Source organism: Malus domestica, chromosome 06 (assembly GCF_042453785.1).
Source record: "Malus domestica chromosome 06, GDT2T_hap1".
Taxonomy (NCBI): domain Eukaryota; kingdom Viridiplantae; phylum Streptophyta; class Magnoliopsida; order Rosales; family Rosaceae; genus Malus; species Malus domestica.
The window spans coordinates 20,813,277-20,874,093 of record NC_091666.1 but is presented as its reverse complement, the minus strand read 5'-3'; the positions used below and the strand labels follow the sequence as shown (position 1 = coordinate 20,874,093).

The window sequence follows — 60,817 nt, the reverse complement described above, 5'->3', positions numbered from 1 at the left end:
ATTAAGAAACAGAATAGCGGCAAATTTGATGAATGCATCTAATTAGACTACTTTCAAGTACATTAACAATATTGTACTAATGAATCCTAGCCATTCAGTCCAAAATATTTCAATTGAAGTAGTTTCTCATATTAATTAATATTTAAGATAAAGTTTATAAATAATTTTCTTTTAAAAATAAAGTATATTTAGTAATTCACCTTTATTTGTTAGGAAAATTAAATTAATGGCACATCTAGTATTAATATTATACCCTTTTTGGTTATTTCACACATTTATAGCTGTTTTACATAAAAGTTTACCAAACACTATAATACTGCTATTTTTTTTTTCAAAAACACTTTCACAAAAAAGTTTACCAAACACTCTGCTGTTTTATTTCATAGCTGCTTATTCTCACAGCACAGCAGAAGCAGATTTTTTTCAAAGCACAGCAATACCAAATCAGCCCCCTCCATTGCTAAGTCCATATTCGCCAATTCATAAGTCATCATATTGCCTTCGCGTCACTGTCACCGGCAAAAAAAATGATGACAAGAAACCCAGCATCATATGTAAAAACCAATCCCTCTTTTGCTGCCAACAATTTTGTTGTCAAAGCATTGAAAGAGCATCTAATCCTTATCTTATTAATAAAGGGAAATTTTATTTAAATCCATCTAACCTCTTTCTACACTCAACTCAAATTTTAAATGTTAATTGTCAATTTTACCCTATTGCATAATTATTATTCAGTACAAAATGAAATTAATAATAAAAATCAAATTTATCAATAGACCCACATACTATAATTAAACCCTAGCATCACCATTTGTTTATCCTATGTTCATTCTGACTAAAACCCTAATAGCTTTGATAGAGAAAACAAGCTTTTCTATTGATGGATGGTGATTTTGAAGTTTTTAATTCTCCAACTAATGCATGACTCAATTTATAGATATTTTGTTTGTTTACTTCTTCTTTGGATTAAATTTCATAATTTTTATATTATATTGTATTTACTTTTCTATTGATGGATGGTGATTTTGAAGTTTTTAATTCTCCAACTAAGGTATGACTCAATTTATAGATATTTTGTTTGTTTGCTTCTTCTTTGGATTAAATTTCATAATTTTTATATTATATTGTATTTACTTTTTTTTGCCGTCTGTATACGCCCCAAAACACCAGTGCAAGGACTTTTGATTAGTATTGCAAAGACATAAAACTTGATTCTTTATGCAAGTAAAGATTGCTCAACCTTAACCATGAACTAGCGGGTGGCATGTCTTGCACCTTTTTTTTAATTCAAAATAGCCCCAATTTATTTATTTGTTTATTAACATAGCAGCAAAACACCTAGCCCTATGTCACTTCAAAATTTCTTAAAAATTACATGAAAATGTTTGATTTAAAAATGACTGAACTGGAGCTTGCATAACATTCTCTTAGCAAATTCAAGTCTATGGAATGATATCTTGGATCCCAAATCCATGGATGGGTTGTGGTAGCAGAAAAAAAAATGACATGGAAATGCTAGTCTTATATGGCATATGCAATTATAGAGGGGCAAAAGACGTCTCTTTGAAAAGAAAAGAAAAAAATTCAATTAAAGGTGTTATTTTATGAAAGGAATAAGTGTAAAGATACTTTTACATTTTGAATTGGGTTTGAGAGAGTATTTTAGGTAATAAATTTGATTTTAAAGATATATTAATTATTTGATAAAAAACAATATAGATGAATAGAGTAGGTTGGGTATAAAAATGAGTTAAATGAATTCAAATAAAATTTTCCATTAATAAATAATTTCCTTACCAAGTTAGGAAATTGAAGAATATGCCACTGAACACTCGAATTTCAGTTGAGACAAAAAGTCGGTCCCGCTAGCTCAGCTATAACGAACACTAACAGAAACCAGATAAACAAGAACGCCGTCGTATCGAGTCCTGTGCCAGAGCACCTTCAGCTATGGCCATGGCAGCTACTCCAGCGTGCGCCTCCTCAATCACCACCGCCACAACCACCAAGCCACTCACCCGCTCTCTTCCTCGTTCCCACCTCCCCGCCCTAAACCCCTACAGTCTTCAACCATCCTTGACTCCTCTGTCTCTCCGAACCCCCAAAACGACGCGCAGGCCTGTATTTTGCGCCTCCGCGAGCACGACCTTCGAGGTCGCCCAGGTTCCGGCTCCCGCCACTCCGTCCAAGCTCTTGCCTTTTCAGGTCGGGCACGGGTTCGACCTGCACCGGCTGGAGCCCGGGTACCCTCTGATAATCGGCGGCATCGACATACCCCACGATAGAGGCTGCGAGGCACATTCCGACGGTAATTCCTCCATTAATCTGCTTTTTCTTCCTGTAATTTGACATTTGGTATTTAAAGTTGTAAACTTTGGATTCAATTTTGAATTTTCGAATTGATTTTTGTGTGCGTAGGAGATGTGTTGCTTCACTGTGTGGTGGATGGGATATTGGGGGCGTTGGGGCTTCCGGATATCGGGCAGATATTTCCGAATTCGGATCCTAAGTGGAGGGGTGCAGCTTCCTCTGTTTTCATCAAAGAAGCTGTAAGTTATCCTCCTCCTCGTTCTTGTTTGCTGGTTTTGATTCATTTGAGCTCTTTTCGTTGAGTTTAAGGTTTCATTTAGCTTGCGGGTGTGTAAACTTTATGTTTTGGGTTCTCAGTAACCATTACTTTCGATGAATTGTAACATTGGGGATGAACAAAATCTGATTGTGTGCTGGTTATGATATGAACAAATAATGGGAAATGATTTCCGCACACTTTAGTTTTTTTCTGCTTGTGCACACCCTTGTTTATTTGTGTCCTTTGATTCTCCTTGAATCCGACGGTTAGAAATTAACAAAGGTGTGTAGAAAGGGAAGTCAAACTAAGCAGTAAGCAGTATAGTTGAGATATACAATACGAATGTATTAGAACATTGAACCTTGAGTCCAGGGAACTGCTAGGCCCCAAGACCCGAACTTTGAGTTTGAGGCGGTCAGAGCTCCAGTTCAAGTACTGGACCTCAGGGCCCGAGGTCTTGACCCTATATTCTGTCCAGACACCAAAGCTTCTGCCCCTGGAGTCCAAATACCTGCTTAGAGTCTCAAGTCTTGAGTGATGTAGGAGCACGTACGGGCATTGGTCCAAAACATGGATTGCCTGTTCTGCTCGAATACCCAGTTTCATGAGCCTTCCAACCTCGGGGACTCAAATCTGAGTCTCAAGACTTTGGTCGTGGCTGCAAAACTTGTCGTGGACCACTATCTTCGTACATTTCATGGCTTAAGAAAATAAAAATAAAAAATCATTTCCTTAATACGGAAAACTGTTGTAACTCTGTCAAAACAGAGCATGATTTGTTGAATGATTGATTATACATGGCAATTGCAAGGAAGAATGTAAAAGAAAATGTATTTAATATGTAAGAATGCTTATATTCTGTGATATGGTATAATTCCAGGTGAGATTGATGCACGAAGCAGGTTATGAGATTGGAAACTTAGATGCTACTTTGATTCTTCAAAGACCGAAATTAAGCCCGCACAAAGAGGTTATGAAGGCCAACTTAGCTAAGCTGCTTGGAGCAGACCCCTCCGTTGTGAATCTCAAAGCTAAAACTCATGAGAAGGTGGACAGTCTTGGCGAAAACCGAAGCATTGCAGCTCACACAGTGGTTCTTCTTATGAGAAAGTAAAAGGAGGCCTTTGATTGCAGTTCTGAAATCGTGGCAATTGTAGTTTATCATGGCTGTTGTATGCCGCTGTGCTGCTTACAACTTATAGGTAATCAATTTATGTACTCGACACAGCTGTGCATCTGGTTGGAATCACATATATGAAAAGTTATTTCTCTTGTTCTGGATTTCTTTGAAACCGTCATCATATTTCAACATGATGCAAGCATGACATGATATATAATCGGGACCATGGTGTCACAGTAACAGATTAATTTTGCCGTCGGCAAGCTTTGGACTTGAAACCATGTGTTTTGTTCCTGATCAAACAAACACGTGCAGAAATTTGCAAAGGCCAATCAGTTTGTCAAATTTGAATTCACTTATGCTTTTATGAGTCGCAAGGTAAGCACTTTTAGATTGTGATATTCGTTTTTGGTATTGCTTAGTCGACTTGGACGTTGGAATGGAATCCAAAAGATTGAAAAGCATTGAACCTGATCTTACAGATTCCAATTTTTCCATGTTTGTTAGTAGGCTTGGAATGGAGTTGAAAATATTGAAGCTTTTAAGCTTGCCATAATGTTTTGGTTGATTATACCAAAGAAAAAACTTGGTATTTAAATTCATAATTAAAAGATTGAAAAGAGAAAATCAAATCTTTTGGTGGGTGGCATGGCTCATGGCCATCGGTGTTTGAAGTGTGTTTTTTCTTCGGCATCTAAGTTTGAATACGCATTCATATAGTTTAGATATTTTTTTCTTTAGACCAACTCCAATCGTTGGGTTCAAACCTAAAATTTAAGTTTTAAACTCGCTCAAAACTTCTCCAATCATTGGGCTGGAAAAAGGTTTTAGGTTAAAACTTATTTTGGGGCCAAATTTAACCCCCAAAAAAACCCAAAGCTATTGGCTCATACTCAGCACTAAGACCTAGTTGTTGACATTGTCGGCTACTTGTGAAAAGACCAACGACTGGTTGGACTGTTTGGCTAACCAACTGTCAAGATTCAAATTTATTTAAAAAGTTATTTTTATAAATACATTAAATCAAACGGTTGAGATCGAATACAAGCAAATCTAACGGTAAAAAAAATCTAGCCAAAATCAGATTCAACGACTAAAGCAATTATTTAAACCAAAACTCATCCAAAAACTTTATAAATACCTAGATATTTGTTCAAACATTCACACAGAATCCACTTTCGCCAGACAATTCTTCCCTTTTTTCTTTCTACCCACCTATGTGGTTGTGTTTAAGAATGGGGGTAGTTGTGTTTAAGAATGGGGTAAGTTGTGTGGTTTCCCATGTTCTTTCATATGGTGCATATGTGTAAGAATGAGACAGGTTTAGTGATTTTTCATTATTTATCGAAATTTAAATATCTTTTAGTTAAAATGTTCATAAAAATAAATCAGAATAATCTACATAAATTTTATTTTATAAAATTTACTGATAAAAATTAGGCTAAAATTATTCTTTAATAATTTCGGGTTTAAATTTGAAGGCAAAATCATTGGAGGAGAAAAATTGTTTTTGGGTTAGAACCTAAATTTTCTAGGCTAGAAATTGAGGTTGAACCTTGGTGACCTTGTGGGGTTCCTACTAAGGAAAATTATTTTTAAAAACCTCTTTCATCCGATGACACATCTGTTTAGTTATGGCTTTCAGATTGAATAAAATAAAGAGGATGAAAGAACAGACATAAACATGACCTTGTGGAATGCCCACTAAGTTAGGAAAATGACTTTCTCACACCTCTTTTCTTTCCGGGACACATGTTTAGTTATGATTTTCGAATTGAATAAACCAAAGATGATGAATAAACATAAATAAATATGACCTTGTAAATTCCCACCAAGCTAGAGAAATGATTTATATACACATTTTTTCTTCTCACCACACATTTGCTTAATTATGACTTTCAAATTGAATAAAACAGGAAAGCACAAAGAGAATTTTTTTTTGAAATGTCATATGAGCTTATACTTCTTTTTCAATTTGTTATATGAGCTAAAATCTCGCGATTTGTCATACCAACTTTCCGAAATTATTAATTTGTTAACTTCGTTAAGTTTTCAATCCAAAACAAATTGTGTTCAGGGTTATTTCAGATATTTTAATATCTCACTCTTCTAGTATGTTGCTTTCGACAATAATAATTCTAGGGTTTCTTAAAAAAAAGTATAAAGAGGAGGTGGATCTAGTATACAAGAATCTAAGGGTTTGCCATTCAGAAAAGAGGAACAACCTGCACTCAATTTTCTGTGATTTGAAGCGAAGACGACTAAAAAATGTTTAGTTATTGGGAAATCTTTCAATCCATGGTAAAGTTGGATGATATTATTTATTTTGGATGAAAAACTTAACGGTGTTAGGGTAAGATGATAAATGAATGATTTCGAAAAGTTAGTATGACAAATTGCTTAAAATTTTAGTTCATATGACAAATTAATATATGCATATAAGTTCATATGATATTTCAAAAAATTTTCAAGAACAAATATAAACATGAATGTGCAGAAAGAGAAAAAAAGAGTGCACAAATCATTTTCGGTGAGTTATTGTCCCCATGGGGAATTGAATTTTTCTTACACGAATCAATCTTTATAGCATGTGACATGGATATATCTCTTGTGAGGTTTTCTTTTTTCAAGTGTTCTTATTTATTCAAAGTTTTCACAATTTAAAAGAACAAACAAATGAAAACCATGTGGGAAGAGGAGAGGCGAACAATCTTTGAATATCCATGACTAAATTGGTTCCAAACCCAGAAGACAGAGCCAGTTACTCAAACCGGACTCGACCATTTCAAAGCGATACAATGGACATCAATTTTCTGCTTAATTAATAAGGAAAACTAATAAAAAAAAATCTTGAAAATTTTGAGTTTTAACGATAAGGACAAAATAAATGGTAAAGTGAATAGTACCATGATTGATTTTTTAGTATAAAAATATGGTTTTTCATTAAAATGAATAGTACCGAAAGCTTTTCGTTAGAGTTCCTTAATTAATATTGTTTAGGGATCCTTTTGCAAAGATTTGAATTGGAATTAAAATTTCAACTCCCCACGTGGAGGTGGAACCATTCCAATTTCTAACTTATGACCTTTGACAAAAAATATGGGAAAATATTTTCCACTACCAATGGACCGTAACCAAACAAAGCAAAGCAAAGCCCTTTCAACGATACACTCTGCTGCACTGATGGCAGTAATCTTTTTTACCATCTGGAGATGCTGACCAAAGAAAGTCTCAAACCTTGACCGATGATGTTAGCAATAGCCACCCTATATCGTTGACAAAAATGACAATAATAGCGGATAGCCACCCATATTTTAAATTCTTTTTAAGTGAATCAATGAATGGAGTCGAACTTAAAGCCCGTTTGGTTCGCGGAATGAACTTTTTTTGGAGTTTTTATTTATTTAGTTTTTATTATTATATATAACGATGTGTCATTATTTCAATGTATGTACGTCATAATTTGAACAGTTTATTTTCTTGATTATTATCTAAAAATTATTTTTAGAAAAATTCATTTAATATGGAGACTATTTAACCATGTGTTGAACAACTGACGGTCGGCTGGTACCAAACAATATTCTCATGATTAAAAGTCAACTTGTTTGATTCACAGAGATGATTAAACGGTCTTACAATTGAATAATTTTTTCTAAAGATGATATTTTTGTTCATAATAAAGATAATGAATAGTTCAGATTATTTTGTTTGTATAGTAAAATAATGTTACGCCGTTATGTAAAAAAATTGACTTTTTGCATTTAAGAACTCAAATAGTCTTCGTTTAGAAATATGCCATACATTAAAATGGTCCCGAATCAATAAAAAATGGACACGGTTCGGTTTGATCCACTTTCATCCCTAAAACTCTTGATTGAATCCACCCATAGAACAAACCAATGAATGGAGTTGAACTTAAGGAACGCTTGGTTTGCAGAATGAACTTCTTAAGAATAGAACTCTCATGCTGGTTTCTAATTTTATCGAATTGAACAAATTAAGCATAATCAACAGACATGATTAAATAAGAATATGTAAAAAGAAAAAAATGGGTGTGCGTTTTCATTAAATTTCCTTTCATGCACTATCATCTGCTAGAGGCAAGGGTGGAGCCAGGAGTGACACCATGTGCTATAACCTAACCTAACACCAAATATTTGTTTCAGGTATTAGATTCTCGACAACGACATTGAGATTTCCTACCCAATCTCATAGCTCTAATTCGCAAACTAAACGGAATTTTTTTGGTAGCTTATTACTCATCTAATCATTTATTTAAATTCACGGTCTACCAACAACCTTCTATTTTTTAGTAAACACCCACACTCCCAGGCTGAGCAGAGGTGGGTTCCAGCAAGAAATTCTATGAATGCTAGTGGTTTTGCCTCGTATCATATGACTCAGATACCAACCCACTAGCACTCTAAAAAATCTGGTTGAAAAGCAATTCTGAGGTGCATTATTCCACCAGAAAAAAAAAAAAAAAAGAACTGGTGAATTTAATGTATATGGGATCAAAAGTTGTACGTTCTAGATGGACCACGTATACTAAGATGTTTTTTCTGTTCGATCCAGATTTCAAGATAAAACCAAGCATGCGTGTATCCCATTCATACTGAAGATTACTTGAAAATCTTGACAACTACTACATGATGCTTAGGAATGGCAAATGTTTCATAATTTATAATTCGCCGAAACTTTAGGGAGTCTCTAGTAACATGACACCAACCCTAAATTTCAATGGATTATCATGTGATGCAATTTTGGTGGGTCTAAACATTGAAAAAAACTTGTGTTGAGACAATAAGATCACGTTATCCGTATGAAACAGGAATTTTAAAAAGTAATTTTATCATACCACATCAGCATAGGCTGTGTTGATCTAATAAAATTGTTTTTGTTTGCTACAAACTTCCCTATAGGATGATTTGACTAAATGTAGACCAGATTAATCCAGAATATTAAAGAGGAAATTTATTGATGATGGCTGAAAGTCCCCTTCAAAACTGGATATGGATTCATCCGCACCGGATCCTCTTTGTGAGGATCCTTACATTTTATCTGTTCACTGTAATGGTGCGGTCAGAAATTATAATGAATTTTTTTATTTAAAATTAAACAAAAATAGTATCTAACGAAAACTGACCGCAAAATATACAATAAGGTCGTACCCAGTGTACAAGGCTCCCGCTTTACGCAGAGTCTGGGAGAGGTGAATGTCGGCTAACCTTACCCCCATTTTATGGAAATGCTGCTCCCAAGTCTCGAACCCGAGACCGCAAAATATACAATGATCGGATAAAATATGAGAATCCCTGGAATCCTCACAAACAGGATCCAGGGATCCTCTTTGCCCGTAGAGGATCCTCAACCTTCAAAACTAGCCTTGTCTGTCCTTACAAAAAGGAAGTGACCAAGAAAGTGTGTGTTCTTCAAAGTCCTGGTTATATCTCATATATACTGTTTAAGGAATAACAACCATATTGCTCCTTCAAAAGTTCATAGGAAGCTTCATCAGATTCTCACTTTTCATAGCCATCTGAGACCAGACTTTCTTTATAAATACCATTGAAGAACCTGCATTCCTCAACTAAATCACACATCCGGTTTTTGTTTGTGCTTTGCATAATAACTTTGAAAGCCGAAAACCATTTAGCACAGTAAGACTACCCAAAACCTAGACCTCTAGCTCCTCTCTTCTCCTTACACTTTTGACAGAATTCTAACCGCATTGCGAGGATTTTCTAGGCATTTAAACAATGGGGTTTACTTTGAGCAACCAACAGCAACTGTTGTCTAAGATAGCAACAGGCAATGGCCACGGCGAAAACTCTCCATACTTTGATGGATGGAAGGCTTATGATAGTGATCCTTTTCATCCCACCAAGAACCCTAATGGGGTTATCCAGATGGGTCTTGCAGAAAATCAAGTAAGAATGTCCAAAAACGAAAACTCAATTCTTTTCTAAGTTGGGTAATTTTTGAAGAAATTAACTCTTGGTTTCTTCTCCTTTCTGCAGATGTGTTTTGATTTGATCCAAGAGTGGATTTTGAACAATCCAGAAGCCTCCATTTGCACAGCAGCAGGGGTGAATGAATTCAAGGACATAGCCATATTTCAGGATTATCATGGATTGCCAGAGTTTAGAAATGTATGCATTGACGTAATATTACAATAATACAATAATCTTAATTAGCAATATTTCATTAAAATTTTGGCTATATATTGACCAAGTTTTTTGGTGAAATAATCTACAGGCTGTTGCAAATTTTATGGGAAAAGTGAGAGGAAATCGTGTCACATTCGATGCAGACCGGATTGTTATGAGCGGAGGAGCTACTGGAGCTCATGAGATGATAGCCTTTTGCTTGGCTGATCCTGGAGATGCATTTCTTGTGCCCGTTCCTTATTATCCAGGGTAAGTTTGGATATTGTTATCAAAGTTTGATATGATGAAGAGAGAAAATAATTAATAATATGTTTAATACCACAATTAGCAATTAAAAAGTGGATGTTGGCCTTTAATTTACTATCATTTTTGGACCAACTTGGCCTTAGGTGGTCAACAGATTGCTTTAGAACCATGCATTAAGTTCCACAATTTGACAAACTGGAAAAAGATGCTTGGGGGAAAAAGCAGGTCCATTTTCTTCAAAAGGACAGTTTACAACTGTTCAAACTTTGGACATTATTATTTGTAAATGCATCCATCCCTTTCTTGGTACTAGCTAATTGGTTTCTTATAGAATTCAATTCTTACCTACACAACATGTGACATTTCATGGTCAATAATGCGGTGGTGCCACGCATGAGAGTTAAAACATATTGCATTATTAGTTTGGGATGTCCCATTGGCGAATTGGAGTATAGATAAGTCCTCCAACTTAGGATGAATTTTTCATGATGGTAAAATCTTTCTGATGAAAACTGTTAAGGCATCAAAGTTGGAATCGAGGATAGTGCTTTAGAGGATATGAAAGCATTTTAATGAAATTATACAACAAAAAGTTGACTTATACACAACAGTCACATGTATTGTCCAGCATTTTGCTAAATTTGTTTGCTATTTTATTACAGTTTTGATCGAGATTTGGGATGGCGAACGGGAGTACAACTGATTCCGGTTGCCTGTGACAGCTCCAACAATTTCAAAGTCACCAGAGCAGCATTGGAAGCTGCCTATGAGAAAGCTCAGAAGGCAAACATCAGAGTAAAGGGCTTGCTCATTACTAACCCCTCAAACCCCTTAGGTACTGTCCTTGACCGAGACACCCTCATAAGTCTAGTGACATTCATCAACGAAAAGAAAATCCATCTAGTCTGCGATGAAATCTATGCTGCCACCGTGTTCAGTCAGCCAAGTTTCATAAGCATAGCCGAGATCATAGAGGAAAACATCGGATGCAACCGCAATCTTATTCACATTGTGTACAGTCTTTCAAAAGACATGGGGTTCCCTGGCTTCAGAGTTGGCATCGTATATTCCTACAATGACGCTGTCGTTAATTGCGCACGAAAGATGTCGAGTTTTGGATTGGTTTCGACACAAACTCAGCATCTGATTGCATCAATGCTGTCAGACAATGAGTTTGTGAAGAGATTTATAGCACAAAGTGCTAAAAGGCTGAAAACAAGGCACATGCGCTTCACAATGGGGCTTGCTCAAGTCAGCACAAACTGCTTGAAGAGCAATGGCGGTCTTTTTGTATGGATGGACTTGCGTAGGCTGCTCAAGGAGCAGACGTTTGAAGCTGAGATGGTGTTGTGGCGTACAATAATCCATGAAGTTAAGCTCAATGTGTCACCAGGTTCGTCATTTCACTGCCCCGAGCCGGGCTGGTTCAGAGTATGCTTTGCCAACATGGATGACAAGACCATGGAAGTTGCTTTGACACGAATCCGAACCTTTGTGCTACAAAACAAGGAAGCAATTGTGCCGAGGAAGAGCAACAGGTTATGGCACAGCAACCTTAGGCTCAGCTTTCAGTCTCGGCGAATGGATGACACCATGATGTCTCCGTGTATGATGTCTCCTCATACGCCGATACCCCAGTCACCTCTTGTTCGAGCCACTTAGAGAAGTGACTGATCTCCCAGCTACAAATGTTGATCATGATGCATAATTCCCCCTTAGTTTCTGGATTAAAATTTGTTCATTATTTTCTTGTGGAATTTTGAGTGTTGGATACCTTCTTTCATAGGAAAAGAACTAAATGCCACAATGGGATTTTAGATGTTGGTTCATTTTATACCCTCTCTCTTAAGTCTTACCTGAAGAGTTCATTTTTTTCTTTTTTCACCTCAGTAAAAGGTTTGTATTTGTTTTTTGTACGACAAAAGTTTGTATCTGTTTGTAACAATTTATCTTACAAGAAACTGAATTTATTGTTGATTGTTTTATATCAATATTATTGTAAAGAAGAAAATAAGAATGAAATCATTTATATGATGGATAACCGCGACTTGATATCAATTGTTTCTTTTAAAAAATAAAAAAAATAATAATAAAAAATAGGTTTTCAGGTGGGTATGGCGGGTTAACGGGTTATTTGACAAGGCCAGCCTTGAGTTTCCAAGAGCCAAAAAACGATGAAACTTAGAAGAGAATTCGATAGAGCTGTTGTCAAGGTGGGTGTAGACTTATTGGGTTGACTAAAATTCATAAAAGTTGAACTTTAAAAGAACCATTTCGGATCAGTAAGCTAAAAGAAATACTACTAAATTATAACAAGTGACTAGAAATAATAAAAGTTCAAATTAAAGGATATGAAAATATATATCACTGTTGATGCACAAAATCAGTGAGGACTTTGGTACAACAGAAAGTGTTAAATTTGTGACATTCGCTAGATTGCTCCGGTCACTAGTGTGGATAAGTAAGTAAATGGATAGGGACAAGGAAGCAAACACAAGATGTACGTGGTTCACCCAGATTGGCTACGTCCATGGAGTAGAGGAGTTCTTATTAATTGTGAAGGGTTACACAAGTACATAGGTTGAAGCTCTCATTTAGTGAGTACTAGTGAATGATGTAGTACAAATAACTTTAGGAAATATTGTGAGAGAATGATCTCTATTTATAGAAGAGAGTTTCTAGTTTCATTCTAACATTGACACGTGTCGGGTTGTGATTGGCTTCTGATGTTGACACGTGTCGCGCTATGATTGGCTTCTGATGTCGACACGTGTCGCACTGTGATTGGCCTCCTGGTTGGAGGGAAACTCTTCTGGGTCCTTGACAGTATAACGTTGACCGGTGCTCAGTAGTTTCGGAATTGGTCAAGTATGGTACAAACAGTGCTCCCCTAAGTTCTCGAGTGAGGGAAGCTCCTCGGTTGGGGACTTGCAAGATCCAAGCCATTGAGTAATCACGAAACTTCTAAGTACCGAAGTGTGGTATCATTTTCACTTGCCTTATCTGTCTCATATGTAGATGTGGTATCTTCTCTGGAAGTACTTTTCCTCCATCCAGGGGTGGTATCTTTAATCGATGAAGATGCACAAGGTAATGTATCAATTTCACTTGAAGCTTATTTGTAGTTTTGGGCTTGGTTAAGTGTGATACAAAACCCTATAGTAGGAGTCCCCCAAGTCGCCGAGCTAGGAGATTTGCCGAAAGAGGTAACAGACAAGGTAATCAATTAGACTTCCAAGCAAGCAACCTGGATCGGAGGTTCGATTTCGGCTTCCGGTTGATTGTTCTCCTTCTCCTTGTATCGCAAACAACAACAAGGATAAGGAGAAGGAAATGGAGAAGTGATGATATGAGATACTTTTTCTTTTGAATGAGTAACTTTCCACATGCTTATTCTTGAACTGGGCTGGAGGGTTTTCTGGTTTCCTCTAGAGTATAAGGCCGACTCAAGAATTTGAGGGTCAAAACAAGTCCATTAAATCAAGAGTGCGTTCGACCTTGATGATATGGGATACTTTTGTTGTTGACGAAGTAATAGATAAATCGGCACGTGTTCTATTGCGCTTGTCTCCACATGCTTCCTTGTATCCTTCTCACTTGCCCTATCTGTTCCTCAGGTAGATGTGGTATCTTTTTTGAAAGCATAAGATGTTGAAGATGAGTACTCGAAAGTAATGCCAGGTAAGTAATCAGGCAAGGGGTTCCAGGCAGTCAGTTCCTGACTGGAAGCTTGATTCCAAGTGCTGACTGATTGCTCTCTTTCTCCTTGTTTTGCGGGTAAGAACAAGGCCAAAGGAAAGACAGGGAAAAAGCATGATATGGGATACTCTTGCTTTTAACCCTGATAATATGAGATACTCTTGCTCTAGTGTGGCTTGTTTGCAGAGGTATTATTAGGAGGAAAAGAAGCTGAGTATTTCGAGAGACTTCGTTGGGAGTGCCCTCTCAGATGTAAGGAAGGGTTGAGCATTTTTGCAGGTCTGCCTGTATGTGGAGGATGAAGGTCGACATATATAGGAGTCTCCCTAACAACAAGTAGTAATGCAATTCCTTTACCCTTCTTGGTCGTAGCAATGTAGTGGGAACTGCAAGCTTCACGTGTTTTAACTTTGTCAGAGCACTTTGAAAAGTGGTATGTGGTATCTGGAAAGCTGATGTTGCGTGTGAAGATTGCAGACAAGCTGTATCCAAGGAAATCTGGCTCTTGAAGTTCGGAGAGCGATGCCTCTTCGATTTTCGAACAAGCAATCTTGTCGGGGATTTGGCTCTCGAGATTCAGATAGCGGTGCCTCTTCGATTTTTGAGAAAGTAATCCTGTTGGGAGTCTGGCTCTCGAGATTCGAAGGGCGGTGCCTCTTCGATTTTTGAGCAAGTAATAATGTTATTCCTTTACCCTTTCTGGTCATAGCAATGTAATGCGAGCTACATGCTTCACATGTTTTAACTTTGTCAGAGCGCTTTGAAAAAATGGTATGTGGTATCTGGAAAGCAGATGCTGTGTGTGAAGATTGAAGACAAGCTTTATCCAAGGAAATCTGGTTCTCGAAGTTCGAAGAACGGTGACTTTTCGATTTTTGAACAAGCAATCCTGTCGGGGATTTGGCTCTCGAGATTCAGAGAACGGTGCCTCTTCGATTTTTGAGAAAGCAATTCTATTGGGAGTCTGACTCTTAAGATTCGGAAAGCAGTGTCTCTTCGATTTTTTAGAAAGTAATCCTGTTGGGAGTCTGGCTCTCGAGATTTAGAGAATGGTTCCTCTTCGATTTTTGAGCAAGCAATCTTGTTGGGAGTGTTTTCTTAAATGTGAGTAAAGGTTGGGCATTTTTGCCAGTCTGCCTTGCCACGGAGCACGGAGGTTGACACACATTAGGAATTTTTAGTTATCAAGCAGTGGTGCTGTTCCTTTACCCTTGTGTGTAATAGTAGGGTAGCTGGACCTTCAAAATTTATGTGTCTAAACTTTGTCAGAGATCTTTGGCAAAGTTATTTGTGGTACCCAAGGAGCTGATATTGCGTGTGGAAAGTGGTGTCTCTTCGGAATCCGAAGAGTGGTGCCTCTTTGATTTTTGAACCAACGGCCATGTTGCCCTTTCTTTTATAAGGGCACCAATTGTGTGCAAGAAGTACATTCAGAGAGTTATTGCTTGTAGGAATTTTCCCCTTACTTCAGAGATTTATTGCATCTCATTTCTCCTTCATCATTTATAAGAATGTCTGGCCTATCCGACCGTCGTTTTAACTTGAACTTTGGTGAAGAGGTAGCCATGCCTTCTCAAGACAACATATGGTGCCCATCCTTCTTATCCCCTACTGGTCCTCTTACCGTTGGGGACTCTGTGATGAAGAATGATATGACCGCTGCGGTGGTGGCCAGGAACATTCTCACTCCCAAAGATAATAAACTACTTTCCAAACGGTCTGATGAGTTGGCTGTTAAGGATTCTCTGGCTCTCAGTGTTCAGTGTGCAGGTTCTGTGTCTAATATGGCCCAACGCCTATTTGCTCTAACCCGCCAAGTTGAATCATTGGCGGCTGAAGTGATAAGTCTTAAACAGGATATCAGAGGGCTCAAGCATGAGAATAAACAGTTGCACGGGCTTGCACATGACTATGCTACAAACATGAAGAGGAAGCTCGATCAGCTGTAGGAATCTGATGGTTAGATTTTACTTGATCATCAGAGGTTTGTGTGTTTGTTCCAAAGGCATTTATTGCCTTCGTCTTCTGGGGCTGTACTGCGTAATGAAGCTCCAAATGATCAACCTTCGGTGCCTCATCTTTCTGGGGTTCTGCCTAGTACTGAGGCTCCGAATAATCACCCTCTGGTGCCTCATCTTTATGAGGCTCTGCCGACTGCTGAGACTTCTCCTGAGCAATCTTTGTGAATGCTCCCTCTTGTTTGTTTATTTTGATTCATGTATGTACATATTTGTAACTTATCAGAGATATCAATAAACAAGCTTTGCTTCATTTCAACCTATTGTGTTAAATACACCAAGGTCTTCTTCACTAAGTTCTTTGAATTTTTCCTTTTGTTGAAGCTTGTATGTTGAAGCTTTGTGAGTGAAGCATGTAGGTTGAGGTAGTGCTCATTTAATTTCCTGAGTGAGGAAAACTTCTCGTTTGGAGACTTGAAAAATCCAAATCACTGAGTGGTCGTGAGACTTTCGAGTATTAAGGTGCAGTAGCATATGGTAGGAGTCCCCCAAGTCTCTGGTCAAGGAAGTTGACGAATGAGGCATTTCCTTTTTAATTGGTAGCCCAAAACTCCTTCTTCATATATATTTGTTATAAAAGTTGTTAGGCCCAAAGAAGAGGAAGCCTAGGCAATTTATTTTTTTATTTTTTGAATTTTTGAATTTTTGAATTTCCGAATTTTTGAATTTCCGAAAAAAAAAATATATATATATATTTTTTTTTATAGTGTGAAGCTTTTGTAGAATTTGTAGTTGTCCTCCATTGATGAAGCTTTTGTTGGTGAAGCTTTGGAGTTGAAGCTTTTGTTGATGAAGCTTTTGTTGGGTACCATGAATTTATTTTAGTTCACACTATCTTGATCAAGATAGTGTGAAGCTTTTGAGAATTTGTTGTTGTCCTCCATTGATGAAGCTTTTGTTGGTGAAGCTTTAGAGTTGAAGCTTTGTAAGTGAAGCTTTGGAGTTGAAGCTTTTGTTGGGTAACATGAATTGATTTTGCTTCACACTATCTTGATCAAGATAGTGTGAAGCTTTTGAGAATTTGTTGTTGTCCTCCATTGATGAAACTTTGTTGAATTTCCTTTTTTTTTTTTTTTTTTTGGGAAACTAGAAATTTGAAAATGTGGGAAAGACAACATATGCAAATTTTGCTTCCACACTGTTGAGCAAGAGATTGTGATGCAAGCACACCTTGTAGTAGTCGAAGGTTTGGATGAACCATATAAATTGAATTTGCTTCGAAGGTTTGAGAATTGTAGTTGCCCTCCATTGATGAAGCTTTTATTGACACCATAAATTGGTTTCACACAGTTTTGATCAAGAGTGTGTGAAGCTTTTGAGAATTGTGGTTGAACTCATTTGATGAAGCTTTTGTTGGCACCATAAATTGGTTTTGCTTCACACTGTCTTAATCAAGAGTGTGTGAAGCTTTTGAGAATTGTGGTTGCCCTCCATTGATGAAGCTCTTGTTGGCACCATAAATTGGTTTTGGTTCACACTGTCTTGATCAAGAATGTGTGAAGCTTTTGTAGAATTTGCAGTGTTTGCATTGTTACAGAGGAGAAATGTTTGTAGCAGATGCAAGAGAGCTGAATAGCTTGATCTTCGTATGTCATGCAATGAAGTTGTTGTTGGCTTGCAATAAGACTTTGTTAGTGACTATAACTCTTGTTGGGCATAAGTGCTCCCCTAGTTGAGTTGTAAAGCTTGGGGGTTTTTGATTATTTGTGAATGCTAGGAGTTCACATGTACAAGTTGTACCACTCGTCTTCTGGTAGGTGGAATGAATGGTGAGTTGCTTTCATCACTTGGTTGGTGGTACGAAGGTGAGTTCCTTCTTCCCCTGGTTGGTGGCATGAATGGTAAGTTGCCAAATGATATTAGAGTACAGGTTGTACATTTCATCACCTGGTTGATGGCATGAAGGAGAGTACAGGTTGTACATTTCATCACCTGGTTGGTGGCATGAATATGAGTTCTTTCTTCACCTGGTTGGTGGTATGAGTGGCAAGTTGCCAAATGATATTAGAGTACGGGTTGTACATTTCATCACCTGGTTGGTGGCATGAAGAAGAGTACGGGTTGTACATTTCATCACTTGGTTGGTCGCATGAAGATGAGTTCATTCTTCACATTTCATCACCTGGTTGGTGAGAATAAGGGAAAGGTGTCTAGGCATATTGTAGCAAGTGTCGAATGACACAAAATATGTTGAACCTTTTCAAAGCACAGTTGGCTTATGTATGAATGTGTTGGAATGTATGATTGAATGAATATACTGTGAAGCTGTTCGTTTATTTGTATAGTCTTGTTGACATATACTTAGGCTTTGTTTCATGTTGGAAGCATTCATGTTGAAGCTTTGAACCCGAGTGTTTCATTGCTAGGAATGTAAGAGGATTAGGATCGAGTTGTCTAAATTACCTTTTTATTGAATTCATGCCAAATAGTCTTCGTTACATAGGATGTCGAACGGCTGAAGCTTAACACTTGTACAATGTGAGTTTACTTGTAATAGTACTTCAAGTGATCAGTGTTCCATGGATGGCCAAGGGTCTTGCCATCAGAGCTTCTAAGCTTGTAGGAGCCAGGGCGACTGATGCCAACAACTTCAAACGGTCTATCCTAGTTTGGACTAAGTGTTCCTTCACTCGGGACTCTGTCGTAGAGTAATCTTTTCTTCAATACCTAGTCCCCCACTTTGAAAGAACGAGGTTTGACCCTTGAGTCATAGTAGTTAGAGTTGCGCTGCTTGTAGGCGACATTCCTTAAGTGAGCCTGGTTTCTATGTTTCTCAACCAGATCTAAGTTAAGTGTAAGTTGTTTGTCATTTTCGCTTTGCACGTAGTTCTGAACTCGGAACGTTGCTTGCTCAGGCTTAGCTGGGACAACTGCCTTTGTACCAAAGACAAGTGAGAATGAGGTTTCTCATGTTGATGTCTGATACGAAGTGCGGTATGACCATAGAACTTGGGGTACAAATTCTAGCCAACAACCTTTAGCCTTGTCCAAGCTGGTTTTCAAAGTTCGCTTGATTATTTTGTTGATGGCTTCAACTTGTCCATTAGAGTGGGGATGAGCTGGGAAGGCAAAACATAAGTTGATGTTGAACTTAGAACAGAACATCCTGAACTTATTGTTGTCGAACTGTCGCCCGTTGTCAGTGACTATCGCATTGGGAATGTCGAATCTGCAAAAGATGTTCTTCCATACGAAGTCTTCTATTTTTGCCTCAGTAATAGTTGCCAAGGGTTCTACTTCGGCCAACTTTGTGAAGTAGTCAACTGTAACGATTGCATAGCGAACCTTGCCCTTCCCTGCAGGCCTTGGGCCAATCAAATCAAGTCCCCATTGGGCGAAAGGCCAATGGCTGATCATAAGAGTGAGCAGCTCGGGAAGGGGAGTGAGGAATAGTTGCGAAGCGTTGACACTTATCACATGAGCGGGATATTCAGATGGCATCTTGGTGGAGTGTTGGTCAGTAATATCCTTGGCGAAAAGCCTTGTGTGCTAGGGATGGAGATCCAGCATGATCTCCGCAGACTCCTTCATGTATTTTCCGAATGACAGTTTCCGCCTCTGCTGGCTAAAGGCATCTTAGGTATTGTAGGTTAAAACCTTGTTTGTAGAGTTGGTCATTAATAATCAAGTAACGGGTAGCCTTGTATCGAATCTGCTTAGCTTGGACTTTGTCATTTGGAAGGGTGCCATGAGCAATGAATCTATAACTCAGGGTAATCCAACTATCTCCTTATTGTAAGTTGCACACTTCCGCAGCCATGGTGCTTGGTGCTGCCAACAATTCGATCTGAATTTTTCTCCCAATCTTGTCTTCCACCGCTGAGGCGAGGCGAGCCAAAGCATCTGCATGACTGTTTACCGCTCGAGGAATTTGGGTAATCTGGTAGTGGAAGTGCTTGAGCAACAATTGTGTTTGTGCCAGATATGCTGCCATGGAGCTATCCTTAGCGTCAAAGTTGTTGGTGACCTGGTTAACCACCAATTGGGAGTCACTGAAGATATCAATTCGTTTAACCCCAAGGTGTTTGGCCAAATGTAAGCCTGCTAGGAGGACTTCATATTCGGCCTTATTGTTCGACGCCTTGAATTTGAAACGAAGAGCATACTCCATCGCCACTTTGTCAGGGGTCGTAAGGACTAGTCCTGCTCCACAACCCTGTTGGTTGGACGAGCCATCAACATATAGACTCCATGCTGGGGCTGTTGGTTCTATTTTCTGAGCTTCCGAGGGTAATGAAACCACTTCTTTAGGCGTAGAAACAATGTCAACAGGATATGTGAAGTCGGCGATGAAGTCTGCCGCTGCTTGGCCCTTCTCAGCTGGCTTTGGTTGGTAGGAGATGTCAAACTCACCCAATGCTATCGCCCATTTGATCATTCACCCGGAAGTGTCAGGACTTTGGAGTATCTGTCGAAGAGGATGATTGGTAAGCACGATGATGGAGTGTGCTTGGAAGTAAGGGCGAAGTTTTCGAGCAGACATGATCAATGCTAGAGCCAATTTCTCAATGTTGGAGTATCGTGTCTCCACATCTTGTAAGGCCTTGCTAGCGTAGTAGACAGGCCGTTCAACATTACCATCCTTTCAAATGAGAACGGAATTTACTGCTGAAGCCGATACCGACAGACAGATAATGAGAGTGTCGCCAACCTCAGGTTTGGAGAGCAAAAGAGCTTTACTCATGTAGTCTTTGAGGTTCTTGAATGCCTCAGCACATTCATCAGTCTATGTAATGTACTTCTTACTTCCCTTAAGTGCTTTGAAAAAATAAGCACGTCTGTCTGTGGCCTTAGAGATGAACCTAGTTAAGGCTGCCACCTTGCCAGTAAGGCTCTGGATGTCTTTTGAAGTTACCGGTTCCTTCATGTCGAGGATTGCTTTGATCTTCTCGGGATTAGCCTCAATGCCCTGTTGGCTTATCATGAAGCCTAAGAATTTGCCAGAGCCTACGCCGAAGGCACAGTTGTTGGGGTTCAACCTCATTCGATACCTCTTCAGAATGGTGAAAGTTTCAGATAGGTTGGTGATGTGTTGGTCAGCATGTTTGCTCTTGACTAACATATCATCAACGTAAACTTCCATGTTCTTCCCAATCTATTCAGCGAACATTGAATTGACCAGTCTTTGATAAGTCGCTTCTGCATTCTTTAGGCCGAAGGGCATGACTTTATAGCAATATAGTCATCTGTCAGTAGTGAAGGCTGTGTGTTCTTGGTCCAGAGGGTTCATGAGGATTTGGTTGTATCCTGAGTAAGCATCCATGAAGTTCAGGAGTTCACACCCTGCCGTAGAGTCTATAAGTTTGTCTATGAGAGGAAGAGGAAAGCTATCCTTCGGGCATCCTTTGTTTAGGTCGGTGTAATCGACACACATTCTCCACAAGACCTTTTAGAGCAGGAGACTTTCCTTGGTCGGATTCTTCTTAACAAGGACAACATTTGCTACCCACGTTGGATAATTAACTTCGCGGATGAAGCTTATGCCTTTGAGTTTTTCAACTTCTGCCTTCATTGCCTTGTACCGTTCAGCGTCATAAGATCTTCGCTTCTGTCTCATTGGCTTAGTTTTGGGGTCAATACTTAAGCGATGACATATTATATCGGGAGAGATGCCTGGCATGTCCTCGTATGACCAGGCGAAGACCTTAGTGTTCTTACAAAAAAGAGATAAATGCCAACCGAATAGATGGTGACAAAATGGAACCAATCTTCACTATGCAATCCGGATAATCTTTTGAGATAGAGACCTTCTCCAACTCTTCAACGGGTTGTGCTTGCTGGGTGAAAGAGTCATCTCGAGGATCGTCAGGTTGACTGTTGCCACCGTGAAGATCCAAGTTGACTTCGTCTAGGCTGGTCTTTATGACTTGGTCATGTATAGAAAGGGTTTCCTTGGGCACATGCAGGTGTTGTTGCTTGACCGAAGTGTTGTAACATGATCGTGCACTAAGTTGATCTCCTCTGATGTAACCATTGCCATAGGGGGTTGGAAATTTCATCAACAACATATGTGTGGATACCATGGCCTTAAGATCATTGATGCTTGTGCGTCCGAAGATAACATTGTATGTCGTTGGGCAATCAACCACCAGGAAGCTAGTGGTAATGGTAGCTGTGTAAGGGCCTGTACCAATGGTGAAAGGTAAGTGTATGCTCCTCAAAGGTTGCACGATATCACCGGAGAAGCTTATCAGAGGGGAAATCGAGCGGCCGAGCAAGTGTTCAGCTACATTAAGTGCCCTGAAAGCTTCAGCAAACATGATATTGACCGAAGCCCCCGTGTCTACCAGGATTCGTCGTACTTTAAAGTTGGCTATGTGAGCTTCCACGATCAGTGGGTCATTGTGAAGGTAGATGATACCTCTTTCTTCCTCAGGGTAGAAACATATTGGATCCCAGTTAGGCTTTTGATACTTACCTCCCCTGATGTCTTCCATGTGAAACATTTAGTGGCCAGACCTTAAAGCTCGTTCACTATTTTTCATGACCCTGTTGGAAGATTTAGATATGGGTCTGCCACCACTTATGGAATATATCACATTTACCTGGCGTTGGTTACAGTTACCCCTTGGAGGGTGAAGGAGGAATTGATCAATTTTTCCTTCACGTGCCAAAGCTTCAATATAATCACGAAAGGTGATACACTTATCGCCGTCATGGCTGTTATGCTCATGGTAGCAGCAAAACGTGCCCGTGTTCTTCGTGGGCTTGTAATCCGGGTGCCTCGGCTTTGGCTTCGGTATCAAGTATGTTATGCTGAGGTAAATGGCCACGCATGTGGTGTTCAAAGGTATGTATGCCTCATACCTCGGGGTAGGGGCTGTCCTGACACGTGCTTGACCCACTGTGTTGACTGCCTGGGGTCGGGGATTATCGTGGCGATACCCTTGGTTATCACGGTAGTGTCCCTTACTCTTTTTACTAAAATGAGACTGGTGAGGATAGAAATCTTTCCTTTTATCCTGAGATTGATATGTCTATTGACTTGGCAAAGTATTAAGTAAGGCAGGGGGAGGCACCGCTGCCGTTTGGAAGGTCGATGTTTTCTTATTTGGTTGGATCTAGCTTCCACTCCCTACTTGCTGATAAGGGGTGGTTGTGGGGGGTTTCCCTTGATATGTCCTTACCTCGGCGGAGGCATGGTTGTAAGCCTGTGCCATCACCTCAGAGTAAGTCTTCCAAGTGTTGGCATTGATCATGTACTTGAAGAAACAATCACGTAGGCCTGCAGTGAAGGCCTTAAGGGCAGTCTTGTCATCTGCCTCAGCGCAGCGAGAATACTCATGACTAAAACAACCAGCATACTCTTGTAGTGACTCGTCCGGTTTCTGGCGAATAGTGTACAAGTCATCTGCAAAATGCAAGCGATCGGTCTGGAAAATGTGTTGAGAGACAAACAGTTTCCTTAGTTCCTCAAATAAGTCTACTGTCTTAGGTGGAAGACGGCAATACCAGTTTAGAGCTCCCCCAGAGAGGGTGGAGGGGAAGATAAGACATTGCTCTTCGTCGGTATGCATCCGATATGCCATGGTAGACTTAAAGAGGTTAAAGTGTTCAATTGGGTCCTCCCTTCCAGTATATAGTTGTAAACCAAGCTTTTGTTTTGTCTTCGCTTGAAGGGGGTGTCAAGGATCCTCCTTGTGAGAGGGCCAGGCCTGGGTTGGTTCCAGTCAGGTATCTCGGCTTGACGTTCGACCTTCAACTTGTTTACTTCCTCAAGGAGTTGTAGGACAAGGAGGTCTTAAATGGAGTCATGTACCACTGGGATTTTCTTTCGTAAGTCTCAATCACCTCTTTGAAGTAGGAAAGCTTGAGCAAGGGCGTATGATTTTTCCTTAGACTTGTTGTACTGACTTCTAGGGCGAGTCTGTTGGAATACCTCAGAGTCCCCTGTACCTTCATGTTCCTCTAGGACATGTCGTTCCTTCCCTAGATTGGCAGCTGGCCTAGGTCGTGGGAGGGGATCGAATCTTTCAGAAACCCTTGGGTCATTGATCTTCGAGCATATGTGGAGGGGATTCTCTCGACGTTGCTTTAGGAAGTCTCGGCAGTCACGATAAACGGCTTTCAATCCTTCCAACCCTTCTGTAAGGAGGTGTCTTCCTCCATTTCTCCCGCTTCGGGTCAAAGCAGCTAGGTTGAGAGAAGTTTCATGTTGATCAATGTTTTGATGATTAGCTCGCTCCTCATCAGGGATACCCATGTCGAAGGAAGGTGACCCTCCGTGTTGGGGGGCACACAGATGATGGTTGATGTCCACAGGGGCAACAAGTTCGCGTGTTTGAGTACGCATAGTTTAGTGGAGCGTCTCAAAGAGCTTCTCATACTGCTCCTAGATGACCTCATTCTTTATTGCTATTTTGTTATTTTGAGCTTTTAGCTCATCGACTTTAGCTTGAAGAGCAACCCTCTTTCTTTCCTTCTTTCGTTGCTTCACACTAGGTGCAAGATGGGTGTCATTCTGTGTATTGTGGCTTCCTTTGCTCCCCATGTTGAAGAGGGATACCTGGTCAAAAGAGAGTGTACGAATGGTGGAAACCAGCTTGACAAAGTTGAAGAAAGTGGGAATAAGTGTCGTTCCCACAGACGGCGCCAAATGTTGATGCACAAAATCAGTGAGGACTTTGGTACAACAGAAAGTGTTAAGTTTGTGACCTTCGCTAGATTGCTCCGGTCACTAGTGTGGATAAGTAAGTAAATGAATAGGGACAGGGAAGCAAACACAAGATGTACGTGGTTCACCCAGATTGGCTACGTCCACGGAGTAGAGAAGTTCTCATCAATTGTGAAAGGTTACAAGTACATAGGTTCAAGCTCTCCTTTAGTGAGTACTAGTGAATGATGTAGTACAAATGACATTAGGAAATATTGTGAGAGAATGATCTCTATTTATAGAAGAGAGTTTCTAGTTTCATTCTAACATTGGCACATGTCGTGTTGTGATTGGCTTCTGATGTTAACACATGTCGCGCTATGATTGGCTTCTGATGTCGACACGTGTCGCACTGTGATTGGCCTCCTGGTTGGAGGGAAACTCTTCTAGGTCCTTGACAGTATAACGTTGACCGGTGCTCAGTAGTTTCGAGATTGGTTAAGTATGGTACAAACAATCACTAATATTGGAAAAATAAATTAAATAGTTCGTAGCACTCTATTAACAGTAAGGGTGTGTTTGTTGTATCAAATTATTTCGGATTAGATTAGTTTCATGGACTAAGTTGGACTGGCTTAAAATAAACTAAGCTAGACTGACTTAGTGAAATGTTTGGTACAAGTTTCGACTACAAATTGAGATAATAAAAACAAGTCGTCCATTTGTAGTACAGTGTTGAGCACTCTTCTTCTTCTCTGCTTCTCTTAGTCTCCCACTTCCACAACTCTTCTCCTTCCCCTTCCACTTCGGCTTCTCTCAGTATCACTTCCACAACTCTTCAACTCTCCACCTCACGCTCTCCCAGAATCTGATTCCGATTCCAATCCCCACCCTCCACCTACCGCCACCCTCCCACCCACATCAAAAACCCTAATACACCACCACTACTGTGCTACCTTATTGCTATGATGATGCTTAAAGTTTGTAGCAGAGACGACCTTGAACGAGTCACAGTGGAGAACCCGCAGCACACCACCGCCTCGAAACTCAAATCCAAACCCAGGAAGAAATTGCCCGATTCACCGACGTGGCCAATCCCAACACACCTCTTACAGCGCTGAATCTTACAGATGGGTCTATTGTTTACTTGGCTTACGACGGCGAGCGCACTGTCGCTGGGCCGACTTTTCACCCGGTGGGCTCTTTTGGAAGGAAGATGACCATGGCGAAGCGAAGCAGACGACCTTTGCTAGCGATGTCTTAGCAATCCTCTGCTTTTCATGAGGTCTCGCTTAGACCATCTAGCTAAGAATATATGGTTGGTTTGGTATTGTTGTGCTTTTAAAAGAAATTATTTCTGTTGTATTGTGAGAATAAGTAGCTGTGAAATAAAGTAGTAGAGCGTTTGGTAAACTTTTTTGTGAAAGTGCTTCTAGAAAAAAAAGTTTGTTCAATGATGCTCCTAAGAGAAGAATGCATGTGGTTGAATACTTCTTTATGACCTGTTGGTTCGGGATTCTTATGACAATCCGGGAGATGATATATTTCACCTTTATATGGTCCCAAATAACCTATCATTTGTAGGTACCCCGCATCTACCAAGTAATATTTTCCTGAAAATTGAAAATTTTGTTTTGTATTGTAATAATTATACAAAGCAAGTATGTAAAATGTTATAATAAGTATGAAGATTACCATTTCGAGGCTTAGAAAAGTATAAATTTGGATTCCGTAGCATGGATAGAAAAACCCTTGTATTATGTGCAGTGACTTCCCATCCGGCATAAGCAAATGTGAATTGCATGTCAAAATTACATGCAACCATAACATTTTGAGTTGGCATTCATTTCCTACTAATGTATGTAACTTGATCCGAAGGTGGTATTGAAGCCTCAACATGTACTCCATCTATGGCACCAATACAATCCTAAAAATAATAACATAGAAGAAAACTGTCAACCTACACTTATAGTTTGCAAATAAGTTGGAAGACGAATCAAACTTTACCTTAAAATGAGACATGTATCTTGCATCTCTCCTTATTTCTTGGGGAATGCCACGAAATTCCGAATCCATCGGTTTGATAATATCTATTGCCATCTTATATACGATATCTAACATAGCACCAAAATATCTACTAACAGTCTCACTAGAATGTTGAAATCTCTTTTGCGCTAATATATTTTTCACACCATGTCCTAACATATGCAAGAACATTCCTAATATTTCAGTTGCATACATTCTCCTTGAACCTTTCAATCCATAATTAGTTTGCAAGTCATTGGATAATCTATAAAAGACATCTTTGTTCATCGTAAACATTCTATAGCTTTACACATCATTTCCTTGTAGTACTTCTATCAACCAAATATTACCTGTTTGGAAAGAATTCATACACGGAGTTTTATGGACATATTTTAAATAATATGTTTCAACAACTCTCGCTACAGCGCATATAATTAGATCATCCTCCAAATCCTCAACATCATCATTAGAGGTGTTCATATTGAATATACACATGTAACCTAATACATAATTCAGCATTCCATAAGTCATAATCCAACAATCACTAAGAAGTCATAATCCGACATTCAAGAACAAGTCATAATCCAACGTTTAACAAGAAATCATAATCCAACATTCAATAAACACAAAATACAAGCAACATTCAACACATAATCTTAATGCAAAGTACAAACCACACATAGTCATAATTCATAGTTTTAGTTCCTTATTGTTGTTTGTTTAACATATATTTCAACCAAGTCAGCTGGACTTCAGGATCTTGTATCGTGGCAAAACACATCTTGCTTCTCTGCACTACAATATAAACATGTAGCAAACAACCATAACTTGCTTGGTGGCTCACAACCAGGTAATTGTGCAATAGTCGCTATCACTTCCAGAATACTACTACCTATATGTAGCGACCTCATCAATGAGTTTGCAGAACTCCTAGTTTCATAAGCTTCAACAAGATGGTCAATTTGACCACAAATTTTTGCAGCACCTCCATTTTTTTTTCCTTTCTTATCAACCTTCTTCTTTTACAATTCTCCTTGGTTAGCCGTTTTTTTTTTTCATTCCTAGTAGCTTGCCTTAGATCCTGCATAGTCTCAATTTCTTCCTCATCATTTGAATCAATTTGTCCTATAGATTCCTTTCGTCTCTGGTGGTAGTACTCCAGATGAAGGTGCCTAGGCATGTTCACCGATAGCAACTGTACTCGAGAACATCTTATCTAACTTGTCCTCCATCTCAGGACTAATGCCATTTTTTCGCAATTTTCTATTTTCTTTGTTTATCTACTAGTAAGAAAGAATATGATTAATACATATTGCATGATATCATAATACACATTAAAAGATAAATACACAAACCTAAATTTTATTATTCCACAACTCCTCAGAGACATCAACGGTACCCTTACTCGAATTCCACCCTAGGCCAGTTTCTTTACCAACTAGCTATTTCCACAACTTCCACTCATTTTTAAGTGCATCCCACTGATTTTTAAATTGCCCTTTTTCATAATCATGCCCTGTCTCTGCCTTGAAGTTAGCTCTAATATTAGCATATTCTTCTTTGTTAAAGTGAGTGTCCGAACGCTTTCCGGCCTCAACCTCCTTAATGCAAACATCACAAAATATAGATCTATTATGGGCATTCCATGTAGCTGAAGGATTTGACGAAGATGCCCCCTTCTTTGCCATCGATACCAACTACTGATTCGTATATATATATATATATTAAAGCAAGAACAAATGATATAGAAATATAACCAAGAAATAACTAATCAAACTATTTTGCAGTTTATGAAACTATCTCCCATGATCGGTTATCATCATTTGATCTTGCTTCTTAGAACTAGTGACAAACAAAACAGTAGACAAATATTTTGATGGAATGGAACAAATCCCAACCTGAAAGTAAATAAATCCCATGGGGACTTAAGGAACTTAAGGAATGATGGAAGGGAATAAATCCCAACCTGAAAGTAAAATAACATAGTGAACCACAAGCAAGTAGGTGCAAAAACCAACTGAAGAATTATTTTGTTCCATTTAACGGCAAATATGTAATCCATACTGAACAAAAAAAACTACTTTTTGTTCTATCAATAACCAAAAATGCTGGCACAAAAAATGTAAGCTATATTATCCAACATTTAAACAACAATATTACTTTTCTTAATTTCCTGTGCAGTTCGCCCACCACTTCTTAATTTCCTAGGAGAGCAATCTATGAGTAACTTGTTAAAGTCAGGAACTAATCATTTCCTTTATCCAAACACTAGACCGAATCCCTGTACTGATGCTCAGACCTGAAAAACTAATTACCTTTTTCCTTTTCCTTTCAACTCCAACATTCAATGACTTTAGACATCTGTTTTCCTTTCAGTCTTTGTTTGTGCTTGAGAGCATTATACATATTACTTTTTTTTTTGTTCTAACTTTTAAATATATGCATATCCTAATGAGATTGCATTGCATCTGATTCATGGTCGTTCTTGTGTTGCATTGCATCTGATTCATGGTTGTTCTGGAGGCACTTGCACAGGAGGCATGAGGTTGCTGTTTGATCTAGAACAAATTCAGAGGTATGCCCCCCAAGCTCATGCTCCTACGCCATATGTACGTATATTCAAATCATAGTTTTCATTTATTTTGGTGTGCAGTTTTTGTGTTTTCTTTAGGATGAAGGTCTTACTTTCTCTCATGTTTTTAATTTCTTATCTCTTTCAATTCCTAAGAGAGTCTCATTAAAAAATACATGGATATACCACCATGTCCGAAAAAAAAATCCAAATTTAGCCAATCTACGAGAAGCCTTCCCGTAATCACAATACCAACTACATTGCTACATATATCTCACATTTTTGCCATAGTTTGCATACACAACAGAAGAACGAAACCACCTTAAGTTAACCACAATCGAAACAATATGAACAACAATTGATCATAATAGAGATATAAAAGATTACTATAAAAAGATTAGGTACTTGTTCGAGTAGCCTAACCTTAACCCAATAAGGATAGGATAGATGGATCATATGCACAAAATCAACCCGAAAAGAGAAATTATAGTAGATGACATATACACTAAGATTAAACAATTAAAAACCTGCCTCCACCAATAAGCAGAGTAGAGTTCACAAATTAGTAACAGGACAAATCAGAAGCAGAGTTCAAAGATCAGAAGCAGAGCAGAGCAGAGCTTTATCCTTTCTTTTATACCTAAACCCTAAGATAACTCAGAAGCAGACCTTCCACAAACCCTATTTTTTTCCTCAAAATTACTATCTTTTTCCAAATAATTTTTTCCACAAACCATATCACCTTCCCCAATTAATTTGTTCCCGACCCTCCATCCTCAATCTTTTTTCCCGACACCCATACACTCATCCATTTGCTCTTCCCACCCCTCTTTCACTCTCACTCTCCCGTCCCCAAATTTAAAAATCCAAACAAATAAATAACGAAATTTTAGACAAGAGAAGCTTACCAGAGGAAGGACGCCAAGCCGAAGAACGCAACCTGTAGAACGAGAGAGATCGCTAGGAGAACGAGAGAGATCGCTAGGAGAACGAGAGAGATCGCTGGGATTGAAGTTTTTCTGGTTTGGGTGCGAAAGGCGTGTTCTGAAAGTGTGAGGAAGGGAGGAGGGCAATTTTGGGTTATTGAAAAATTCATTAAAGATTACTGTTCACTTGTGTTTTTGAAAATAAGTTGGTTTTTGGAAGCTGCTATTTGCAGCTTTAGGTTTTGGGTTTATTTTCATCCAAAACTTTGAAATAAAGCTGATTTTGACAGTTTACCAAACACCATAAACCCTCCCAACTTTTTTTCATACCCACTTTTTCTAAAATCACCTTAATGCCAAACTAGAGCTTAGTTTACACACGTCTTATTTAATCCCACTAAAGCTGGTCCATGCGCATAACAACACACAAGGCTACATTAATAAGTAATCCAGTCCAAACCAGTGAAAACTAATAATAACAAACAATCACACCCTAATAGATTTTTCAAAGAACAATTAATATTTTTCAAGCCAGCAGGTTCAAGTAGAGGATTACAATATCATCTCCGCCCTTCCCCGAACACCAAACTCATCTTCATACCCAATTTCTATCCTTCACATTTATATATAATAAAATTGAGTTTTAGGATGGTGTCGATGTAAATTTCCGTTGTCTTCAATCTTGATGAAAATGCACCTGTAGAACAATTAATACATTTGATCAAAGACCTAAGCCTCACGCGCCATGAGGGGGGGTTAGGTCAAAGGATTTCCAATGCCTAAGTTAGTTTATCTGAGAGAGTAAAGTGTTTAGGGCTTTTTTTAGGGTTGCCAAAGCTCTAAAAATTTAATAGAATATGGGGTATTTATAGGGATAGGTTCGGTCATAGTGTTTAATGGAGAGATATTCTCTAAATATTCCCAAGATATTAAATAGGAAATAATATCTTGAGATAATGATGTAATTATCCTAATTTATTTAAATTAGGATTACTTACTTGATTGGAGTTAATATTCAATTGGGAATGTATTAAAGATAGGATTTTGGTAATTAATCCTTATCTTTAATTACTTGACAAGGGCATGTGAGCTGTGGGTAATCGTATTTAGCTGCTAAAACCTTGAGGGATGTGAGCTGGGCGTGAGAGTATCTGAGAAGCCTGCCTATTTATTGAGGACAATCTTGTCTTTCTTGAATAAAAGCCTATGTGTCGCCTCTAGAATTTTTGGAATTATTTTAGGCACCACAGATGGCACTATTGATCTATAGTGTATAGACGAATTTACCCTTCAGCTTCTTCTTGGTTCTATGTTTTTATTAAACCTGGCATTCGTGTTGTGTTTTCCGTGTTCGTGTTGTTTTTGTGTCATATCCAATATCTTAACGGGTCGTGTCGTGTAACACCCGTTAAAATAAACGGGTAAAATGACCCGACCCGAAATCGACCCGATAATATTAACAGGTAATATGACCCGACCCGTTATCGGTTAAGGAAAATATATTTTAAACCAATAAATAATCAAATGAAAAACATTATACTAAATAAGTATATACATATCATATTGTCACATCCAAAACATAAGAACGCAATTTTCTTTTAAGTATATTTTCACTTACCTAAAGTCTTTAATAATTTTTTAATTAATGTAGAAGTGTAAAAAAAATATAGAAAAAATATATAAACGCTCGTAATGACAAGCTTTACAACTTTCATGAAGAGCTTAACTTTGAAATTGGCCACTATAATCATATAAATCATAAATCAAAATTTAACCGTTGATTGTTGTTTACATTTAAACTTCATTGTTCTCATCAACTTTTGTTTTTTTCAGATTTTCTTTTTAGAAAACTTGATCTATTAGAGGATGCATGAAGATGAACGGTTTGGATCGTTGATATTATATTCAGAGTTTTACGATTAGTGAAAATATTGCTTGATGTTTATAAAGTTTCTACAAACTATATGACATCGACTCATATTTTAGTTAATCGTAAATATCGAAACGTGATATCAAAGATCTAAACCGTTCATCTTCTTACATCCGCCAGATGATCATGTTCTCAAAAAGAAAGTTTCAAAAATGAAATTTAGTAAGAAGAATAAAGCGTAAATGGCAATCGACGATTAAATATAAATTTAAGGTTTATGAATTATAGTGTTGGATTTTGAAGCTGACCCCTTCATGAAAGTTGTAAAATTTGTTACTATGAGTAATTGTATATAATTTTTTTTTTACATTTTTTACACTTCTACAATAATTATTATTAATTTTATTAATTTTGCCCTCAAATAAAAAAAACATTATTCATGAAGGTTTGGAGGATTTTAAAAATCTAAACGATAATGTAAGTGTAACCATTATTTACTCGTTGAGGAATAATGATGAATCACGAGTGTTTATATATTCTTTCACATTTTTCATACTTGTATGTATGTCTTCTTAGTTCTTGCCTATACAAATATTATATTAGTTTATTTTAATTTTGGATAATAACATGTTAAGTAAAATTTATCCTAGTAATGATAATAAGGAACTCTCATAATAAAAATAAATAATGAATAAAACTTTTTTTTTAAACTTATATAGAATAATAATACAAAACAATATATTTAATATAGAATATATTGTATATATTAATATGACTATTGTAATTTATAATAAATATTTTAGTAATTAAACTTTAAAATTATCAAAATAATTTTTTCTTAACGGGTCGAAACGGGTAACCTACGTGTTACATGCGTGTATATCCGTTAAGAACCCGTTATTAACAGGTTCTTAACGGGTCACCCGATAATGACCTGATAAGTTATCATATTGACTCGAAACCTGTTATTTTTATGTCATGTCAGAAACTGCCGGATCTAGTTTTTACCTCCTTTGCACAGTGAAAGGACGACTTTGCCCGCGATGGCCATGCATTCTTCGTCGTTAGGCTTTCCTGTTCGATTTCTGTGCTGTTTCGTTCTCTGCTTTTCATTTTGCTTCTCTCTTTCACACCATTTCCTGCAATCAGTTTTTTTTTCTTTTTCTGCCCCACTTCTACACGTGTTGGTCATCGCGAATAGAAAAGAAGTGGAAAAGCCCAAATCTTCAACCCCTCCTCTTTATGCAACAGAAAATCCATGGCTTTCTTCAAGCCCTCCATTCCCCCCACCAGGGACTCTTCTACCTCCGGCGAGGTATATGTCACCATGGGTCCCATGTTCGCCGGCCAAACCACCACCCTACTCCGCCCGATCAAGTTAGAGGGCAACAACGGCAGGTAAATTTTAAATTTTTGGTTAAAGCCAAGTTCGATTTGTGAAGATTTTGGGTAGAGATTGAAGCTTTGTGTGAGGTCGTGTTAAATCGGTACTGAATTTCCCTTAAATTTAATACTTATTTATTATATATTTTTTTATGTGTAGGAATGTGGCGATGATAAAATCGAGTAAGGATATGAGATACGCCATTGATTCAGTTGTGATGCATGACGGGGTGAAGTTTTCGTGCTGGGCGCTGTCAGATTTGTCGTCGTTTCGTGTTTAATCTTTGTTGGGTTTATGTCAATTCTTCTCTTCTTATGTTTGACTATTGGATCTTGGACCTTTGATTTCTGTAAAACATGTTATGGCATGGTAAAACAGTTAGATGAAGGTTTGTCGTTTGCAGAAATGAATATTAGGGGGAGAGAAAAACGGGAGAGCAGGGGTGGAAGAGAAAAATGGCTGGGCTCTTTTGCACTAATTTGTTTTATTTTTTAATTTTAAGTTATTTGAGGTTTTGTGATAAAGGGAGGTTGTGGTCTGGTAACATGGCTTAAATAAAAGCAGAAACCATGATTTCTATGAACTGGACAAAGTTTTGTCCAACTCTTTACTCTTTGTTCCAGTTCTTCTGCAAAGGTTGTCTTTGTTATCTGTTTTAAAGTACCCAGACTAACAACTATTTTTTTCTTTTGTCTAAAATAAAGGACCAAAAACATAATGTTGCTCTTTTTTTTTTCTGTATCTTTTACAAGCCATATGCCCATAACGTTAAAGAAAACATAATGTTGAGTGAACAAGAACTCAGCAAATTGTAAGTCACTCATCCCCAATACTTTCTGTATGTTTTCTTCAATTATTTGTTTTTGGGTTTGTTTCTTTCCCAAGAATAAGAAGAAAGAAACGAGAAAAATATAATATTGGACAATAATTATTTATCTTGGGAGTGTTATATATATATTTTTTTGGTAAAAGGATAGATTCAAAGAACAAAGAGGCACAAGGCCAAACAACACGCAGAGAAACAACCTCCGCAACCCCAGAAGATACAGACATAGATAAAAAGGATCAAGAAAGACACCACCTCAACAGGTACCAGCGTCGCCCTATTACCAGTGCAACCCATCCCCAATTACAAAGGAGGACAGGGAAGACCATCTTTGTTCAAAATGCCAACTAGCGAAGATGAAGGTTGAACAACCCAGCCAAAGCTGCACATCTCCAGTGAAATATTCCTTGCGACAATCCGCCGCCATACTTGCCGATCGTGGAATCCACGACCAGGAGCATGAATGAAAACTCCTCCCAACATCCAAGATACAGCTAAGAATTGGGAAAAGGTCCCAATCACAGCTCAAAGAAGGGGAATTGAGGGACCGAATAACCCCTTGTGCGTCTGACTCAATTACCACCTCCTGCACTTGCAAACACTTAGCCAACAAGCACCCTTCCAGAATAGCAAGAGCTTCAGCCATCCTAACCGAAGATGCATGCATCCATACACTTTTAATCGCCCTACAACCCGATAACCAATCACGGGCCACAATCCCAATCTTACCACAACAGGAGTCCCTCCTCCAACACGCATCAACATTCACCTTAATCTTATTGATTGGGGGAAGAGACCAAAGAGTGAGAAGGCGCGTACCTCGAGGACGGCTAGTTTGGATTGTGGATGATAACAGCAGGGGGCGGAGGCTTGCATAAAAGACTCCAAAGCAGTAATGATAGTTCGAATAGATCGAAGAGGTGAGGGCTTAACACCGTTGAGAATAGCATCACATCGGGCTCTCCAAATAAACCAACATGTAAAAATCAGGTACCTCATAGACCGAGCGAGATCCTCATGACAACCCATATTTTGATTTATCGCCCCATACACCCACTCAGCCAAAGTAGTAATTGAGCTTTGATTGATCTGAACATTCAACGGACCCCCAAACCATACTTTAGACACCCAAGGACACAGAAGGAGAATATGCTCCATGGTCTCCACACATTCATTACAAACTGGGCAAAGGGGGGAAGTGGCACACCTACATCGAAACAAATTGGAGTTAGTAGCACAAGCCACCTTAAGAGCTCGCTAAAGAAAGTTCTTCATCTTAGGAGGAGCCTTACAACTCCATAGCCAAACCCAAATCCGAGGATGAACATTGCGTGAGGAGGATGGGCGATCAAGGTTTATGCATGGGTGTCTACTGTGATTTCTCCAATATCTGGACTTCACTGAAAAAGAACCATTTCTCTCATACGGCTAGACAAGCTTATCAAGACTTAAAAGCGGCCCCACATAGATTTTAGAGATGGTATCGCTCTCTGAATCCGAGATAAAGTTTGAGAGAAGGTCCAAGTTCCAAGTCCTCGAACTTGGATCAATGAACTCCGCAACTTTGCACTTCCTATTGATGACCGAAGGATTAAAAGGAGTAGGGTGCCCCCCCCCCCCCCGTTATTCCCGGGATCCAATTATCTTGCCAAAACCAAACCTTCATCCCTCCCATAATCTGCCATCTAGCATCCCTTAGAATAAGATCCCTCCCATCCAATAAACTCGCCCAAGCCCAAAAGGCCCTCCCACCCTTCTTAGCCTCCAAGAAGGAAGAATTCGGGAAGTATCGAGCTTTCAAAACACGAGCCCATAAAGAGTCCAGGTCATGAATCAATCGCCAACATTGTTTGGCTAGAAGGGCAATATTAAAATCATTGAGATTACAGAAGCCCAAACCCCCTTCCTTTTTTGGCCGACTCAAGTCATTCCATTTAACCCAATGTACTCCACGATCCCGATCCGCTCCTGCCCACCAAAACCTCGCCACAGCCGCATCAATATCCTTGCAAAAACTCATGGGCAATCGAAACACACACATTGTGTACATAGGAATAGTTTGGATAACTGCTTTTATGAGAACTTCCTTTCCCGCTTGAGATAGAAAACGTCGTTTCCAGCCCGCAATCTTCGTCAAGATCCTCTCCTTAATAAACTGTAAAGCCTCTTTCTTTGACCTCCCCCAAATTGATGGTAAACCCAGATATTTTCCTGGGTCTTCCACCTTGGGCATATCTAAGATATTACAAAGCTCCGAAGATAAATGGGCAGGAGTATTCACCCCAAAATAAACCACCGATTTCTGAAGGCTAATTTGTTGCCCGGACGCTCTGCAATAAGCATTAAGAAGGGAAGAAAGATTCCTACAATTCTGGTTGGTAGCCACCAGAAAAATTAGAGTGTCATCAGTAAACAATAAGTGAGAGAGCATAGGCCCCGAAGTAGATAATTTAATGCCCTCCAAATACCCCTGCTGAACCGCCCTACTGATTAACAGCGAAAGAACCTCACTGATAATAAGGAACAGGTAGGGTGATAGGGGATCCCCCTGTCGAAGTCCCCTTGTAGGTTTAAAGGTTCGCCCCGGCCTCCCATTGATTAAAATAGAAAATTCCACAGTTTTAACACACTTCATAACCATGGCAATCCATATTTGTTGGAAACCGAGATGCACCATAACTGCCTCCAGAAAGTCCCATTCAACCCGATCATAAACCTTATTCATATTCAGCTTAATCCCCATTTCGAATTTTGTCTTTGTTCTTCTCATCTTAAGGAAATGAAAAATTTCATAAGCCAAGATAATATTCTCTTGAATTTGTCTTCCTTTGATGAACGCATTTTGATTCAGAGAAATAATTTGATCCAACAAGGGCTTCAACTTATTCGCCAAAATCTTAGATAGAACCTTATAAGAATAATTACAAAGGCTTATAGACCTAAACTAATTTACCCCTTCCGGGTTTGGAACCTTTGGGATCAAAGCAATATTAGTAAAGTTGATAACAGAAGGGCAGCCATCACCCCTAAGACAGTCAGTAACAATGCCATGTACCTCAGTTGCAATAATGTCTCAGTATGATTGAAAAAACAGACCTTGAAACCCATCAGGTCCAGGTGCCTTCAATCCTCCCATATTAAACACAGCATCTTTAATCTCCTCATCAGAGATTGGGCTACATAAAGTCTCATTCATATCATTTGTTACAATTGGATCCAAGCAGTAGAGAATATCCCTCCAATCTCGATTGCCATTCGACGTAAAAAGTCTTTGAAAATGATCTTCCACCGTTAGTCTGACTCTAGCCGGATCTTCCTGCCAACCACCCTCCTTATTCCTGATTCAGGCTAATTTGTTTCGTCTACGCCTTTGGATTGTAGATTGGTGAAAAAAAGCAGTGTTTGAGTCGCCAGCTGCAACCACCGAATGCGAGATCTTGCCGCCCAGTATGATTCCTCTTGTGCCTCAAGCCGATTAATAATTGCAGTAACCTCACTGATTTCTTCCTTATTTTCCTCCCATTGCCGTTGCAGATTCCCCAAATGAGAGTTCAACCGTTGGAACTCAAGCTTTTTGGCTTTGAACTTGCTCGAACTCCAGCTAATCAATCCTCTTCTAGTGGCGTTAATCTTCCATTGCCACGTAGCGACCCCTTCACCAGCACTTCCCACATTCCAGCATCATGTTATGGTCTCCCTGCATCCCTCATCTTTGCACCAAAAAGCCTCAAATCTGAACATAAGTTTACACTTGGGGACCAGCGGGTCAGTATTTAATATCAGCAGGCAGTGATCGGAAGCCCTAACATTTTCATGAATAATCACCGAGTCTGCCAGCTTCCGTTAATTAAACCCCTGTCTAACCTTTCCTGCACCAAGCTGCCATTTCTGGTTCCTCTCCAAGTAAATTTTGGCCCTGAGAATCCAAGGTCCACCAATTCCATACTATTTAAGAAAGACTGTAAAAATGGAATAGTCGACCGATGCCAAGGACTCCCTCCCGATTTTTCATCTTCAGATAATATCTCATTAAAGTCGCCCGCACAAAACCAAGGGGCACGCGTCGGGCTCAGCTCCTCCGCAATCCACTGCCAAAAATTAATTTTCTTATTTCTATATGGAGTGCCATAAACCCATGAAGCATTAAACCACTCATCCTAAAAAAGTCGCATCTCAGTATGGATCAAGTTCCTGTTGGATGATATAACATTGACCTCCAAACTGTCATCCCACCACAAGCTCAGACCACCCGCTGATCCAACCGGAAGAACATCCCACCCATTCACAAAACCCATCCTCCTACGAACTCCCACTATTCTGTGGTTTTGCATCTTAGTCTCCATTAAAAATACCACAGAGGGTCTATATTTTCGAATAAGCCCATGTAGGGCTCGAACTACCGTGTCCGACCCAAGACCACGGCAGTTCCAAATCAAGTTTATCATGGTTAACTTGCCGCTGTATCGGGCCAGCCGCCACTGCCACTTTGATTACTTCTTAATCGCTGACTCCGCATAGTTTCCTCCTCATCCACAATGTCCTCCAGATAAGGCCATAAATTCTCCTCTGACACTGGAACCTCCAGTAGATTTTCCTCATAGGCTTCATTCGTCTCACTATGTCCAGATACATATCCTGTATGCCCACATTTCCTAGCTCGTCCCCTTGAAGCAGCTTGTCCTTTTGCTCTTTTTGTCAGTCTTGAGGTTCTTTTGCTACTTCTTTCCCCAGCATTCCTCTTTAGGCCCATTCGTTGAAAAATGCTTATGTCCTCCAGATGGCCTAGAACAGAGTTATTCGGTTGCATTCCTTCTAGCAAATTCTGGTTCATCAGCTACTCAATTTGACCATACTGACTTCCGTGATCTACCATCCCTGTGGGATATTGTGAGTTGCTCTCTACCCCCTTCACCCTCCTCTTCGCCTCTGCCTCAACCTGCCTTCTTCTGATATTCACCCGACGAGTACCAAGAGCCCTTCCTGATTGCCCTCATTCCTCCATTACACCCATACTTATTATAGGCAACCCAATAGTGTTATGCCCATTCATCCCTTCCATAGAGCCGTGAGCATGATCAGTGACCATATTCGTAGCGCCCATAGTTGGATTAGCTGTCTCTCGTGAGCTAACTTGGGTAATCAGCGTATTCACAACCCCAATACGTCCCACACTTCCTTTATTGACTGTCTCACTGCCATCTTCTTCCCCATTATTATTTCCCCCCTCTCGTTGACTTGAAGTCCCTCTCGCCCTGCTGACTCCCGCATGCCTTCTCCTGCCTTGAGCCGTATTAATCACCCTTGGAGCCTCTGGAAAATCCCTGATCATTTTCGTTCTAGTCCACTCCCCTTATCCTGCCCCTTCTCCCCTCCTTGTTGGTACAGAGCATTCAATACTAGGATGATCAATGATACCATAATTATAGCAGAAATCCTACAACCGCTCGTACTGAAATTCAACCCAGGATTCCTTGTTTCCTGCCCTGGTAACCCAACACCCCGTTACTAGAGGTTTCGTGGTATCCACCATAATTCGGATTCGAAGGAAACCCCTAGCTTTGGTGATATCCTCAACCTCTAGTAAATCCCCACATTTATTTGCCAGGCAGTTTAAATTACCCTCAGAGCACAAACACGAAGGGATACCTTTCATCTGCACCTAGAAGGGCACCATGTGCATCGGCATTTCTTCCATTCCAAGATCTTCCGTCCACCTTTTCACAGAGAGGTTTTGTTTCATCACCCCCCAAGGCACCTGTTCCAGTAAATGTGTTGCAATATTCTCGTCTCGAACCAGGATCACATACAGGTTGTCTTGCACCCAGTTAATTTGAATCTCCCCAAACTCTTTCCACGCACTCTTCAAAATGTTTCTCACACCCCATTTGTTAAGCTGTTGATCCACCATAACCTTTGCTATGAGTTTCACTCCAAATTCCATGTTCGAGAGCTCTATTCCACTTTCTAGTTGCACAACCAATTCCTCCACAGCATTTGCCATTTTCTCTTTGAACTTCTTAACCGTTCTTCTGTTTCTCTCCTCTCTATTATTTCTCTGTCTGCCTCCCCAATTGAAAGAACTATAATCTTTTTTTCGACTATATAAAGCAGAGAAAAAGTACCCAGTGACGTTCAGATTGGTAGGAACAAAGTGAATGCTCTTTCTGATGTTTACTGCAGATCACCCCCCCCGGGCGATTATGTACTCTTTTCTAGAATTTGTTAAGAAAAGTTGGTTGTGGTGATTATGTACTCTTTTCTAGAATTTGTTAAGAAAAGTTGGTTGTGGTGAAATTTCGTTCTTTAAAATCCATTAGATCATGCTTAAATTGTTAAATGCAGTTGTTATTGTTAGCTTTTTTTAATTCATGTTTTTAGTCTTGAATTAAATTTATTGGTTCCTTTGCTTGCTTTTACTTGCAGCTACTATACTGATCCTGGAAGTTTCAATAACAGCGTTGCTGGCCAGCAGGTGAATACTAAGCAAATTTATCTAGCATTCAACCATTTCTTAAGATCTGATTTGGTTTTATTCAAGGAATTTGAAACCTTTACATTGAACCATTTCTTATCTTAATTCGTGGGTTGCTAGCGCAAATACAGTGCAATCTAATGTTTTGATGCATACTTGATTCGGTCTCAAATGTGAAGGAAGAAAAGTACATGCTTCTAACTTAAATTCAGTACAGTTTTTCATATATTCTTTGTCAATTGAATCTAGCCATTATGGCCTCTTCTCACTAACTCTGTTTTAGTATAAATAGGTCTTTTCAACTACATGATGTTTTCAATCTGGATAATGATAATAGAGGAGAAGATACACCAACACTGATTGATTGCAAGGTAAGATTGCTTCATGGAAAATATAATTACTCCGGTTATTTATCTTAACGGTCCTAAATGTAACTTTGTTTTTAAATATTTTTAGGACAATGTCTTCATAATCTCAAATTTTAAATCAAAATATCCAGTGATGCAACTAGATTTGAGGTAAACTTACGGGCTCATTACAGTTTTGTTAAGTTCATTGGTCTTCTCTTAACAAAAAATGCTGATTTGAACTCATCTACTGGTTGCATATTGTAGATTAATATCAGATTTGAGGGTCGTTTTTGTATCTGCAGCCTGTGGTGGCACTGCCTTTGCTTGCGCTGGACAACCTGTCTGATACGTACATTCATAAATGCATACACGTCTACATATATTTCCAAATTTAATAGAGAAAACTTAATGCTATGATCTTACTTAGTGTTCATATTCTGCTTTCTTCGTACCAAAACTTGACTGGCTATTAGTGAATGATTTCATTGAACAACATATGCATCAATTACATGCTGCAAGTGTATGATGGTGAAGCCGTTACGGTGCCTTCAAATGATCACATTCATTTTATTTTTTATTTTGGTTTTTGACAGATTACATTAGATTTTATTGTTGTTTATTTGATGAAGTTCTCGATTGTCCATTTATGCTTCTATTTAGTAAGATTGGGGTGGTAAAGATTTATGGGGTGTTTTCTGGGTTGTTTTCAAACTGCATTCATTTCTTGCAAGACCGAATTAAGAAGCATTTTTTTCAATCGCACATTATGCAACGGTTCGTTTTGATTTGTAAACAAACTATATGCTTTGTCTTTGTCTTGGGTTATAGTATAACGTTTGGCGATTGAATTTGTAAGAGGTTTAGCAATTTTTTCACAAGCTTGCTATTCTTGCCAAATGCTCAAGTATTGTGTCTTCTACTTTTCTGTTTGCTTTTTTTCTGTGTTTTTCACGCATGGAGTGGGCTGATTACTATAATGTGATGACAAAGCAAATTAGTTGTTTCTTATAGCATGCATATCCATATATAGCAAGCAAAGTATCACCTCATTGGTTCTTAGGTATTGTACCGTCATTTTAGTTACTTTGTGTAGAAACTATTTATGCATGTTCCGACTAATACATTATTCCTGCAGTGAAGCACGGGCACATTTTCTAGTTAGGGAGTAATCTCCGCAAAGATCCGAACCCGTGGAAAATTTTTGTTAATTGAGCTGTCCTGGCCTGTTAAACTTGTTTGACAGGCTATGGGCCAGCCCACCATAAGAAGGTTTCAACAACTTGAATATCAAGTAAGGGAAACAACAAATTACATGACTTATACAAGTAGTATTACATAAAATCAACGAGCAACCCAAATATTTAACATTTATCGAGAAACCAAGAAACACCTAAAACATCCTCCACTATATTCTTCATTTTAGAGATTTTCAAATTTATACAATGCCCAAAGATTTAAAGGATTATGATTGTCCTATCTTTCACAAACACCTATTAGAGAGCTGGACGTATTTCTTGTACACTATTTAAGTCCAAGACGATGGCACTAGGCATCATATCATGGCTTTCTTCTTTTCCACAAATAGTATCTATTTCAATCTCTCTGTTGAGCAAAAATTGTACATAATATGTAAACAAATAATTTACTCAACACAATTTCACCCTCGTTCATTTTTCCGAAGAGGGTTTTATTAATTCGAGTTCGACCCATTCTAGGCTACGCACCTATTAATTACAACCTTCCTTTTGGGAAAGAAATACCCTTTGATTCCATTTCGAATAAAATGTAACTTGAGGATTTTGGTGCTTGTTTGATTTTGTAACTGCATCTAGGTCGAATCCTAGATTGCCTACGTACCCTCTTGAGGGATCAAGTCACTCGTAGTTCATGGATTTGGTACTTATTTGGATTTGATGCCTTGTGCAGTTTTAGCTTATGCAGGCGAGGAGCATAGTGCCTTATGCAGTTTCAGCTCATGCGGGCGATGAGCATTTGAAAATTTGATGTGGCTTCATGCCATTTGAGATTTTTCTTCGGCTTCGTGCCACTTTGAAACTCTTCTTCGGCTTCGTGCCATTTTGGTATTTGATAGTAGGAGTGAATTTAGTTTATATAAACCAGGGATTCGTTTCGGTTTCACGGTTGTGTCTATAACTTGATATCAGACTGCCTACGTATCCTTAACGGAATCAAACCGGCGTAGTTCGTTATTTGATTTCATCGTTGTGTCTGAAAATTGATATCAAACTGCCTACGTATCCTTAACGGAATCAAACCAGCGTAGTTCGTAACTTGATTTGAACTTGTGTTCAGACCTTTGGGAAAATGAGAAGCTATTTGGATTGGATTTGAATATTTAATAGGTAATGTAAATGACCCATTAATTTGAGTATGACAATCTGGGATGTTTTTTAAGACCACGTCATATCCACCCTTTTATTTTCTTTTATGTGGAACTTGATGGGGCCTTGTCCTCTTGTTGTATTTCCTATTCTTCTATTTATCATGGGGCTTTGAATCATTTGACCCAAGTGTCTTTCCAATCTGACAGCAAGTTGCATTATTATTTTCTTTATGTAACTTTAAGACTTTCTAAGTCCAAATAGGACTCTGTTTCAACAAACTCTCTTCTTCTCCATGTGAGAACACCCTCGCGTGAGGTGGACTTCATTCATACCCCGTGAAATGCCTTAGAGATCCATCCTTTACTTAGCTCCCAGACTCGGTGGTCTCTGTCCCGAAACGGTTAGCAATCCCGATATACTTGGGTTCCGTGGATTTCGTCATAATTCAAACTTCTATTTGGATTGGGTATTCGTGGATTTCAAAGTGAGAATGGGTAAGGTTTGTTGTAGTTTAGATTCTTTGTTCAAATTACTTCGATTTTCCATTATTTCCCCCTCAAATCGCAAACCCATTTTTTCGCAGGTCACAAAAAGCTTTCATTTTTTTCTGCTGCCTTGCATTCTTGCTCTTACCCCTTTGCTTGTGTTTCTTTTTGTGGATCGAAAGCTCAAAACGAAGAGGGGTGGAGATCAGGTAAGTCATCCCGTTTTCGTTTTCTATGTTCTGGGTTTGCTTATGTATTTGGAGTTATATGAAACTCTAACTGCAATGAAATTATCAATTATCTCATGCAGGCATCCCAGGCAACGACCACTCTTCTATTTGGTTGTTGGACATACTATTTTGCAGTACTTTGAAAACAAGTGTTGATTCATGGCTCCAAAGGTGAGGATTGCACTCTAAAATTTGTAGGGCACCCTCATAATATTTGCTGTATTTGTGTGCTGCCTTCTATGTTTAATTGGAATAGAATTATACTTTTCCATTTGTATATCTGGCGAGTGGCTTTACAAACAACCATGCTCATGATAATTTTGTCCTGCTTGTTTGTACTTGTGTAAACTGATTTGCATATTAGGTCTTTGGGTGTTGATACATAGGTTGCCTTGTGAATGAGTTTCCCAATTAATTTTGGGAAGTTTTGACATCAAGCTTTAAACTCTTTTTTTTTTTTTTAACATTCACATGGCAGAGAAGCAAGTGAAACTTTTTGACACAATGAAAGTTTTTATCCCATCTTCACGTGGCAAAGAAGGTTGCTTGACCATTTAAAGATTGGGAAATTTGCCCTTTCTTTCCTTGTCTTGTAGCATTTCAATGTCTTTCTTTGGTCAAAGCTTTGACACAATGTTTAATCAAAACTTTGACACAATTGTAGCATTTCAAGGCTTTGAACCTTCTTCACGTCTCCTTCCTTCTTTGTCTTTATCAAAGTTGTGTTGGGACTTTTCTTTTGTCATCATCAAAATTTTTTATTTCTTTTCCTTTGTTTATTTGTCAACACATGCACTTACTCTCTTTAGCTTTTCCAAACATGATAACCAGCTTCTTTAGCTTTTACAGAAAACTTTTCTTCATTTAGTCACTCTCTTTAGAGCATATTTTCCTACTTTTCTTCTTGAATTGGGGAATTTCCAAGCATGTGTCGGTCAGGGGAAGTTTTTTTCCTTTGCAAACAATCTTTTCCATTTTCTCCTTTTTCTTGGACTCTATCCCCAATAAGTTTTCATATAATTTTTAGCCAAAAGCATCCTCCATGTTTTGTACCCGTGCGTAGCAAAAACACCAAATAGAATAATTTCTTTTCTCTTTCTTGAGTTGCATCTTTGTATATGTTGCCTCCTTGCTGTCTTATTTCTCGGGAACTTAAGCTTAGAACTTTGAAACTGCACTTGACAATTTGGCGAAGGGGTAGACCATTTAAACTTGGTTAAAATTTCACGGGGTGGTCTAGGCCACCCCGAAGAAATTCATGGGATTCTTGGAGATTATCTCTGCTGCAGCTGGGGGAGTCAGTGGATATTTAGTCTCCAACTCCATTTAATTGGTGAAGAACGCCAAACAAAGAGGTAAAGGTCTTATATGCCTTTGCTTATTTCCCTTTCCTCATTCATTTTTTGTTTGTCTGCAGCTTTTTATTTTTGTGTTTGCTGCCGCAATGCTTTTTTGTTCTTCCTACAACATAACATCAAACAAGAGAAAAAAAATAATTTTAACAGAACTTGCTTCATACCTGGTGATGAATGTTCTTCTTTTAGATCTTGATTCAAAAGCACAAAATGGTTGAATAGCATGCTCTCTTTCCTGGCAACACCTTGATGCTTTGAGTATTTTCTCTCAATGTTTCTCTATTTTTTCTGCAGAGTATCCCCTCTCTTTTTTCTGACTCCCTTTTTTTGTTGCAGCTGATGCTTATTTATAGGCATCATAGGAGAGTTCTAGAGCTTGTTACGTGGGGGGAAAGATGGAGGGCATGACTTCCTGCCACTCTCTCTTAACCTCTCTTAACTGACCCCACGTTTTTTTTTTGTTGCAGGAAAGGGGGGAACCTGTTTATTACTTCCCCCTTTTGTAGGAAATTTTCCTTATTTTACTTATTTATATTTTTTTTATTTGTTTATGGATATTTAGTTTGCATGTAAAGCCCATTCTTAACTTTTTGGGCTGGTTTACATCTTTATTTTGCCTTGTAGTCTGATCCAATTTGTATGAACTCTATTTTTTTATGTTGTATATTTTTGTTGTTCAACACTCTCTATGTACACAATGTATGGTACTTCTGCACTACTAGGGGCACTCATTGATTAATTGATTAACAATTTCATGACGGCTTGTTTGTTGATGCTGACTTTACTGTACATAATTTGCAATTTGCAACAGCGAACAACAAACAACCAATAGGGACGTTCTCAATTCAGTATGGAGACTTCACATCATCCAAAAGCAAAACCATCTATTTCAAATTACAATTTATAACACTCATCTTAAAATAAAGGGTAAATTACATAATACCCCATCAGGTTTTAGGTCTATTATAACTCTATACAATATCTTTAAAACATTTCATCTTCAGACCTCACCTACTATTTTATTTCAATATAGTTCCTCTATTACATTTTTCCATCCATTAAAGAAAATTTATTATAAAAACCCTAATTTCAACTTCCCCAACTCGAAGCTTTGCTCTTTTTGCGATTAGGGAAGTTCGGTCATCGGGCTCGAGTGCTTTGCATTGCTCAAGGCACTGAGAGGTATGGGAGTAAATTAAAGCCTCGTCGCAATAGGGGTTCATGGGTCGGGTCGAACTCGAGCGCTAACGGGTTTAAAGGGTGGTTCAGTTCGGATAATGGAAAAGAGTCATTGGACTTGCAGAGCATGAGTTGGAATAGCTGGGATAGTTGGGACGTGGACAGCGTTGGAGGTGAGATGTGGCAGAAGTTGGCATGAGTTCTGGTTTATGAAGATCTTGGACTGGATGACAGAGTACGCTGTGGGAGAGCTGTTATTGCAGTGCTCAGCGTTGGAGAAGAGCCAAAACAAGGCTGTGCCGGCAGGGGTTCTGACGCAGGTGAGGGAGACGAGGGTGAGAAGAGAGAAGGGGTTGGAGATGAGGGAGGTGGTTGCGAGGCTAGGCTCAGGAGGGAGAAGAGGGGTGGGGGGGTTGTCGGGAAGGTGGGGTGGGTTCTGTGTTTTTCAGTTTTTCAAATTTTCAGTTTGTTGTTGTTGAGAAGATTCAGGTTTAAAAAACAAAAAAAATTTTGCCATGTGGCACAAATGTGGCAGACACGTCAGCTCTTAATAGATCAATAAATAAAAAATATAACGGATATACCATATTGAAATAAAATAGTAAGTGAGGTATGAAAGTGAAATGTTTTAAATATATTGTATGAGGTTGTAATGGACCTCAAACTTGAAAGGATATTATGTAATTTATCCTAAAATAAATAAATAAGATATGAGCAACAAGGCAATGTCAGAAACTACTCCAGGCACAGTATTGTAAGGATAATGATGGTTAGCAGCTACATTGCTATCGTATGAAGAAAAAAGAATTGAAATAATATTTTAAATTGGTTATAGTGGATGAGGAACAGATAGACATTTGATAGTTTTTACAAGTATTTTCCAAAGGACAAGGATTGTCTGCCCTCCTAGTTGTGGTGCCCTTCCATGCCCTTCTATTTTGTGCGGTCACGGTTAAGTCACGTCAATATTTTATATTTTAATTATTTTTTGTCTTATTATCTCATTAAAAAATTAATATAAAATATTGACGTGGCTTAACCGTGACCGTACAAAATAGGAGGGTATGGAAGGGCACCACAACTAGGAGGGCAGACAATCCAAGTCCTTTTCCAAAGGTACTGAATATAAGTTTTGGTCTGTTTTTCGAAGAAGTTGTTATGTACAGTTTTTCTGCATACGACTCGTGTCTCACAATTGTTGGAGTGGCACTTTCATTGAATTAATAATCCTAAATTTTATGTGTGGTCACACAGCAACATGATTTCCATAAACTATTCCAATATTTTAAGTACTTGCTAGCATCATTGTCCTTTTGGGTTTCAAATAAAAGATTTATGAACTTGTCAAAGAAAAACAAAATTATTTCCCACCTTTTATTTAACTGGCCCAGATGATGAATAATCATGTAATTTTTTATTGCAGTCCAAAAAATTTCATCCACAAGTTATCATGTTAAGTAGCACAAGTTAACAGAAAAAAACAACCCAAACCAAACATGAGTTTGATAGAAGTTAGGTAAGTAATTAGCTGTAGATTTAACTTTAATCTAAAATAAAAATTCAAATTGCAGCAAACTTGGAAACCCCAATTGAATTTTACTACCAAAATGCTTGAAATCTCAAAGTTCAGACACTTACTATTCAAGCTACTTGCACTATATACACAAACCACAAACTTTTCATTGGCTGGCCTCCAATTGTTTCCGAAACATGATTAGAAATTAATTCAGATGGCCTTACCAAAAATACATGATCAAACCGCTAATCATCTCATAATCATCAATTAATTAACAGATAACGCAGGAATTAGGGTTTTCTTCAGCACTTTGGACATAGTAGTACTTGGTCATGTGAGGATTGTATGCTTGGTAGGCTTTGACAAGTTCAGCAACTGGATCAGCTTTCTTCTTATCATCTTCTTTCTTGCCTTCATCTTTTTTGGCAGCCCCTCCATCTTTCTTATCATCTTTCTTTTCTTCCTTTGCTGGCCCAACTGTTAGAATGTCTGTGTACCACCCTTTTCTCAGTTTGGCCACCACATCCACCGGGTCTACGTCGCCGATCACTGTTAGTTTCCTCTCCTTCATGTCCATAGCAATTGAGTCAATGCCTGCAAAATTTACATAAGTGAGGGAAGAAAAAGTCAATAAGTGCATGAAATATTAATGTTACGATTCAACAAAGATTATGATTGCTATTTATTTTTAAAAAAAATTCTCAGTGATAATATCCCAGATGGATGCTCGAATAGGTGCGGATAAATGAAAGAATTTAGAAAATTTTCACTTTTTTTTATTATTTCCTAAATTTTTCATGGAGCCAAATTGAACTAATATATGCTATATATAGTTGATCGCTGATACCTGAAAGGCTAGAGACTGCTTTCAAAGCTTTTTGCTTTTCCTTGTCATCGTGTAAATCCAATTTCAGTACAACTTTCTGCAGAAAGAAAATGGACATTCATCATTAAAATCTGAAATCAGTCACTAAAATCAGAAGTACAAGAAGGATAAAAAAAGTTTAGAAATCTAAGCATGAAATAAAAGCCGAAAACAATTGAGAAAATGATTTTATTTTCTGTCTGAAAGGGCAAAAAGGAAGGTTTTTGAAACTAAAACTAAACTATCTGATAATATTCTTATCAGCCCAATAATCTTTGAAAGAAAATAAATACAAAAAAAAAAAAAAAAAAAAAAAAAAAAAACAGAGTTGCAGGAAATTTTCACAAGCAAAGAAACTTTAGTATATAAATTAGATTAGAGCGCCAGAGTGAGAAATTACACCTTCATTTCAATCGGGCCTGAAGCTCTGACCACGAATAATAAAGTACCTACAAAAACTAATCAAAAGATGTTTTTATGCCTAGAATTGAAGGGTTTTGGAGGAGGAAGAAGAACAAGAAGAAGAAGGGAGGAATTTGCAGAGAGTTTTCCTTGAAGAAGACTAGAAGACGGACAGACTTATAATTAAGCCAAAGCCTGCCCAAGGGTTTTATAAATCCAATGATATCAAGTCAAACACTTGAAGTTAAACTTGGGGATGCGATTTAAGTTCAAAGCCTTGCCTTGTTGGACAAGGAACCAATCAGTCGTGGATCATGGATGTATTACAAAGCTTTGGTGGGATTCACTCGTTTTTACTTTATTGTTTTTGTTTCCTCTGTGCCTGAAGGCTTGAACATTTCCACCTACGTATGCTATGATACATTGTATGTTTGGTTTAGGTAGCAATGGATTGTGACCAAGGCCTAAAATATCGATATTATCCCGATATTTCCATCGAAATTTCCGTGTTTTTGGACTACTGATATTTCCGATATCATTGATATTTTAGACCTTGATAGGAACTCTATGTGGTACTAAGTCACTCATGTATCTTACCATGCAATGTATAAAGTGTAAAATATTGTACTAATTCATTATATATTAATGATTATGGTGTGTTTAAACTTCTTTCATTAATTACTACATATTTTCTACACTCACAATGTTTGCCAGCTCACTATATAATTAACTTAAATCAGTTAAATCTCTCATGTAATGCATTTCCTTCCAATTTTTTGTGATAAACTAATAGATAATTGACTAAATAAACATCCTGCAAAGTTTCAATAAAAATTTCCAAGTTTTTCTTACAATTTTCGTGGTTTTTATTCAATTTTTATCGATATCGATAATATCCTGATATTTCCATCGAAATTTCCGTATTTTTGGACTACCGATATTTTCGATATCATCGATATTTTAGACCTTAATTGTGACCTCTTGTTGTGACTTTGGCTTTCTCGGACTCAACATTAATTGATTTCTTTACATGCAAATCACAGTTTAACACATATAAATTTAGCAATTCATGTTATAAAAGAAATTTCTTTGGACATATATGATAGTGTGCTTTACAGATGCCTAGAGATGTTTGGTTGTTGGAAGGACCATTGCTATAATTTGGTTAAAATTGGGGGACCATTGCTCCAATTGGATTAAAGTTAAAGGACCATTTCTTCAGTTGGATTAAAGTTGAGGGACAATTAATACAATTTTTCTTATTTGATTTTCTATATTTGCCCCTTGATTCAACCTCACGTGCAAGTCACGTGATTCATTTTGATGGAAGTACTAACGGAGTTGACGAAAATGACCATAACTGCACATTTTGATGAGTTGAGGGACCATTAGTAATGGAGTTTTAGTTGAGGGATCATTACTGTAATTGGGTTAAAGTTGAAAAATCATGACTACTCGACTTACAAATCTACGTATCACTATGTAACTTTTTATTACTACTTTTTGAATTCAACATTGCAAACCTTATTATTTATAAATTACAGTTTGACATATACATGTATAAGCCTAATTCAATAAAATCACAAATAAAAAAAAAATTATACACTCATCAAATTGTGATTAGTATTCAAGTAATATTGACTACGCTGAACTTTGAGACTTTGTATTCCAAAGAACCCAATTCCTATTGGGAGCATTTTTGCTCACCACCATAAACTATGATGTATGTTCACCATATACCTAATCAATTGACACGTGTCATTTCACTTAATTTTAGTTAATTTTTTTCAAAATTGAAAAACTAACATTTAATGCGAAAGTTAACTAGAGTTAAGTGAAATGACACGTGTCAATTGATTAGGTGTATGGTGAGCATACACCTAATCAATTGACACGTGTCATTTCACTTAATTTTAGTTAATTTTTTTCAAAATTGAAAAACTAACATTTAATGTGAAAGTTAACTAGAGTTAAGTGAAATGACACGTGTCAATTGATTAGGTGTATGGTGAGCATACACCATAGTTTATGGTGGTGAGCAAAAATGCTCCCAATTCGGAAGGGCGGCAAGAACCTTACAAATTTTTCATATGGTGAGCTGGCAAACATTGTGAGTGAGCAAAAATGCTGATTTAATTACTGATTAGGTGTATGGTGAGCATACACCATAGTTTATGTTGGTGAGCAAAAATGCTCCCAATTCGGAAGGGCGGCAAGAACCTTACAAATTTCCTAAAGATTTCATTAACTTCGTAACTTCCCTAAAAAAATACTTTTGGAAGTGTTCCCAAATTCAATTGCTCGCTGCAATAATGATTACTTTTAGACTTCGTAATTTTTCAAATAGATATGTTGAGGAAATTCTCTTAAAAGTGAGAATTTTTATGAACTCGTTTTTTGCACAGGATTTTATAACGTTGGCACAGAAATTAATATTAAACTGTAAGGTGTCAGTTAGCCTATAGAGAGTCACATTTTGAAAGTCTCCTTAGCATTTATCTTTCCCAATAAAAAGTTCTTTTACCTTCTTCCTTGAAAATTTGCTTTTACCTTCTTCCTTGAAAATTTGAAGTTCCCTTGAAAGTAACCAGTAGTACTTACATACTAATCACAGTTTGACGTGTATATAAAAAAAAAAATTATTTGTGGTTTTAATGAATGGAGTTCAAAAATGATATATGTAACTTCCCAAAAGTATCTTCAGAAACGAAATATAAACCCACTTTCTTTGGGATCATATCAATATGTAACCTCCTATTACTTTTTTTTGTCGTTTCTGAAGATCTCAGAGTTATTATTATCATTTTTTTTCTATTTCTGGTTTCATTATTGCAGCGAGCAATTCAGTTTGGGAACTCCCTAAAGTATTATAGGTGGTCCTCATCATGCATGGTGTTGTCTATTGTTATTTTGTTTTTTCCTTAATTTTGTGCTTATATATAAAAGTAAATGTTTAGGAAGGGCGGCAAGAACCTTACAAATTTGATTACATATAAAAAAATATCAATAATTCCAAGTAGGTGGTCCTTTCTTTTCTTAAACAGTGGTTAAGATTATGAATCTATGATATGTTCAGAGTCGGATTTCTTTTTGTATAAAGTCTCACTTATTAAGTTAATTGTTAACCTCACCTAATTTGATCTAATTAGCATCACTCTAATATTATATACATCACATTAATTGACCAAGTCACATTTTTTTAAAGAACAAGCCTTACTTGCACGGTTGGGTTCCGCATAGGTGATATGTCCAAACTCAATTAGAAAAATAGAAATAAGTTTAATATGATAAAAGAGATATGTTAGTGTCAAGCGTCAATACAAAAGTGACTCAGAGTTATACAATATTAATGGTTCATAATAATAATATTAATATGTAAGAAGTAGCTGTGGTTCGTTAATCAAATCATAAACTTGTTTAGTTCTAAATCTTTATGCTTTGTCACTTAATACTATGTTTTAGTAGTATTCCTATATGCTCTTTTAAAACACTAGGGGTATGACTAATTCATAGTTGATAACTTAATTAGGGGTGGGTTCGGTTCAAATCGGTTCGGTTTTGCCAAAATCGAAACCAAACCGAAATTTCGGTTTGGTTCATTTTTTTTCGGTTCGGTTTCGGTTTTTTTTTTTGTTTTTTTTTTAAATGAAAAACATTGAAATTTTGAATTTTAACATCTTAAACACAATCATAACATAAGCATTCTAACTAGAATCAAAGACAATGAAAATAAACATTTAAAGTTGAACTAAAATCATCAATCAAGTCTTCCAAAGTCCAAACTAACAACCTCACAACACAAAAATCGTACAAATGACTTAGAAAAGTTAAATTGTATGATGTTGTTCAAAGATCAGGGCTGTTTGCTTGTAACTGCATGTTGACAACTTGATTAGTAAAAGTAATGCGTGGGTGAATTTATTTAGTGTGTGTTGAATTCTTTTCCATCACAAATTACGCAAGTAATCTACCTGAAATAAATGTTTATGGATTATGTTACATGTTATATGAGAGTAGATTTGGAAAAGAAAGCTGGGTCAGAAGTAAACAATGCTATGAAGATGGATGTAGGTACTTCAGGAGGAGGTTTGATTCCGGAACCTTATATTTTATAGGCCTTTTTTTAATATTTTGAGCTTAAAGTTTGGCAACACATTGGGTTTAGCACATTTTAACTTACAAATTGGGTTTAGAAAATAATACCCAAAACAAATAATTAAATAAAAAAATTAATTTAATTAATTCGGTTCAGTTTTTTCGTTTGGTACAGTTCGGTTTTTTGGTTTTTTTCGGTTTTTGGTTTTTTGAACCCATCCCTAAACTTAATGAGCCATTTGAAGCAAATTTTAGGACCAACTTGGTTGACAGAGAAATGATGAAAATGACAAGTCAATATATAGGAATTTCTTAAGTGAGAAACTGGGACATTTTATTGTGTTGCAGAAAAACTAGGACATTGAAAAGTGGGGAAGAACAAATCTCTTCTGCCACAACTTTAATAAAACTTCCACCAAAGAAATTTTCCCCATAAGATGATTAAATATTGACTCCCAAAATTATATTGAATTTGTTAATTAAATCAGCAATTGGGATATCGATGGCGAGTGTCAACTGTTAATCATGTAATATTGCAGAAAAGGAAACTTAGAGGGAGAAATTAGGCAGAGAGAAGCTGAACCCAGGGCCGGCCCAGGCCCAGTGCAACCAGGGCCATTGTCCAGGGCCCAAAATTTAAAGGGGCACCAAAAAAAAAATCCAAATAATTAGGTATAAAAAAAAAATTTGTCCAGAGCCCAAAAATAAAGAATGGAGGGCAAGAGGCCCAAATTTGACAATAAAGGAAAAGGCCCAAGTTTCAAGATTAAAAAAAAAATATATATATATATATATATATAATTGAACCGACAGGTTTTAGCCTAAAAAAAAAAAAATTATATATAATAATAATAATGTAAAGGGACCTCCCCGGTCCCCCCCTCCCACCTAACCAAAATATATATAATAATAATAATGTAAAGGGACCTCCCCAGTCCCCCCCTCCCACCTAACCCTAATTCCTTTTTCCCAATTCCCCCCCCCTTGTTTCCCCAGCCGTTTGTTATTTTTCCTCACTGCCATCAGTCAGCACTGCTTATTCCAGCCTTCCAACCCCGACACACAGTCAGATACATGCCCAGTGCCCACCACAGGTCTTTGTCTTTCTCAGCCACAATCCTTGCTGCCGGTTGCCATTGTGCATTCACCAACCCGAGTAACTTTTGAGGTAATTTGATAAACTAATTTTTAAAATTTGAATTATTAATTCATAATTTAAATTAAATTTTGCAAGTGACATAGAATTATATGATAATTGATGTATAGAATTGTTGTTGTTGATGAATTGAATTCTTGATTAATTGATGTATAGATGTTAGTGTTTTTATAATATATAATATGTGTTAGACTTGGAATGATAATTTTAATAGGAAATTTTTGTTATATCATGTGTAGGTAATTTTTGCAAACAAATTATCAAAGCCATGTCTTTTAGGAAACAACTCTCTGGTAATATGAAAAGGAAAAAAAAGGCAAAGGATAACGAAATTGCCGAAAGTTTAAGAGGATCTCTTAATAAAATTTTTTCTACAAAGAATGAGTTGGTTGAAAATTTGAGAGAAAATGATGTTGGTGAAGAGTCACAAAATGTTGTTGGGGAGTCTCATGATCATGAAATTGGTGGTTATGTGGAGGAAGATGTTAATGACCAAGAAAATAGTGGTGATTTAGAGGAAAATGTTGATGATGAGTCTCAAGATCATGAAAATGGTGGTGATGTGGATTTAAATGTTGATGATGATCATATTGGTGTAGAGGAAAATATTGAATCTCCTGAACCTATTTTCCATTTAAACATTTATGATCCAAAAGTTTGGGATAGCCTTAATGCAGAAATGAAAGACTTACTTATAGAAAATGGACCAATTCGAGAAACTAATTTCACGTATTCTAAGGACAAACTCTCTAGAAAATTTTCATCACACTATTATGGTCGAAAATTACGAACGGGTGAAATTTATGATAAGAAATGGCTTGTGTACTCAAAAGAGTTGGATAAAGTCTTTTGCTTTTGTTGTAAATTGTTTAAAACAATTGCCTCAAAAAGTGAGTTAGCAAAAGATGGAATTAGTGATTGGAGACATCTTGGTGAGAAGATTGACCAACATGAAAAGAGTAAAGAGCATCTCGTTAATTCGAGAACTTGGGTTGAGTTGAAAAGTAGATTGACAAAAAATCAGACAATTGACAAAGAATTTCAAATGCGAATCAAGAAACAGACAAATCATTGGAAACAAGTGATGCTTAGAATTATTGCTGTTGTGAAATGTCTTGCCATACATAATTTAGCATTTCGTGGAACAAATGAAAGACCTTATGAAGACTCTAATGGCAACTTCTTAGGTTTACTTGAAATGATTGCAGAGTTTGATCCAATAATGCAAGAGCATTTTCGACTCATTGAGAATAAAGAGATTCATCATCACTATTTGAGCCATAAAATTCAAAATAATTGATAGCTACTTTAGCTTCAAAAGTCAAAACCGCAATCATTAAAAAAGTCAAAGAAGCCAAATTTTTTTCTGTCATTCTTGATTGTACTCCTGATGCAAGTCATGTGGAACAGATGACTTTAATTTTGAGATGTGTTGACTTGTCAAGTAGGTCAATAAATATAAGGGAGTATTTCATGGAGTTTTTAAGTGTAGAAGATACATCAGGATTAGGACTTTTTAATGAGTTGCAAGATGTCGTAAAGTCTCTTGATCTTGATATTGATAATGTGAGAGGACAAGGTTATGATAATGGATCTAACATGAGAGGGAAACACCAAGGTGTCCAGAAAAGATTGCTGATCGGATCATATTTATATATATTTTTATTTCGAATTCACTCGTCTTTTCTTAGTTAGTTCTTTATATTTTGAGTTATTTACGTTATTTTTGTATTTATAGAAATTGTTATGCTAAGAAAATAAAATAGCACAAATGAGTTTTAAATAATAAACAGAAAAGAAAAAAATAAAAAATAGAAAGTAGATAGCTTCTGTTGTTGTGATTTTTGGGCTGGCTATGTAAAAGTTGCGTACTGTTAACGTTAAACACTCCAAGAATCAATTTTTCTTACATGCTTGACAGGTCTTTGGTCCACGGAGCCATCATTTCTGCTTTTCTGACTATTGCTCAAGCCATGACTGATCAAGGATGTATATAGAGCAGAAGAATATTGTACAATTGGAGAGAGAGAAAGACGGATCCAAGAGAGAAAGGCAGCAAGGCTGCCAGAAAGAGGAATAAAAAAATTAAAAGGAAGCTGCCTTTGCAGCTGGAAAGAAAAAAAGGAGAAACAAGAAAGAAATTGGGGAGACACGGGGGGGACGGACAGAGTAGCGCAAGGAATAGAAAAATAAAAGAGCTGCCTTTGGCAGCTTTGAACAGCACACAGAAAGTAGAAAAATAATAGGAGTACGGGAAGGATTGGAGTGAGAAAGAGGAGGAGAAAAGGAGCTGCCCTTCGGGGCAGCTGAAGGGAGCTGCTAGAGAGAGGTGAGAGAGCAGTCAAGAGGTCAATGGGGAGCTGCCCTTTGGGCAGCTCGAGAAGAGCACAGGGGGTGACGCGGGATTGGTGCAAAACAAGACGGGCAGAGACCAGTGACAGAAGATGAGGAAAGACATACGGGGGAGAGAGGTTGGTCAGCACAGCAGAGAGAAGAAGCCAAGTCCACGGAATGGAGAGGAGAGCACAGCAAGAGTTGGTCAGAGCACAGAAAGCAGAAGCCTTTTCTTTCGGTTTAATCTTTCCAAACTCCTATTTTATTTTTGTTTTAATAATGTGTAATTAATTTTATTTTGGCTAGAGGTTAAGTCGAAACCATGAATATATTTGTAATATGAATTGATTACCTTCGGTTGTGATTTCATAAGTTGTGATTTCAATTTACTTATCCGTTCGTATAAAAACTGATTTGTGTATGTTGGTTGAGAGTGCACGCTTAATTTACATGCATGAATTTGATGCTAGAATATAAGTGAATTTCACCTAATCGTTATGAACTTATTTTCACAAGTAGTAAAGGTTGCTAGTCACAATCACGTTAAGTAAATTCTTGGCAAGAGTATCATGCTTTTCATAGTTACGAATGCCTCGTCAATGCTTATAGTTTTCACAAAGTTTAATGATCTTTGATTGTATCTCTATTGTGCTTTTCACGTAGGGGACTTTTGAAGAATGTTTTGAATTGTTGTATGCGTTTTCCCGTCCAATTCAATAACTTAAGGAAAACTTGAAGATTAAAAAAGTGCTGTTCACGGTTAATCTGGAGTATTGAGATTCACAATTTATTGAAAGAACAACTGAAAATCAATTTAGGTTGCATATGTGTCATGTGTGGAGAAGAACCCTCTAGCTAGTCCGTCATTTATCATTTTACCTTAATTTCATGTTTTTGTCAATTCTGTAATTTAATTAAGTTTAATTTACTTTTCATCAAAACCAAACACCCATCCATTGTTAAATTATATTATTTAGTTAGTTTTCTTTATTGTTAGTCTTTTAATTTAATTTCCGTCCATTTCAGTTCCTAGTGTTTAATTTGATTGTTTTCATTATTTTGAGTCATCCTAAGTGTATTTTGAGTTATTAGAGTTTTTAGCCTAGTTTTGTGTCCTTGAGTCTTATTTAATATTTTTTAAATTAATTTAGAATAGATTAGCAATCCCTCCTAATCCCCGGCCTAGAACGATACCCTACTTACATCCATACTACAATTGTCAAAAAGAGGGTTTAATTTGTGTGTCAAGTAATTCTCACATCAAATTTTGGCGCCGTTGCCGGGGATTAGTAACTTTGCTAATCCTTTTATTTTTGTTTTTGTTTATGTTTATATTGGTGTTTGTGTATTTTACTTTTGATATTTGATTTATTTTTCTTTCTTTGATTTTAGGCACAAATGGAGCTGAGGGAAATTTAAAGGAAAGATGCGTCCGGCTAAAGACGTTAAATCAAGCGCTTCTTGGGAGGCAACCCAAGCATTCAACGAAGGGAGACTTTGGAATCGCTAACCCAATCAGATTTGCATTTTTACACCCTTATCTTTACTGCTTTCATTTTGTTTTGTTTAGTTAGTTGTGTTATTTGGTTGATTTCTGTGAGTTTGTATTACTTAGTTTAAGTGTGGGGGAAGGTTAACCAAAGTCTCTTTACATTAATTTACATAAAAAAAAAAAACAATTAAAAAAAAAAAGATAAAATTTAAAATTAATGAAAAAAAAAAAAAAAAAAAAAAAAAACAATTAAAAAATACATAAAAAAAAAAAAAAAAAAAATTAAAATTAAAATTTTACAATGATGTAAACTAATAGTATTCATTGGTCGGGTGGTGCTTCAGTAGTAGGCGGGGCTTCAGCAGTCGGCGGGGCCACAGAAGGAGGAGGCGGCAGAGGTTGATCAGTTGGAGCTTCACTACGCGGTGCCGCCCCAGAAGACGAAGGCAGATGCGGTTGGAACAAACCCACAAACCTCCGATGATCAAGTAAAATTTGACCATCGGTGTCCTGCATCTGGTCAATCTTCCTCTTCATGCTGGTGGCATAGCTGTGTGCGAGCTTGTGCAATTCCTTATTCTCATGCTTGAGCCCTTTAATCTCTTGCTTGAGACTCTGTATTTCAGCCACCAAGGATTCAACGTGACGGGTTCGGGCATATAGGCGTTGGGCCATGTTGGATACGGAACCCGCACACTGCACACTGAGAGCCAGAGACTCCTTGACCGCCAATTCATCAGACCGCCTTGCGAGCAGTCTGTTATCTCTGGGAGTGACAAGGTTTCGGGCCACCACCGCAGCGGTCATGTCATTTTTCATCATCGAATCCCCCACGGTAAGGGGACCGGTAGGGGATATGAAGGATGGCCGCCATATGTTGTCTGGTGAAGGCGGAGCTGCCTCTTCACCAATGTTCAAGTCAAAACGACGATCAGAAGGGCCAGACATTTTTCAGAGGTGGTAAAGAAAGAAGAGAGTCGGAATGATCAAGATTAAACAAGTGCAAGAAGGGAGTGTTTACAGGAGGGTACTCAAGTGTGTTGTGGAACAAGCTTAACGTCTCTATAAAAAGGAAGAAATCAAAGAGGCGCTCCTCAGAGAAGCGTCCTCTCGCAAATCGAAGAGTCGGGGCTCCGTTCTCAAACGTCTGATTCTTTTCTCAAAATAGGAGTTTCCTTTCTCAAAAGCCGGATTCTTTTCTCAAAAGAGGCGTTTCATTTCTTAAAGGCTGGGCTTGCTCAGAAACCACGAGCCGAACCCCGGATTTCAAAAGATCAATTTGTCCAGACGTGTCGTCACTTGTCACACGCAAATTGCTTTGCGGAAATCTCGGGCAATTTGTCGAAGCACCAATTCAGAAATCGAAGAGGGAAATTCAACAGTCAAAGACACGCTAGCTTTCTCAAAAGCTGGGCTTCAACCCACGGGAAAATCTTCTTTTCCAGATTTATCCGCACGTGTCACATGCTACCTCTACAATCGACGATGCTCAGAGCTCGAAGCGCCGATTACAGATATCAATGAGGAATCAGCTTTGCGGAAATTACGGGCAGCTTTGTCAGAAAGCGCGTAATTTGTATTCTTCACCCATCCACCGGCTGCCGACACTAAGTGAGAGAACAGTTCCGGTTGTGAAGACAAGTCCTATAAGTTTCTACCTTCGCCTTCCACAGCAAAAGCACACTCTCTCAGCACACCCTCTCAACACCTCTTCATCTCCGAAAATGCATTCCCAAAGAATCCTCTCGAGTCACTCTGTGTTCCTCATTCCTTGGGATACTCCTGCGAACAACCCATTCAAAGCAAAAGTATTTCATATCATAAAGGTTGAAAGCAAGAGTATCTCATATCATGCATTCTCCATGTCCTTTTCCTTGTCTTTGTTCTAACCTGCAGGACATGGAGAAATTGCTCTCGAGTACTCGTCTTCCACTGCTGATGTACTTCCAAAGAAGCTGCCACATCTACCTGAAGAACAGATAAGGCAAGCGAAAATGATACCAGCAGCATGTGGAGACAACGTACAGAAGAAACAAGCAGAGAAGAATGCAGCTCGTACAATCAACCCAGCACAAGGAGTCCGAACTGAAGAACTAGAGAAGCTGCCACATCTGCTTGGAGAACAAATAAGGAACTGCAACATAACCAAAGAGCAAAGCTTCGCCGTACAATATCATCAAATCATCACTTGCAAGTAAAAAGCTAAGTGTCACCCTGTTCAAGAGGAACGCTGTGGAAAGTCAACAAGCACGACCAATGATTACTTATTAGTTTTATTCATTATCTTTTATCGTAATTTTCAATTTTTCGTTTGCAATTTTTTTTAATTAATTTTCTTGCGTTACTTAACTGAATTATTTCTTTTCTTTGCAGGAACTTTTGGTTCTTTCCACCCTTGAAGCTGATTGCAGAATTTTAGCTTGGGGGTCATCGCTTGATTTTACTGCAAATTAGGGAAGTTTTCAGTCCAATTGTTTTATTTTGTTTCTTATTATTTATTTATTTTATTTTTATTTGCATTAT

The 60,817-nt window shown here is 37.9% G+C and overlaps 3 protein-coding genes, 4 long non-coding RNA genes and 1 pseudogene across 8 annotated transcripts; 6 read left to right on the top strand and 2 right to left on the bottom strand.

The window, feature by feature from the left end:
* Positions 1 to 1,806: 1,806 nt before the first annotated feature.
* On the top strand, positions 1,807 to 3,850 carry LOC103439200 (2-C-methyl-D-erythritol 2,4-cyclodiphosphate synthase, chloroplastic-like). Its single transcript, XM_008377744.4, has 3 exons — positions 1,807 to 2,308; positions 2,419 to 2,549; positions 3,450 to 3,850. The coding sequence occupies exons 1-3, from the start codon at positions 1,951 to 1,953 to the stop codon at positions 3,681 to 3,683; spliced, it is 723 nt and encodes a 240-aa protein (XP_008375966.1). The 5' UTR covers positions 1,807 to 1,950; the 3' UTR covers positions 3,684 to 3,850.
* Positions 3,851 to 9,408: 5,558 nt separating this feature from the next.
* LOC103439201 (1-aminocyclopropane-1-carboxylate synthase) lies at positions 9,409 to 12,082 on the top strand. Its single transcript, NM_001293941.1, has 4 exons — positions 9,409 to 9,619; positions 9,710 to 9,841; positions 9,948 to 10,108; positions 10,768 to 12,082. Exons 1-4 carry the CDS (start codon positions 9,449 to 9,451, stop codon positions 11,765 to 11,767), a joined length of 1,464 nt encoding a protein of 487 aa, NP_001280870.1. The 5' UTR covers positions 9,409 to 9,448; the 3' UTR covers positions 11,768 to 12,082.
* Positions 12,083 to 26,981: 14,899 nt separating this feature from the next.
* On the bottom strand, positions 26,982 to 30,109 carry LOC103439202 (uncharacterized). The gene is made up of 2 exons (XR_003774501.2): positions 29,921 to 30,109; positions 26,982 to 27,720 (listed from the first exon to the last, which is right to left on the bottom strand). It is a non-coding gene; the product is annotated as an uncharacterized lncRNA (long non-coding RNA).
* A 2,958-nt stretch (positions 30,110 to 33,067) lies between these two features.
* On the top strand, positions 33,068 to 33,802 carry LOC139196734 (uncharacterized). Its single transcript, XR_011581845.1, has 2 exons — positions 33,068 to 33,206; positions 33,352 to 33,802. It is a non-coding gene; the product is annotated as an uncharacterized lncRNA (long non-coding RNA).
* A 6,501-nt stretch (positions 33,803 to 40,303) lies between these two features.
* LOC114825671 (uncharacterized) lies at positions 40,304 to 42,156 on the top strand. 2 transcript variants are annotated; one of them, XR_003774500.2, is made up of 3 exons: positions 40,304 to 40,861; positions 40,947 to 41,008; positions 41,105 to 42,156. It is a non-coding gene; the product is annotated as an uncharacterized lncRNA (long non-coding RNA). The 2 variants fall into 2 exon arrangements; XR_011581794.1 differs by having other exon boundaries at positions 40,947 to 42,156.
* A 1,281-nt stretch (positions 42,157 to 43,437) lies between these two features.
* On the top strand, positions 43,438 to 44,286 carry LOC139196697 (uncharacterized). Its single transcript, XR_011581793.1, has 3 exons — positions 43,438 to 43,679; positions 43,769 to 43,879; positions 43,981 to 44,286. It is a non-coding gene; the product is annotated as an uncharacterized lncRNA (long non-coding RNA).
* A 3,713-nt stretch (positions 44,287 to 47,999) lies between these two features.
* Positions 48,000 to 49,453, bottom strand: LOC103439249 (heavy metal-associated isoprenylated plant protein 39-like). Its single transcript, XM_070823532.1, has 3 exons — positions 49,218 to 49,453; positions 48,798 to 48,873; positions 48,000 to 48,544 (listed from the first exon to the last, which is right to left on the bottom strand). The coding sequence occupies exons 1-3, from the start codon at positions 49,221 to 49,223 to the stop codon at positions 48,222 to 48,224; spliced, it is 405 nt and encodes a 134-aa protein (XP_070679633.1). The 5' UTR covers positions 49,224 to 49,453; the 3' UTR covers positions 48,000 to 48,221.
* A 4,882-nt stretch (positions 49,454 to 54,335) lies between these two features.
* LOC114825460 (uncharacterized) overlaps positions 54,336 to 60,817 on the top strand; it is a 10,811-nt pseudogene continuing 4,329 nt past the window's right edge.

Bases quoted from the DNA above. Each gene is read 5' to 3' on its own strand.
- LOC103439249 (XM_070823532.1), bottom strand. The intron at 48,545-48,797 runs GTATCAGCGATC...TAAATTTTGCAG, and splicing joins AGCAGTCTCTAGCCTTTCAG to GCATTGACTCAATTGCTATG.
- LOC103439201 (NM_001293941.1), top strand. From the start codon at position 9,449: ATGGGGTTTACTTTGAGCAACCAACAGCAACTGTTGTCTAAGATAGCA. The intron at 9,842-9,947 runs GTATGCATTGAC...AATAATCTACAG, and splicing joins GATTGCCAGAGTTTAGAAAT to GCTGTTGCAAATTTTATGGG. The intron at 10,109-10,767 runs GTAAGTTTGGAT...ATTTTATTACAG, and splicing joins CCCGTTCCTTATTATCCAGG to TTTTGATCGAGATTTGGGAT.
- LOC103439200 (XM_008377744.4), top strand. From the start codon at position 1,951: ATGGCCATGGCAGCTACTCCAGCGTGCGCCTCCTCAATCACCACCGCC. The intron at 2,309-2,418 runs GTAATTCCTCCA...TTGTGTGCGTAG, and splicing joins CTGCGAGGCACATTCCGACG to GAGATGTGTTGCTTCACTGT. The intron at 2,550-3,449 runs GTAAGTTATCCT...GTATAATTCCAG, and splicing joins CTGTTTTCATCAAAGAAGCT to GTGAGATTGATGCACGAAGC.